The following is a 72,089-nucleotide window of genomic DNA, read 5'->3' as shown; positions in this document are numbered from 1 at the left end:
AGATCACTATAGGGGACCAGTTGAAACAGGATCTCCTACTTCTCCACCATCTTCCTTATTCCACATTTTTAAAGAGCTTTATATCTAGATCTCAGTGGAGGAGAGAGAGTAAAACTATACAGTGATGCTACTGATATTTTAACGAACATTTCAAAATTCAAATATTCAAATGACTGTTCCTTCTAAAAATGCATTCAAATGTGTTGCTATTTCCAGAAATGTATTTTTTGAATTGCCTTTCTAATCTCTTACTCATTCTTCTGAACATCCTAAATGGTGGTAAATAATTATGTCTTGAGGGTAGGTTTTAAATTAGGTAAAAACCAGATGTCTTAAACATAGAGAATAAGATGGCTTATCAAATCGACAGTACAATTTCTGGTCAAAAAATAAGATGTGAATACATAGTTAGGAGACTGGTTTTCCCTCATTTGATTTTTATTCTGAAGGTAAGCATTATAAAAAATACTTCCAAATATGGCAGCATGACTACAGTAAAATACTTGGTTTCCCAAGGCAGTCATTTCAAAGGACAAGACTCATTTGTTGTATTAAATTCTGTTTTTGAATTAAAAAATTGTTCTTATCTAGAATCAGAATTGATATCTGACACATGTGAGAATACAAATTTCATTTTTTTGTTAAATAAAGAATAGGTTCTTATTAATTTACCTAAGGATGAGTTAAGTGTGTAAGATTAAAAATAAATAAGTAAAAGAATGAGAAACTATTTAATGGTTTATAACTTACATAAATAAGTGAAAATAAGGCATTCAATAACTTACAAACCCATTCATTACATAAATAAATAGTTTTAATTGCCTCATTACTGAGCAATATATTCTGTGTTTGGTATGTATTAAATAAGAAAAAAAAAGCAAATATTTGAGACATTTGTGGAGCTTACATTCTAAAAGAGAAAAGTCTAATAACAGCAATAAACCACATAATATTGAAGAGAAAGAAACAAAACAAGGAAATAACAGCAATAAACCACATAATATTAAAGAGAAAGAAACAAAACAAGGAAAAAGAGAATCAAAATTGGGGTGACAAAGAGAAGACAAAATTTTTAAATAAATGGTCAAGTTAAGGCTCATTGACATGTGAAAGAAAACATGTGAGAAAAGACTTGGAGGAGGTGGTAGAATCTGTAGAGATATCTTTAGGAAGCCCATTTAAGGCAGAAAAAACAAACAAACAAACAGCCAATCTGACATCCCTAGGACTAGAAAATCTCTTTGATGGTAGGGAACATAGCAAGGAGACTGTCATGGCTGAAGATGAATACATGGTTAGGGATGTCATACAACATAAAGATACTTGGCTTTTACCTCGCTTGAAGATTGGTTCATAGAAACAGAGGGTCATGACCTAATTTCTGTTTTAAAATCATCACTGTGAGGATTGGTTTGCACATGTACCATAGAGGAAAATGTTATAGCCACTGAAACTATTTATCCAGGTAAGAGATAATGGTGGCTCAGATGAAGGTTTATAGCAGTAGATTAGTGAGAAATATTCAGCATAAAAAAATTTTTTTTAAAGATTATATTTATTTATTTGACAGAGAGAGAAATCATAAGTAGGCAGAGAGGCAGGCACAGAGAGAGGGGAAAACAGACTCCCTGCTGAGCAGAGAGCCCGATGTGGGGCTTGATCCCAGGACCCTGGGATCATGACCTGAGCTGAAGGCAGAGGCTTAACCCTCTGAGCCACCCAGGTGCCCCCAGCATAAAAATAAATTTAGGAGTCATTGCATATCTATGGCATTGAAATTCATGATAGTGGGTAATATGAACAAAGGTAGAGGGGCAGTAGGAAGAAAGGGTCTAAGACTTAGCTCTGTGGAACTGAACACCCAGGCCTGAGATAGGAAAGAAGAGGTGGTATCAACAACATGAACTGAAAAGCAGTGATGAGTCAAGTAGGAAGATATCAGGTAGTGGGTGTCATCCTGGAAGCCAAATAAAGGAGTGTATCAAGTAGGAGACTGATCCTGTCAAAAGCTACTGAAGATTCAACTCAATTTTTTCCAAGGAAGTATTCATGAAACTTGGTATCTTTATTATGACAAAAATGTGCCTTTTTATTCTCAAAAAAGTTTTCATTTAATTATAAATTATGTGATCACCTATTGATAGATCAAGTAAACTGAGGAAATCCAATAGATTTCAAATCCAATTTGAAGGCTATCAATGTCATTGACAAGAACAATTTAGTATCCTATTAGGACAGATAACCAATAGGAATGGTTTTAAGAAAAAATAGAGATAATGGGTACATATTATTTTTTTAAATAAGAAAAGTAATAATATGCCTATAGTTTTATAGAGAATAAATACTTGATGCTATAGGAGAGAAAATGAAAAAGTCTTTGGAAAGATGTCATTAAAAACTAGGGCAAGAATGAGATCTTCTCAGTGAGTGAAGGGACTGGCTTTAAAAAGGATCATGGACAGTTGTTCTCTGGTAAAATATGGGAAGACAGATATATGGAAGGACATATTGATAAGTAGGTAAATAAGTGGTGGTTTTCTATGGACGTTTGCTTCTGATGCTTCCATCTTCTAATTGAAGAGCAAAGCCTTCCATTGAATGAGAAAGTAGAGAAGCTGTTGTAGGTTTGAAGAGAAAGGATAAGATGGGAAATAATTATTTAGAATGAGGGTTGACAATGTTGCCTGCTGCACAGCTCTTTATTTCAAGTTTTACTATTGTATAACTATACCTGTTTGCTTACATATTGTATATGGTTCTTTCAAGCTACAATGGCAGGATTAATAATTACAACCACATCTGTGTGGTCTGCAAACTAAACTATCTGGCCCTTAAAGAAAATGTTTAGCAACCCCTGTTCTAGAAAAATGATAGAGCGACTGGAAGGGACAGATAGTGTAAATGAACAGAATTGTGATTCATTTACTATTTAGGTTATAAACATAAGGTGAAAGCACTTGTGTGGTTTCTTTCAGCTGTATTTACCTGTGCAGGTACTACTGTGGAGTCCAAGCATTGGATTGAACTTGGGTGTGATGTTGTCAACTGAGAACAACCAAGTGATAGAGAAAAGAGAATCTAGGGTGTATCTAAGGGAATGATTATAAGGATTAATTATTCAGGTTTGTTAAGGGGAAGAGAGGACATCTAAGGAAAGATGACGTCTGAAAACTTAATTAGAGATCTCAGTGAGTGAAGTGGTTGTTGGAAAGAGGCAAAAAAGGGTAGGCTTGAGGTCATTGATATGTGTGGAAATAACATTTCAAAGGAGCTGTGGTTTTGGTAATGAGAAGTTCTAGGGTTTGCCAAGAGAGAAGTACCTGAGGAAGGGTCAGGAATAGCATAATTGAAGGAGCAAATTTTAAGCTATTGAGAAATTCAAATATGGAAAGTGCTATCTGCTTATTTCTTTGAGTAAGCAGGAAATAAGAGTGTCAGGAGCTTAAGTAATTGAGAAATGGGAGTAGGTTCACACATGTCAGCAACTATGTGAGGAAGTTGATGACATAATACTGAAGCTGAGGGTTTATAGAAAGAAGAAGGGGAGACTGAATGAAAAGCTAGTGAAACAGTGGTACAGAAATGGAGAGAAAAATAAAATAAAATAAAACCTCCAAGATTCAAGAGAAGAGCAGAGAAAGCAGTGTCCTCAGAATCAGGTTTCTACTAGAACAAGATGATGAAGGGACAAGTAGGAATGAGCTTAGACCTAATGCATTTAAATACAGTTATACAACCAAAAAAAAAAAAAAAGCTTTTAAAAATATTTAGATAATCAGGAATCTCTTCCCTATACCTTATAAGGAGAAACTTAAAATAAATGAATGATTCTTGAGCAATTGTAGACATGTAATGATTTGAAATCAATTTTTCAGTAGAATATTGTTATGTCTATAAAGTCTTTTATTGATCCAATTACTTTTGTCTTTCCATGAATATTGCATTAATTGGGCAACTTATGAAATATTAATTCAGTTTTTAAGACTGTTTTAAGATGAAATTTGACAACAAGATTACTTCAGAATTAGGCTAGTTTAGCTAGTTCTAATTATACTTTATATATGTAAATGGTTAAAGTCTATTTTAGGTGGTTACAGAATTGATAAAGCTATCATACTTGCTTTAAAATATTTAAAGAATAGCCATGTAGAGAGAGTAAACTTATTCAGTGTTTTTGAATAAGGCAGGTCAGGAGTAGGGTCTATACAAGAAAATTATAAGGAAAGAGTAGTTCAGCAAAGTAGAGGATGCTTTAAGAGATAGTAAAATCTTTATCATTTGAAGAATTTACTTCCAGTTTATTTACAATGATGCAAAAGAAGGGATTTCTGCATTTTGCATTTGTATTTGAATACATCATACCTAAAATGGTTTTGAAATATTCAGATGATCAGTGCAAATTTGTCTAATATGCCTATACATTCAATTGGTTTTTTTCCTAGCTTCTTCCGGATGTTTATTTCTGTGCATATATATTTATAGTTTATTCTTTTTTTTTTTAAAAGATTTTATTTATTTATTTGACAGAGAGAGATCACAAGTAGGCAGAGAGGCAGGCAGAGAGAGAGGAGGAAGCAGGCTCCCCGCTGAGCAGAGAGCCCGATGCGGGACTCGATTCCAGGACCCCGAGATCATGACCTGAGCCGAAGGCAGCGGCTTAACCCACTGAGCCACCCAGGCGCCCTATAGTTTATTCTTAAAGTAGTATAACATATTTATATTTGTTGTCATCATTCAAAAGTATTGATTTGAGCAAATAGACTTAAATCTAGCATTAAAAAAAAAATCCCTGGGAATATTTACCTCTGGAAGTTCCCTCAGTAACTCTGGTTTTTTAATTCTTGTATATCAATTTTCTATGACAAAAAAAATCAGGTTTAAAAGACATTGTCAAATTTGTATCTGGAACTACAGATTGGCTTTCTATCTGCTTTCACTAGCTGAATCTGCTGAAGACATTAATTCCTACATAATAGTTGGTTGTGTTAGGAACTTTATCCTGTGTTAAATCGAAGAATTAAATCTAATCTCGGGCAGAACTCAGTCATTAAAGTACAATAAATTTCTAAGCCAAAATGGTAACAAAACTGAGGAAAAACACCATAAAAGACATTTGGAATTTTGCTATAAACCACTGAAATTAAAATTTTTCTGTGACATTAATTTTGTTAGAAAAAAAAAAAAAAACCCTAAAACACTCATGCTATTCTATGCTATCATGGTGGCTCTGAAAGATAACCAACTTTGGCAGCAAAGGAGAGGCTCTCAGTGAAGAGAGAAAACTTAAAGAGCAAATAGATGATGAGACTAAGTTAACAAGAAAGTAGTAGGCAATATGCTGCCAATTTAAAAGGCTTTTTTATGTACAAGTTTTACTGCTAAATCTGAAAAACCAGAAGTAACTTTGCCTCCCCCAGTTGCACAGCAGGTAACAGGATGAAACATAAAGCATTGCAGGTAACCTCATTCACTTTGAGAAAGGCAAATGTCTATATTCCAGGAATGTTTTGGACTAGATGGTTGGAGAAACACCCAGGAATAAATGATGTAGTGGTCTGGCAAATTAAGGGATTTTCATATATACTGGGAAAGTACAATCTCCCAGATCAATGTAACTCTATAAAAAAAAAAAAAAAAAAAAAAAAACCAACAAAAAACCCCTCAGACTTTAATGGAAGTGCTCAGGTTTACATATTTCATGACATTCTTAATAATTTGTTTCATGTCATAAAATCTTAAAAAAGAAAGGGGGGGGCACCTGGGTGGCTCAGTGGGTTAAGCATCTGCCTTTGGCTCAGATCATGATCCCAGGGTCCTAGAATCAAGCCCTGCCTTGGGCTCCCTGCTCAGTGGGGAGCCTGCTTCTCCCTCTCCCTCTGCCTGCTGCTCCTTTTGCTTGTGCTTGCTTGCTCTGTCTTTCTCTCTCTCTGAATAAATAAATAAAATCTTAAAAAAAAATTTTGTTTCATGTCAAAAGCCAAATGAAATCTCATACCCAGAGACAACATTAAAAATTTCTCCTCTTTATGTTTTGCGGCTATTTTTAATATTTTCTATCTTTGATAATTAATGTGTTCAACTTTTGTAGTTAGAGAAAACATATCAGTGGCCACAACCCATAAAAATGATGACATTTGACTGACATTGGCAGGAGGTTCAGATCAAGACTTTTCTAACTCAATATAGTGAAACTTGCCTTTGTAAAAAGGGAAATACAGTAGTCCCCCCTTATCTTCCTGGGGATACATTCCAGATCTCCAGTGGATGCCTGAAACTGCTGGTAATTCCAAACCCTACATATACCATGTTTTTTCCAGTATATACATCCCTATGATAAAGCTTAATTTAGAAGTAAGGCACAGTAAGAGATTAACAAAAATAATAATAAAATAGAACAATTATAAGAATATATTATAATAAAAGTTATGTGAAATACCTTCTTGTATTTTACTCACCTTTCTTCTTGTGATGAAGTGAGATGATGAAATGCCTACATGATGAGAAGTGAGGTGAATGGTGTAGGCATAGTTACATGTATTAGGCCTTCTGACAATATGTCAGAAGGAGGATTATCTGTTTCTAGATGGCAGTTGACAGCAGGTAGCTGAAGCCATGAAAAGTGAAACCTCAGATAAAGGGGAAATACTGTGACTGTTTCTAAGACGTAAATGTATTGCTAGAGGAGTTTGCAGAGAAGTGTTAGTTGATTTCATGGTCTTCTCAGACCCTATATATAAGAAGTCCCTATGTAAAATCCTGAAAGCTAAATATAGACTTGATCTCAATTTTAGTAATTATAAATATGTTCTCTGGTCAGCGTGACTTGTCCTTTGATGATGGCTATAGAAATGGATAAATATGCCAGAAATTTTTATTTTTATATGAACTATTCAGAAGGCATGAGAACTATATATAATAGGCAAATAACACCAAAATTGCTATACTACTGAAAAGGAGAAATGCTCTTTTCTGTGTTTTGAACTCTTACACTTATTGCAATTTGGTAATTATGTTCATTTAGTTCTTGTGTTTGATATTCCCATAGTTATTCGTTCTTTTCATTTTGTCCCTTCAATTTTTTTTCTTTTTTAAGTGGAATAATGTTTCATTTGGTTTTCATAAACTCTTTATTCTCTCCTGTGTAGTTCATTAACAAATATTTTATAGATCTTGTATTGTTTCCATATGGTTCAGATATTTTTTTACTTCATGACTCTTGTGGACATTAAGTAAATTACAGTTCATAAACTTCAATGTATTTCTTTTGACCTATTGCCTGTTCATGTCGAACAACCTTTATCAAATGAGCAGATGAGAATCACTTGATTTACTAGATGTTTGCATATTTATTGTCTGATTTAACCATATGAAAATCATACCCAGTTGGAACTTCATGAAATGTATATATGTTTTAAATGCATAAATTTATGCACTCTATAGTGCCTTAAAGTATATTATTAACCATTAAACTAATCTTCTCTGAGAAAAAAAAATCACCCAGATTACTGATTCCTCACTTAAATACCCACAGTTACCTAAAGTCTACCGCACATATGTAGAGAGTATATGTTAAACAATTTTCAAGTTTTTATTATTAGTTAGGATTTTATATTCAAAACATATTTTGTTTCCAACTCACTAATTGTGCTCTATCTTGAGTACATAACATAATGACTCATTTACAGTAAGGAATCAATAATTAATCATTTTTTTAATGAAGAAAAAAGTGAATGACCATAGTTAAGTTTTAATATGAGTTGAATAGCTGAATTAGTGGAAGCTCTAACTGCTGTGCATTCCACCCACTTCTAATCAGGTATCCTAAAGGCTAGATTGCTGCTTCTCAGGGGGGCTATTTTACCATGCTAGCTATGTAAGAGAAGCTGATCAAAAGAACCTAAAATGGATTATTCCATTTAGAAACTCTTCCATTAAAGAGCTATAACCAGAATTAACAGTGAGTCTCAATTATAGAAATCCAGTGATAACTCCATATTCTGGGGGATATACTAGGTGAGAGGTAGACCTGAACCCAATGAGAGATTAGAATGTGTTGCTACCACCATGATAACATTTCAACTGGCCTCTCTAGGTCACAGAAAATGTTTTCTTCTTCTAGCTATCCTTAGGGCCAGGCACAGTTCCAAGAAGCATTTATGGAATATAATAGAAACTTAACAGGTGCTAAATGTCCCAGAGCAGTAATAACCCTGTATGTCATCCATTCTCAGATGCAAAATACTTCACATTTTATCATCTTCCAAATTGAATTGCAACTTACAATCAACAGCATTGTATATTTGCTATTGTATATTGCTGTTCCAGATGGCAGTCATGACTTAGTTGTCATTGTCAATGCAGGCATCAATTTGGTCATAACAGTTCATATTGTAACCATTTCTACTGACTTATATGCATTGTTGGCATTTCACATATTGAGTGTAACTTCCATTTAAGTATTATTCAAAAAAACTATTTAAAAATTTAGAAAAAAAGACTATTCACTGATTTGGCATTGAAACAAAAAAGTTATTGAGAATGCATTCAGTCATGGAAGAGAAAAACAGGGCATACATAGTATGAATGAAACAAGCCAACTACAAAGTGGTTTATGAGACCTAAAAAAGGAAGATACAAACAGTTGAAACTATGTATATTTTGTTATTGAAATGAAATTGATGGCATAGAAATTTCAAGCCTTTCAGTAGAGAGAGAGAGAGACCTTTCAAAGCAAATAGAAGCTAATGAGGCTAAACATGTCATACTGGACCGTTAAAATATTAGTATAATTGTTTATTTGTACTTGTTTTAGTGGGATATAACATTGTGTCTTACAAACTAATAGCTTAGATTTAGTAAAATTGAATTTAAAATTTAGTTAACATTTATTGAGCATTTAGTCTATGCTAAACAAGTTATGACATTATTTCAGGAAAGGTTTAAAGGCAACTGTAAATATTATATTTTATCTTCATACTATAACTCAAAATAGGCCCTATCCTACGCACTTTAAATTTATGTAGAAAAGGATTCCAGGAACAAATTATATAAAAATTATATAGAAAAACCAGGGATCAAATGTAAGTCTTTTTGGCTCATGAACTCATGTTATTTTTACCGTATTGTTACCTCCTAAAAAATAAACAAACAAAAAACAGTACTTTTGTTTCAATTTAACTAAATGGCAATACATTACATATTATTCCAGTGGTTAAAGTGTAATATTGAATTAAGTTAAAGAACTTAAATTTTACTTTTTAGGAAATAGAAATACAAAAACAAAATCACACACACACATATTCCCATACTTCCATATACACACAAGCATTCAACATTTTTCAAAATAAAACATCATTTACTATTTGGGATATCATTGTTTTGAGTTTTTGCATTCTTTCAGTACTTTGATTATGCAAGAACCACTATTACCAATTTCTTTAATCAATTTAGTAAATTTTAATAATTTCCCAAATTTCCAAAAGACAAGTCATGACTATATGGTTGTGGAAAAATCTCCAAAATGATGTTCTCCTTTAATGATGTCAGTGGATTCTAGAAAAGAAGTATCTTCTAAGGACAGCAAAATGGATCTGATTTAGGTTTAGAAACAGAGTACTCATGTTAGATTAAATAAAAGTGCCACTTAGATAAGTAGGAGGTTTTGCAGATTCAGCTCTCCTATGAAAGAAACTGATTTTCATAAATTTTCACTTCCGATTAGACACCATTAGAAATCCCTGAGGGCTTCCATCTGAAGTGTGCACACAAATTCCACGAAAGCCAATGCTTACAATACTCTGAATGCAATTATACTTCTTGTAAGCAGCCCACTTCTCTTTCATTGAGAGTGATGACATCACTTGGTCTGAGTGTGTGGTAGAAAAGCTTATTTAAGGCCAAGGAATACAGATTAGCAGTGGTCCTTCAGTATGGAGTTCCTGGTAATAAAATTGAAACCTTCTTATCCCCATATAAATGGCATTGAGTATACTTTGTTGCATTCTAATTTTATGATTCCATGGTTCCCAAATATACAGGTTTTATTTTGCATACTAGTTTAGGATTTTAGATTAATTAAACTTTGTGGAAGAAAGAACTTTCTTTTTAAGCCATAGACACGAAAGAAGTGATTAGGTATGTGCAGACTGCAATTTGTTCTAATGGTTTATCTTTGTTTCTAACCGTTTTTGCTTGTGTATATTTCCACCTGTTAAATTACTCTGTAATTTACTGTTTCCTGCTATTTGACAAGAAAACATTACAATCACAATAAAAAGTAATTTAAGGCTATTACCAATCAATGAAATATATCCCAGTCTAAAATGAGATTGAAATAATTTATGGGAATTTTACAGTCAAATTAGAATGGAGATTATTCCACAGGGGGGAATCAACTTCTGCAAAACTGCAAGCATCATATATTTCCTAATAAGGTCTCACAGCTGAAACATGTCATTATTGGGAGGCAGCATAGGAAATTCAATGCAATCAGAAGAATCTTACAAATAAATGCTGGCAGAAATGGGATATTTGTGGACCCGTAACTCAATAAAGGATTTGAAGTTAATGCAAAATGAAGTTAATGCAACATTAAACCTAGGAGGCACATTGAGTTTAGTACTGGTGGATAACTTGCCACACATATTGTTTGTTGACTGACTCGTTATACTCTTAACCTTAGGAAAACTTCCCAATAGCAGTTAGCAATTTAACAATGGTACCACCTTCTCCCTACTGCCTTCCAAAACTGAAATGTCCTATAAAGGAAGCATTTTGTTTCACTGTTGAAAAGCAATTACGTTCATTTCCTCTTTTCCTGGCAAATGAAACCTCTGAATTTGAAGGCTTTATGAGCAATGACAAGATTTGAATATATTTGCTCACTATTTTATGCTGAGAGTTCATGCAGTTGAATTTTACTTATTTACAAATCAACTCACATTTATCAAAAAAGGTGACAGTGTTTGGAAAGGATAAGAATTTCAAGAAAATAAATACTAAGGAACTATTGAAAATGCATGGTTAGCAAGGGAAATGGGCAAATCTATTATACCATCCTTTTGTTTTGCTAATAAACAAACATCAGACACTTCTTTCTTCTCTACTTGCTTTCTCCTTTCCTACTTCCACTGCTCACCTCCCAACCTTTAACTGCTTCATGTTTTGTCAGTTATCCTATTTAAAGAGTTGAATTCCCCAAATAAATTAGGTAAGTGGAAACCAGACTGTTGTGGTTGTGAGAACTAGGTTAACTAATCATTCTTTCAGTATGGATTTGTAAAATTAAGTAATCTGTTCAACAGCTGGAATCTTTCTGCTTCCTTTTTTTTTTCTTTTTTTTTTTACTTCATAGGAAAACTTGTATTATTCACTCGTTTCCACTATTCCGGTATATATATATATATATAATTACACATAGGTAATTTTTTTTCCCAATATATTTATTTTCAGAAAAACAGTATTCATTATTTTTTCACCACACCCAGTGCTCCATGCAAGCTGTGCCCTCTATAATACCCACCACCTGGTACCCCAACCTCCCACCCCCCCGCCACTTCAAACCCCTCAGATTGTTTTTCAGAGTCCATAGTCTCTCATGGATGCTTCCTATGAGGTCTTTTAGAAACAAGAAATGAACATGAGAAGTAGGAGAATGATGTGGAGAACAGTATCTCATCACAAAAGGAGTCATAGAGCTTTTATGTGACTATAAATTGTATCAAGTATGAAAAAATATGTTAAGCAGTTGTTTTTAAGGTAATCTTAACTCCCTCAAGGAAGTATTATGACTTAATTATCTTTATGTAACTTTTCAAGAAACAAAACAAATTATTTGTGCCCCACAAAATCAAAATTAGAATTAAATTTAAGGGGTGCCTGGGTGGCTCAGTGGGTTAAAGCCTCTGCCTTTGGCTCAGGTCATATCTCAGGGTCCTGGGATCGAGTCCCACATCGGGCTCTCTGCTCAGCAGGGAACCTGCTTTCTCCTCTCTCTCTGCCTGTCTCTCTGTCTACTTGTGATCTCTTCCTGTCAAATAAATAAATAAATAAAATCTTAAAAAAAAAAAAAGAATTAAATTTAAATATGTATGAGGATGCTGCTTTACGTCCCTGTAAGTCATCTAGGATACTTATTTAAATATTGGAATTTTCCAATAATCCTCTGGGACAAGTGAACATTAATTTATTCATCCTTTAAATGAGAAGACATTTATTGTATTGCTCAAATGTAGTGGCCAAAAAGACAAGTGTGGTCTCAGCTTTCAAAGAAATGACAAAAGATGAGAATGCAATGATGCAACAAGCTTAAGAATATAAAAGATCTGTTGCATTTTTTTCCTGAAGTCATGATCTGTACACTCATTTCCTTGACATTTGAAAAAACCTAAGTATGGCAGACTATACCTTTGTAAATTCTAATTTGTACACAAGTAGCTAAATTGTTGACTAAAGCCTTTGAATAATCACATGGACACAGACTATTAGGAAAGATTAGAGTTGTCATCAGTTTTTTTTGCAGCTCAGCAGAATTATTTGTGCAATTATTAGAAGATGAGGATTGCCCTAGTGAATGTAGCTTGAAGCCACTTTCAATTTGCCATAGGATTGGCAAATAGAGCCCCACCTAAATGACTCCAGAGTGCTACCTAACACTTGGATCTAGAAGAAAATTAATGAAACTCACAGATTCAGAACTGCTGAGGGAGAGAGTATTTAACTACAGACTCTGTGACCATAAATGAAGGCTGTCATCTTCCTTCCTTATGATATAAATGTCAAACTACAAATTAAGTTTATTATGCATGTATTACCACTGTATATGAGCAAAATTTCAAGTCATGTAATACTTTCAAAATTTGTGTTTTGTTTTGTTAATTTGCTTTTAGTAGAATAATTTACAGTAGACTTTAAATATATAAGAAAAGAAGGTAAAATTAATTATTATATTTATATATTTTTACCATTGTTGGTACTCTTTAATCATTTGTGTAGATAGAGATTTATAACAGACAAAATTTCACTCAGCCTAAAAATACCTTCATTTAGTGTTTTTTTTTTTTTTTTTTAATTGTATTCTTTTTCCTCTGGCAAAGTTTTCTCTCAAATTTTAAGTGAAAATTTAAAAAATCATTTTGGAAAGATATTTTTTGCTAGATATAGAATTATAGGTTAATAGGTTTCGTTTGCTTCTGGCCTCAATGGAAAATTAACTGTCATTCTTACTATTTCCTAGTATACAATGTATCTTGTTATTTGGCATTTTTAGAATTTCCTTTTTATTATTGATTTTTAGCATACTTTGGTCTGGTTTTCTTTGTAATCTCTCTGCTTGGAATTTGCTGAGGTTCCTGGATCTATCTGATATTTTTAAATGTGATTTGGAAGATTTTCAGCCAATATCTCTGAATTTTTTCAGCCTTATTTTATTTCTCACTTTCTTCTGGGATTCCAGTGACATATATGTTGGCTTACTTTATATCCATAGATTACTGATGCTTTGTCCATTTTTTCAGTCTTTTTGGTTTGGATAATTTGCATTGACTTATTTCCAAGTTCACTAATCTTTTCTCCTGTTGTTACTGATACTGTTAATCCCATTCAATTAATGTTTAATTTCAAATTGCATTTTTTAGTTTCACGATTTTCACTTGGTTTAAGATATTTTATACCTCTCAAATTTTCCCAATTCCTTCCTCAATATTTTTTACACTGTTTCCTATAGATTCTTTAACGTATTTCTTATAATTACTTTTAAGATTGTGTCTGCTAATTCTACCATTTGGATTATCCATTAGACTGTTTCTAACCATTTACTGTAGGTTTTTTTTTCTGTATGTAGATACATGTATACATTATATATGTGGATTATATATGTGGAGAACCTGGATTCCATGAACTTTCTCCATAGAATGTTGTGCCGCAATAAATTACTTGCAGAAAAACTCACGTACAGAAACTTAGTTTTAAGTTTTAGAGAAAGTAGATTTTAATTTTTCCCATATTTATAGGATGAAAACTTGAGTCTTAAGATATGGTTCTTACTCCCAAAATGTGGCATATCCAGTGTCACACATTTAGGAATGATTAAGGCAGGCATTTACCTGTAACTTCTCAAGAATTGAACTCTTAACTTTGGGTTTCCAATGTGAAGCAGGTGCTTAAATCAGGTTTTAAACTATCCCTCTGTTCCTTTTCCCCTGAGGGAGACTCTCATAGTACTTCTGTGCAGTTCAGACTGCACAGGGCATGTGCACACAGATTTGGAAGGGCAACTCTTTGGTTCCTCTTTGGTTCCTCAGAATATTCTCTCCTTCTTCTTTTCTAACTGTTTTGGTAGCCTGAAATTCTGACTTTTGACTCCCCACATAAATAAGACTGCTTCTTCGACAAAGCAGGTAAAAATATACAGTGGAAAAAAGACAGTCTCTTCAATAAATGGTACTGGGAAAATTGGACAGCTATTTGTAGAAGAATGAAACTCGACCATTCTCTTACACCATACACAAAAATAAACTCGAAATGGATAAAAGACCTCAATATGAGACAGGAATCCATCAGAATCCTAGAGGAGAACATAGGCAGTAACCTCTTCAATATCAGCCACAGCAACTTCTTTCCAGATATGTCTTCAAAGGCAAAGGAAACAAAAGCGAAAATGAACTTTTGGGACTTCATCAAGATCAAAAGCTTCTGCACAGCAAAGGAAACAGTCGACAAAACAAAGAGGCAACCCACAGAATGGGAGAAGATATTTGCAAATCACAGTACAGACAAAAGATTGATATCCGGGATCCATAAAGAACTTCTCAAACTCAACACACATGAAACAGATATCATGTCAAAAAATGGGCAGAAGACATGAACAGACACTTCTCCAATGAAGACATACAAATGGCTATTAGACACATGAAAAAATGTTCGTCATCACTAGCCATCAGGGAGATTCAAATCAAAACCACACTGATTTTAGTTAGAATGGCCAAAATTAACAAGACAGTATACAACAGGTGTTGGAGAGGATGTGGAGAAAGGGGAACCCTCTTACACTGTTGGTGGGAATGCAAGTTGGTGCAGCCAATCTGGAGAACAGTGTGGAGATTCCTTAAGAAATTAAAAATAGAGCTTCCCTATGACCCTGCAATTGCACTAGTGGATATTTACCCCAAAGACACAGATGTAGTAAAAAGAAGGGCCATCTGTACCCCAATGTTTGTAACAGCAATGGCCACGGTTGCCAAACTGTGAAAGGAACCAAGATGCCCTTCAATGGACAAATGGATAAGGAAGATGTGGTCCATATACACTATGCAGTATTATGCCTCCATCAGAGAGAATGAATACCCAACTTTTGTATCAACATGGACGGGACTGGAAGAGATTATGCTGAGTGAAATAAGTCAAGCAGAGGGAGTCAATTATTATATGGTTTCACTTATTTGTGGAGCATAACAAATAGCATGGAGGACATAAGGAGATGGAGAGGAGAAGGGAGTTGAGGGAAATTGGAAGGGGAGATGAACCATAAGAGACTATAGACTCTGAAAAACAATCTGAGGGTTTTGAAGGAGCAGGGGGTGGGAAGTTGGGGGAGCCAGGTGGTGGGTATTATGGAGGGCACATATGGCATGGAGCACTGGGTGTGGTGCATAAACAATGAATTCTGTTACGCTGAAAAGAAATTAATAAAAAATTTTTTTGAAAAAAAAAAAAGACTGCTCCTTTCTACTAAATTTTATTTTAATATGCCTCAAGCTAAATATTTTCCAGGAGGTGAAAAACAAATAAATGTATTAACATCATCCAAGGTGTGTGTGTGTGTGTGTGTGTTTGCTTGTTTATGGGTTGAGGTTTCCCTAGTTCTGACTGATTTTGGTTGCTCTCAGATACCTTTAATATTGAATTCTTCATTTTTCTTCTTTCTCCCCTACTTCTGGAATCTTGCATTCACTCTTTTGCATTTCTCATTTCTTTATCTTTCAATATAAAATTCCAGATAACTTACTTAGAAATATATTTCAATTCAGAAGATCAAATTTGGGTTTATCTAAAAATTTGTCTGTGTATTTTTAATTTTTTTGCCTTTTCTAATAGTTTTTCCTTTGTTTTATTTTTAAGTCTTTTACACATAATTATTATATGTTTTGAGTTTAGTAATCAGATATCTAAAATGTTTGTATGTTTGATTCTGCTCTCACTGAATTTTTCTTGCTCCTCAAGATGGTTTATTTTATGTTTTTTGAAAATATTATAGTTTTCCATTTATTTGTCAGTTGTATGGTAAAGTATTTTTATTTTGTTTTATTTTATTTTATTATTTCCAGTATAATGTAAAGTGTTATGTTAGTTTCTTGTGTACATTCACAATTCTATACATTATTCAGTGCTCATCACAATATGTGTACTTAACCCCCCTCACTTCTTTCACCCCTTTCCCCACTCACCTCACCAAACCACTAGTTTATTCTCTACCTTTAAGAGGTTTTTTTTTGTTGTTCATCTCTTTTTTCTTTCTTTTGTTTCTTAAATCCCACATATGAATGAAGTCATATGGTATGTCTTTTACTGACTTATTTCACTTAGCATTATACCCTCCACATTTTTGTTGTTGCAAATGGCCATTACTTATTATGGTTGAGTAGTATTCCATTCTGTGTCTGTGTGTGTGTGTGTGTACCACATCTTTATCCATTCATCTATCAATGGATACTTGGGTTGTTTCCATAATTTATCTATTATAAATAATGCTACAATAAACATAGGGGTGCATGTATCTTTTCAAATTAGTATTTTCATATTCTTTGGGTAAGTACCCAGTAATGTACTTATGGATCATATGGTAATTTTACTTTTAGTTTTTTTGAGGAACTTCCATACTGCTTTTCACAGTGACTGCACCAGTTTGCATTCCCACCAACAGTGCACGAGGTTCCTTTCCCCCCAATCCTTGCCAACACTTGTTTCTCATGGTTTTTTGTTTTTTTGTTTGTTTTTTTGCCATTTTAACAGGTGTTATTGTAAGTGTTTTTGATTTTCAGCTATGAATTCATGATTCTTGGAATAATTTTGGTGGAAATATTCTAAGGCCATGGTCAAAAAAAGAGTATGCATTTATTTGTAGCTTGGGTTTTAAGGAACACCTGGACATTGTGAATTTATGTTTTTGAATTGTCAGTGAAGGGTGTTTCTTATTTGTTTTGTTTTTTTCTGCTTAACCAAGTTTCAAGGTAAAAATTTTAGAATATCTAGTAAATATGTTTGATCTCCAAATGTTCCCAACTTTCCCCTGGATTGTATATTTATTTAATTTTTATGTAGCTTATTTAGGTGTATTTTGTCTGTAGAGGTTTTTTGTTTTGTTTTGTTTTGTTTAAACAAACATATAATGTATTTTTATCCCCCGGGGTACAGGTCTGTGAATCGCCAGGTTTACACACTTCACAGCACTCACCATAGCACATACCCTCCCCAATGTCCATAACCCCACCCCTCTCTCCCAACCCCCCTTCCCCCAACAACCCTCAGTTTGTTTTGTGAGATTAAGAGTCACTTATGGTTTGTCTCCCTCCCAATCCCATCTTGTTTCATTTATTCTTCTCCTATCCCCTTAACCCCCCCCCCATGTTGCATCTCCACTTCCTCATATCAGGGAGATCATATGATAGCTGTCTTTCTCTGACTGGTTTATTTTGCTAAGCATGATACCCTCTAGTTCCATCCACGTCATCGCAAATGGCAAGATTTCATTTCTTTTGATGGCTGCATAGTATTCCATTGTGTATATATACCACATCTTCCTTATCCATTCATCTGTTGATGGACATCTAGGTTCTTTCCATAGTTTGGCTATTGTGGACATTGCTGCTATAAACATTTGGGTGCATGTGCCCCTTCGGATCACTACGTTTGTATCTTTAGGGTAAATACCCAGTAGTGCAATTGTTGGGTCATAGGGTAGTTCTATTTTCAACATTTTGAGGAACCTCAATGCTGTTATTCCCACCAGCTTGCATTCCCACCAACAGTGTAGGAGGGTTCCCCTTTCTCCACAATCACATCTGTCCTTTCCTGACTTGTTAATTTTAGCCATTCTGACTGGTGTGAGGTGGTATCTCATTGTGGTTTTGATTTGTATTTCCCTGATGCCGAGTGATTTGGAGCACTTTTTCATGTGTCTGTTGGCCATCTGCATGTCTTCTTTGCAGAAATGTCTGTTCATGTCCTCTGCCCATTTCTTGATTGGATTATTTGTTCTTTGGGTGTTGAGTTTGCCAAGTTCTTTGTAGATTTTGGACACTAGCCCTTTATGTGATATGTCGTTTGCAAATATCTTCTCCCATTCTGTCAGTTGTCTTATGGCTTTGTTAATTGTTTCCTTTACTGTGCAAAAGCTTTTGATCTTGATGAAATCGCAATAGTTCATCTTTTTCCTTGCTTCACTTGTCTTTGGCAATGTTCCTAGGAAGAAGCTGCTGCAGTTGAGGTCGAAGAGGTTGCTGCCTGTGTTCCCCTCAAGGATTTTGATGGATTCCTTTCTCACACTGAGGTCCTTCATCCATTTTGAGTCTATTTTCATATGTGGTGTAAGGAAATGGTCCAATTTCATTTTTCTGCATGTGGCTGTCCAATTTTCCCAAAACTATTTATTGAAGAGGCTGCTATTTTTTTTTTCCCATTGGACATTCTTTCCTGCTTTGTTGAATATTAGTTGACCATAGAGGTGAAGGTCTATTTCTGGGCTCTCTATTCTGTTCCATTGATCTATGTGTCTGTTTTTGTGCCAGTACCATGCTGTCTTGATGATGACAGCTTTGTAATAGAGCTTGAAGTCTGGAATTGTGATGCCACCAGCTTTGGCTTTCTTTTTCAATATTTCTTTGGCTATTCGAAGTCTTTTCTGGTTCCATATACATTTTAGGATTATTTGTTCCATTTCTTTGAAAAAAATGGATGGTATTTTGATAGGAATTGCATTAAATGTGTAGATTGCTTTAGGTAGCATAGACATTTTCACAATATTTGTTCTTCCAATCCAGGAGCATGGAACATTTTTCCATTTCTTTGTGTCTTCCTCAATTTCTCTCATGAGTACTTTATAGTTTTCTGAGTATAGATTCTTAGTCTCTTTGTTTAGGTTTATTCCTAGGTATCTTATGGTTTTGGGTGCAATTGTAAATGGGATTGACTCCTTAATTTCTCTTTCTTCTGTCTTGTTGTTGGTGTAGAGAAATGCAACTGATTTCTGTGCATTGATTTTATATCCTGACACTTTACTGAATTCCTGTACAAGTTCTAGCAGTTTTGGAGTGGAGTGTTTTGGGTGTTCCACATATAGTATCATATCATCTGTATATGTGCTGCCGAAGCCTTGCACAAGTATCATATCATCTGTAAAGAGTGATAGTTTGGCTTCTTCTTTGTTGATTTGGATGCCTTTAATTTCCTTTTGTTGTCTGATTGTTGAGGCTAGGACTTCTAGTACTATGTTGAATAGCAGTAGTGATAATGGACATCCCTGCCGTGTTCCTGACCTTAGCGGAAAAGCTTTCAGTTTTTCTTCATTGAGAATGATATTTGCGGTGGGTTTTTCATAGATGGCTTTGATGATATTGAGGTATGTGCCCTCTATCCCTACACTTTGAAGAGTTTTGATCAGGATGGGATGCTGTACTTTGTCAAATGCTTTTTCAGCATCTATTGAGAGTATCATATGGTTCTTGTTCTTTCTTTTATTGATGTATTGTATCACATTGATTTGCAGATGTTGAACCAAACTTGTAGCCCTGGAATAAATCCCACTTGGTCGTGGTGAATAATCCTTTTAATGTACTGTTGAATCCTATTGGCTAGTATTTTGGTGAGAATTTTCGCATCTGTGTTCATCAAGGATATTGGTCTGTAGTTCTCTTTTTTAATGGGATCCTTGTCTGGTTTTGGGATCAAGGTGATTCTGGCCTCATAAAATGAGTTTGGAAGTTTTCCTTCCATTTCTATTTTTTGGAACAGTTTCAGGAGAATAGGAATTACTTCTTCTTTAAACATTTGGTAGAATTCCCCTGGGAAGCCGCCTGGCCCTGCGCTTTTGTTTGTTTGGAGATTTTTGATGACTATTTCAATCTCTTTACTGGTTATGGGTCTGTTCAGGTTTTCTATTTCTTCCTGGTTCAGTTTTGGTAGTTTATGTATCTCTAGGAATGGATCCATTTCTTCCAGATTGTCAAATTTGTTGGCATAGAGTTGCTCATAGTATGTTCTTATAATAGTTTGTATTTCTTTGGTGTTAGCTGTGATCTCTCCTCTTTCATTCATGATATTATTTATTTGGGTTCTTTCCCTTTTCTTTTTGATAAATCTGGCCATGTGTTTATCAATCTTATTAATTCTTTCAAAGAACCAGCTCCTAGTTTTGTTGATTTGTTCTATTGGTTTCTTTTTGTTTTGTTTTGTTTTGGTTTGGTTTCTATTTCATTGATTTCTGCTCTGATCTTTATGATTTCTCTTCTCCTGCTGGGTTTAGGGTTTCTTTCTTGTTCTTTCTCCAGCTCCTTTAGGTGTAGGGTTAGGTTGTGTATTTGAGACCTTTCTTATTTCTTGAGAAAGGCTTGTACCGCTATGTATTTTCTTCTCAGGACTGCCTTTGCTGTGTCCCACAGATTTTGAACTGTTGTGTTTTCATTATCATTTGTTTCTATGAATTTTTTCAATTCTTCTTTAATTTCCTGGTTGACCCATTCATTCTTTAGAAGGATGCTGTTTAGTCTCCATGTATTTGGGTTCTTTCCAAATTTCCTCTTGGGATTGAGTTCTAGCTTCAGAGCATTGTGGTCTGAAAATATGCAGGGAATGATCCCAATCTTTTGATACCAGCTGAGACCTGATTTAGGTCCCAGGATATGATCTATTCTGGAGAATGTTCCATGTTCACTAGAAAAGAATGTGTATTCTGTTGCTTTGGGATGAAATGTTTTGAATATATCTGTGATGTTCATCTGGTCCAGTGTGTCATTTAAGGCCTTTATTTCCTTGTTGATCCTTTGCTTGGATGATCTGTACATTTCAGTGAGGGGAGTGTTAAAGTCCCCTACTATTATTGCATTATTGTTGATGTGATTTTTGATTTTGTTATTAATTGGTTTATATAGTTGGCTACCCCCACATTAGGGGCATAGATGTTTAAAATTGTTAGATCTTCTTGTTGGACAGATCCTTTGAGTATGATATAGTGTCCTTCCTCATCTCTTATTATAGTCTTTCTCTTAAAATCTAATTGATCTGATACAAGGATTGCCACCCCTGCTTTCTTCTGATATCCATTAGCATGGTAAATTGTTTTCCACCCCCTCAGTTTAAATCTGGAGGTGTCTTCAGGTCTAAAATGAGTTTCTTGTAGGCAACATAGAGATGGGTTTTGTTTTTTTATCCATTCTGATATCCTGTGTCTTTTGATTGGGGGCATTTAGCCCATTAACATTCAGGGTAACTATTGAGAGATATGAATTTAGTGCCATTGTATTGGCTGTAAGGTGACTGTTACTGTATATTGTCTCTGTTCCTTTCTGATCTACTACTTTTAGGCTCTCTTTTTGCTTAGAGAACCCTTTTAATATTTCCTGTAGAGCTGGTTTGGTGTTTGCAAATTCTTTCAATTTTTGTTTGTTCTGGAAGCTTAATCTCTCCTTCTATTTTCAATGATAGCCTACCTGGATATTATTCTTGGCTGCATGTTTTTCTCATTTAGTGCTCTGAATATATCATGCCAGCTCTTTCTGGCCTGCCAGGTCTCTGTGGATAAGTCTGCTGCCAATCTAATATTTTTACCTTTGTATGTTACAGACTTCTTTTCCTGGGCTGCTTTCAGGATTTTCTCTTTGTCACTAAGACTTGTAAATTTTACTATTAGGTGACAGGGTGTGGACCTATTCCTGTTGATTTTGAGGGGCGTTCTCTGCACCTCCTGGATTTTGATGCTAGTTCCCTTTGCCATATTAGGGAAATTCTCTCTAATAATTCTCTCCAATATACCTTCTGGTCCCCTCTCTCTTTCTTCTTCTTCTGGAGTCCCAATTATTCTAATGTTGTTTCATCTTATGGTGTCTCTTATCTCTCGAATTCTCCCCTTGTGGTCCAATAGCTGTTTGTCCCTCTTTTGTTCAGCTTCTTTTTTTTTTTTTTTTTTTTTTTTTGCCGGCGTCCCTTGTTCAGCTTCTTTATTCTCTGTCATTTGGTCTTCTATATCACTAATTCTTTCTTCTGCCTCATTTATACTAGCAGTGAGAGCCTCCATTTTTTATTACACCTCATTAATAGCTTTTTTTGATTTCAACTTGGTTAGATTTTAGTTCTTTTATTTCTCCAGAAAGGGCTTTTATATCTCCCGAGAGGGTTTCTCTGATATCTTCCATGCCTTTTTCGAGCCTGGCTAGAACCTTGAGAATCATCATTCTGAACTCTATATCTGACATATTACCAATGTCTATATTGATTAGGTCCCTAGCCTTTGGTACTGTCTCTTGTTTTTTTTTGTGTGGTGAATTTTTCTGCCTTGTCATTTTGTCCAGATAATAGTATATGAAGGAGTAAGTAAAATACTAAAAGGGTGGTAAAGACCCCAGGAAAATACACTTTAACCAAATCAGAAGAGACCTTAAATCATGGGGGGGGGGAATAAACGGATAAAAAGAAGTTCAGAAAAAAAGAAAGAAACAATTAAAAAAAGAAAACAAATAAAGAAAAAATATTAAAAAAGAAAAAAATATATACATATTAGATAAACTAGTTAAAAAACGTTAAAAAAGAAAAGGATAAAAGTTAAAAAAATAATTTAGCAGAAGAAAAAAAAAATTGAAAAAAAATTAAATGAACTGTAAGACTAAAGAATCATGTGGAGAAAGCCATGAGTTCTGTGCTTTGTTTTCTCCTTGGAATTCTGCTGCTCTTCTTAGTATTGAACCTGCACTCCTTGGTAGGTGAACTTGGTCCTGGCTGGATTTCTTGTTGATCTTCTGGGGGAGGGGCCCGTTGTAGTGATTCTCAAGTGTCTTTGCCCCAGGCAGAATTGCACCCCCTTACCACCAGTCGGGCTGAGTAATCCGCTCAAGTTTGCTTTCAGGAGCTTTTGTTCCCTGAATGCTTTCCGTAGAGTTCCAAAGGTCGGGAATGAAAATGGCGGCCTCCCAGTCTCTGGCCTGGAGGAGCCGAGAGCTCGGGGCCCCACTCCTCAGTGTGCCCTCAGAGAATAGCACCCAATCACTCCCATCTCCCTGGCCTCCGGCCATGCTCTGAGCTCATCTAGCCTGTGACCGGTTCAATGTGACCCCAAGCTGAGAGCTCACTCCTTGGCTCTGTCTCTGTAGCCAGCTTCCCTGTTCTAATACTTGCAAACTCTGTGACACTCCAGACACCCCTGATTCTGTGACCCTGCGGGACCTGGGGCCCCACTGATGCCGCGTGGGCTTCACCCCGGTTTAGCTTCTGGAGCAATGACCCTCAGTGGAACAGACTTTTAAAAGTCCTGATTTTGTGCTCCATTGCTCTGCCACTTGCTGGGAGCCTGCCCCTCCTCCCGCGGTCTATCTTCCCGTCACTTTGGATTCACTTCTCTGCTGGTCCTACCTTTCAGAAAGTGGTTGATTTTCTGTTTCTAGAATTGCTGTTCTTCTTCTCTCTGATCTCCCGTTGGATTTGTAGGTGTTTGCAATGTTTAGATAAGCTATCTAACTGATCTCCTGCTACCTGATGTAGTCTCAGCCTGCTACTTCTCTACCATCTTGACTCCTCCCCTCTTTTTTTTTTTTTTTAAAGAATACGTAGACAGTTATTGCTATTGGCAAGAAAATTTTTCCATAATTTGTTATTAATCCCATAACTTGAAATTTTTCCTTTTATGTTCCATGTAAGTCAACAAAGAAACAAGGAAGAAATATTTCCAGATAGTAGAGACTCTAGAGTCCAACATTAGTATCATTTTACAGCTCCAAACAGATTTTATTCTTAAGATTTTTGAAATATCCTCACGCTCAGGGAATGGAAGATTAAGTAAAGAGGTAAAGTGATCATCTTCCCTAAATAGAATACATTTTGTGTGCTGGTTGATTAGTACCAGTGCTTAAAGATTAATATAGAGTAGGACTGTTAAGATTGAGATTACTGTCTAAAATAATTCTAATAAGTTGCCGAATCTCTAAAATTTAAAAATTAGGTGAAATTCATATGTTGGTAGATGGCTGAAATAGGTCTGTTAACAAGACAAATAGAAACTATAATTCTAAGTATTCCTCCTTATCTTTTGAGCCACAAATATAAGAAAGAACTTTTGTTCTCTGGGAAATAGTCAAAAGAACAGCAAAATAGTGAATCACTTAACCCTTTACATACAGTATATAGAATATAGTAAAAATAATGATATTAAAGAGATTCAAAGGAGCAAGAAATTGGAAGCATAATCAAGAGAAAACAGGGTCGCTATAAGCAGATATTTAAGTCATTCAAAAATAGAATTAACATACAAAGACATTAAATAAAAGAACCAAATGGAATTTGGAATAGTAAAAGATATAATATTATGTTAAAAATTAATATAGTAGATACTATATACAGTATAATGACTGAATCAGAGATAAAGGAAAGATTAAAAAAAGGAAAAACTTAAAACATTAGTGACCTCTATGATAATGTCAATAGTATCAAGTTAGTGTAGTTAGGATTCCAAAAGGATTGGTTAGAATGTGTGTGTATGTATGTGTATGTAGAAATATGTCAAAAAAATTCTTAGATTTGAGGTAAAATGAACCTGTAGATATCCAGGAAGTTCAGTAAACTTCAAGCATGAGAAATACCTGGAAACCCATGGATAAGCTCATCGTAGTGAAAATACAAGAAAAAAACAAAACACAAATCTTAAAAGAATCAAGAATCATTATAAATAATACATATAGGGGGGTGTATTTCCACACAAATCTGGCATATCAGAAGATAATAGAATGACATCTTTAAAGAGCCAAAGGCAAATGGCCAAGCCAGAATTCTGTTTCCCTCAAGAATTCTTTTTCTATAAATACAAGTTAAATCAAGACATGTTTTTTTGTTTTTTGTTTCTTTGTTTTTTTTAGATTTTATTTATTTATTTATTTGACAGAGAGAGAGAGAGAGCACTCACAAGCAGGTGGAACAGCAGGCAGAGGGTCAGGGAAAAGCAAGATCCCCACTGAGCAGGGAGTCTGACATGGGTCTTGATCCCAGGACCAGAAATCAAGACAGTTTTATCTGAAATAAAACTGACATAATTTGTCCCCAGTGCACTCACATTCCAAGATACAAGAGAATTTTTTAAAAATATCTTTTAAAATTTTTTAAAGATTTTATTTATTTGAGAGAGAGAATGAGTGAGAGAGAGATCATGAACTGGGGTGGGGTGGGGGTGGGAAGGGTATAGAGAGAAACAAGACTCCACACTGAGCAGGGAGTCTGTGCAAGGCTCAAGTCCAGGATGCTGGGACCAGGACCTGAACTGAAGGCACAGGCTTAATCAACTGAGCTACCCAGACATCCAAAAGAGAAATTTCTTCATACTAAAGGGAATTAGTAGCAGTTTGGAAGTCAGATCTATAGGAAGGAATTAAGAGTTTCAGAAATGGTAAAAATATGCAAAAAATATCAGTTTTTTCCTCTATTAAAAACAATTGCTGGGTGCCTGGGTGGCTCAGTGGGTTAGGCCGCTGCCTTCGGTTCAGGTCATGATCTCAGGGTCCTGGAATCGAGTCCCGCGTCGGGCTCTCTGCTCAGCGGGGAGCCTGCTTCCTCCTCTCTCTCTCTCTGCCTGCCTCTCTGCCTACTTGTGATCTCTCTCTGTCAAATAAATAAATAAAAAATCTTTTAAAAAATAAAAATAAAAAAATAATAAAAACAATTGCTGGGTGCCTGGGTGGCTCAGTGGGTTAAGCCTCTGCCTTCCTCTCAGGCCATGATCTCAGGGTCCTGGATCCAGCCCTGCATCAGGCTTTCTGCTTAGCAGGGAGCCTGCGTCACCCTCTCTCTCTGCCTACCTTTCTGCCTACTTGTGATCTCTCTCTGTCAAATAAATAAATAAAAATCTTTTAAAACATTGCTTATTTGATGATTAAATAATACACTGTTGTTTATCGTATATATAAAAGTAAAATATATGACAACAATAGTTATGAGGAGTGTAAGGAATTAACTAGACATATACTAGTGTGGGCTTCTTCAAAACTAACTTTTTATAATATTTTTGGAAGTCATTCTGGAAAAGTTAAAACTACAAGCCATAATCTATAAAGCACTAAATAAATCAAACAAAGGGCTATAGTAAAAATAAATAAATAAATAAAAAGTCTTATAGGTGAAAAAAATGAAATACTAAAAAATGCTTAATTAGGGGTGCCTTGATGTCTTGGTTGGGCATCTGACTCTTGATTTTGACTCCAGTCATGATTTCAGGGTTGTGAGATCAAACTGTGTGGCGTTCCATGCTTAGCACAGAATCTGCTTGGTTATCTCTCTCCCTCTCCTTTTGCTTCTGCCCCCAGCTTTTTATAAGATAAATAAATAAATCTTAAATAAATTTTAAAAGGCTTAATTAATGATGCAGGAATGTTGGAAGAAGAAGACAAAAACAGATGGGACACATAATAACAAATGGCAAGATGGTTGGCTTAAACCTAACTATCTTCAAGTGACATAAAAATGTAAATTAACAAGCATTTCAAATAAAAACTCAGATTATATGTTTGGGTAAAAAATTAAGGCTCGTCTGTGTGCTGATTACAAGAGAAAGACTTTAGTATATAAAATGAAAATGATACAAAATATCTCATGCAAACACTTCATAAGAATATTTCTATGTAAATATCAGATAAAGTAGATTCCAAGACAAAGAGTATTACCAAGGGAAAAAGAATGACATTTCACAATGATAGCAGGGTCAATTTATCAAGAAAAGGTAATGATTCTTAATGCTTATCCAGTAACAGAGCTTCAGTGTACATAAAGAAATTTTTTTTTTAAGATTTTATTTATTTATTTGACAGAGAGAGATCACAAGTAGACAGAGAGAGAGGCAGTCAGAGAGAAAAGAGAGAGAGAGGGAAGCGGGCTCCCCGCTGAGCAGAGAGCCCGATGCGGGACTCGATCCCAGGACCCTGAGATCATGACCCGAGCCGAAGGCAGTGGCTTAACCCACTGAGCCACCCAGGCGCCCCCATAAAGAAATTTTGACAGAACTGTTGAAACAAAATCACAAGTAAATTTAAAATTTAAACGTTCTTTTCTCAGTAATTAGAAAGACAGTAATTAGAAAATTAGAGAAAACAAAGTTCAATAAGAATATGAAAGTTCTGACAACATTATCAACCATTGACCTAAGCGGACAAGTACTATATACAACTTTAAAGCACTATGCTCAACTTGTGTAAAAGATACTCTGTTTTATTAATATACATGGAAAACTAAATAGAGATAGACTTTATGGAAGACTCTATAACAAGTCTAAATACATTTCAAGGGAGTTAAGTCACACAGAATGTATTCTATGACTATAACTGAATTAAAGTAGAAATCAGTACAAAAGGTACCTAGAGTATCCCAAATATATAGGAATAAAATCAAACAATTCTAAATAATCCATAGATCCAATAACAAAAAGGTAAATTAAAAAAAAATCCAAATGGAATGATAATGAAAATACAACATAGCAAAAATTATAGGATATCTACATATCTATTCATCTAAAACAGTGTTTAGGAAAAAAGTCTATTTTAGATTTAAATCTTATAAATTAAAATATGTATGCAAAAAAATAAGGATCTAAAATTCCACTTAAGATGCTAGGAAAAAAAAAATTAAACTCAAGTTATAATAAGTTTATTACTATAAAATGTGAGTAGAAACCAAGAAACTGTGCAAATAATACACAAAAACCATAAATCCGAATTTGGGGTTTTCGAAATATGAATAAAATTGATCAATCTGTAGTAAGGCTGATCAAGAAGAGAGAAAAGCCAAAGCAAGAAAATTAGAACCAGGATGCCTAGGTGGCTCAGTGGGTTGAGCCTCTGCCTTCAGCTCAGGCCATGATCTCAGGGTCCTGGGATTGAGCCCTCCACTGGGCTCTCTGCTTGGTGGGGAGCCTGCTTCCCCCCTTCTCTCTATCTGCCTCTCTGCCTACTTGTGATTTCTTTTTCTGTCAAATAAATAAATGAAATCTTAAAAAAAAAGAGAGAGAGAAAAGAAAAGTAGAACCAGTTCACAATGACCCCATTTTCTAGGGCAAATTATCCAACTCTTTCATTGAGGAAAGAATCTTCACTTTAAATTCATGAATTAATTCATTTCTAGAGCTGGTCTTCTAGTTGTTAAGACTGTGCTCATGATTTAAGTTGACATTAGAATTTTGAGTTACTGAAAAGTACTAGTAAAGATGTCAGGAATTTTCCCAAGTTCTCATCTGGAGTACAGGGTAAGTGAGTACTTCATGAGCAGATTGAATGAGATGATGAGAACTCAAAGTTGATTATTATACATTGTGTCTGATGAGTCCTGCAAATACTAGCCTTAGAACGTAGCTTCAAATAATAGCATTTTTCAGAATGAAGGTTTTTGTACATCAGGAATTTTTACTTTCTCACACAAAAAAAATTTTTTTTCTTTCCATAATTACTTCCAACCCCTAGAAGCTGAGATTTCTTTTATACTCCTCAGGGGTGCTCTTAGCTTTTCTCTTCTCTAGAGCTGAAATTCCTGCTTGAGTCTAAGCATTCTTCTGCATTCAGACATTCCTAGGGAGACACATACATTACTTCTGGGGATATTATTCTAATTAAGGAAAAATGGTTGCAAAAATTTGGTTCAAAGACCAGGATGAGAAAGGAGGAATTATTTTAAATCAGAATTGAGTTAGTTAATCAGGGCTTCTTTCCCTGACCCCCCATAGATTTATGCTGAGTCTTTAAGGCCTGTAATTAACAATTGAGTAAAAGCTCAAACATCTCCTTGGGACATTGAGAGCACAAGGCAGCCATGGTATTGGTGCCAGCAGCTTCTGCAGCAATAGAAGGCATTGCCAGCTGCTTTGGCAGCAACATAAAATAATGCCTCAAGGCAGACATCAGCACTGTCCACATTAAACATCAGCGGCCTCAGTTTGGCAGTTTCTCGCAAAACACCCAAGAGAAGGGATTAACAGAGTGTATTAGGGATATATGGGGTGGAAGTGGAGGCAGTTAGCAAGCTACTGGATTCCAGTAGGAGTCCTCCAGTGAAAACAGTTGAACTGTCTCCTGAAAAGTTCTAGAATCACTAGAAGACATCTGAGACCAGGCTAAAGATAAATTTAGCAGGCCAGTTTGAACTAGAGGGATATTTCTTGACAGTATTATTGAATTGTTTTTTTACTCTCTTAATGCTTAATGTGTTTTTACTTCATTGATGTTGTGCATCAGAAACTATGACTAATTCCAGTCCTCTGTCCAGTGACTGTAGTCTATAGAAAAAAAGTCTATTTTAGATTTAAATCTTATAGGGGCGCCTGGGTGGCTCAGTGGGTTAAGTCTCTGCCTTTGGCTCGGTTCATGATCTCAGGGTCCTGGAATCGAGCCTCACATTGGGCTCTCTGCTCAGCAGGGAGCCTGCTTCCTCCTCTCTGTTTCTGTCTGCCTCTCTGCATACTTGTGATCTCTATCTGTCAAATAAATTAAAAAAGAAAAAAAGAAATGTCTTTAGATTTAAATCTTATAAATTAAAATATGTATGCAAGAAAATAAGGATCTAAAATTCCACTTAAGATGCTAGGAAAAAAAATTAAGCTCAAGCATAATAAGTTTATTACTATAAAATGTGAGTGGAAACCAAGAAACTACAAATAATACACAAAAATCATAAATCTGAATTTTGGTTTTTTGAAATATGAATAAAATTGATCAATCTGTAGTAAGGCTGATCAAGACGAGAGAAAAGTCAAAGCAAGAAAATTAGAACCAGGATGCTAGTCCAAAGAACATAATCACCCTATCATTTTACCACCAGTAATAACTCTCTTTTTACCACCAGTAAACTATCTGCTTGATAATTAATGGCTTATGGTTAATAAAAATCCTTTTCCAAGAAATAAGTGTTGCCCTGAATTTTTATTCTTTTTCAATATCATCTAATGCACAATTAGTATAGGTCTAAGATTGTCAACATACACAATTCTAACAACTCATATGCTGTTTTCTTAAGTTTATTTTTCAATCATGGGAAAAGTTTAAAAAAGGACTATCTAAAATATTTAAAAAGCAGACTTCTCAAAAATTCTTACAATAACTTTATGATAAGAAGCAAAGTCATGCATACCAAAATCAGAATCTGGGTGACCTTTCACTGAGGACTTGTGTCTAATATACAAGCAAAACCAGTGTATGGAGGCAAGGTTACAACAACCCAAGATGATTCTAAGCCAGTAAATCATGTTTATTCATATGCAGCTATGTTGTATTTATGGACAGTGTTTTTCATTTAGACCAGTATGCACATATTGGATATGTTCATTAAATAGTTTAAGGATATTTAAGATAAAGATATTTAAGGATATTAAGTTTAAGGATATTTAAGGATATTTTAATGATATTGATGATTTTTTTTTATTTAAGATTTTATTTATCTGACAGAGAGCGCAAGTAGGGGGAGTAGCAGAGGGAGAGGGAGAAGCAGGCTCCCCACTGAGCCCAGTGAGGAGAAGGAGGGAGCAGGGAGTCCAGTGCGATACAGAGCTGGGTTCCAGGACCCTGGGATCATGACCTGAGCTGAAGGCAGACGCTTCACTGACTGAGCCACCCAGGTGCCCCTCAGTGATTTTCTATATCAAAATTTCCAGATTGGCCACTTAACAGAGAAAAAGAGTACATGCAAATGTACTTGAAATGTTTTCACTAAAGTGTGGATCATTCAACTATTTTATGACACCTGCGTCTGCAACACAACTCTAATATCTCTTTCCACCACCCTAGGTTTAGAGAAAGCTGATAGAGTGGCTTAGAATTTTAAAGGGGTTTTGATATCCCAAAGTCAACTAGTACAAGTAGAGAAATTAAGTAGCACATTTACTTCAAATATTAGGTTTCTGTAGGAATACAGGAAGGCAGTGCAGGATTAACATATTTCCCAAGACAACAACTTCTAATACTTTAGAAGTTATGGAAGAAAAAAAAATGTGTCCACATAAAGCTCACAGATACTATTTCTGGATTCTTTGTACTATCTTTCAATCATATTGAAGTTCTGAAATAAGAGTCTCCTTTACACTGAAAATGAAGGGCGTCAGATGTTTGGAAAGCATATGGCTGACAAAGATGCTTTGTTCTGTGTGTATTCTGAATACTTTTCAATATAGCATTTTTTGCTTTCCCCTTTTTCTTAATCTTATGCAAAATGTGTGTTTGCAGTATTCCTTTAGTTTTATGCATCATTTCTGTGGCACTCCAAGGCAAATATTCTGTTTCTCATTGTCTTCAGTAGAATCGCTGTCCTTTGTAAATGGTCCTTATTTGATTCCTGATGGTTGTCATTCCCTTTATGATTGCTGGGGTGATCCAGCATAGCCCAGTATTTCCTCTCCCCCTTAGGCTAACTCTACTACAGAGGTCCAGATTCTTCATGCTCATCTGATCTCAACACTGATTCCTGAACAAAAGCTTTTATTAATATTTATGTCTTGTCCAGAGAGACACCTTGTTTGGAGAAGTGGAGGAATGTAGTGAATAATCATTATCCATCTGGGTAATGATTCACATTTCTCATCTCTGAAGTTTGAGGAAAGTCTTGAAGTTTGTCCAGCATATGCAATGTTAGCCTGAGGGATTATATTGACTTTAAACATCTTATCAGCTCTTTGGTGCAAGTGAGGCTCTCCCTCTCAAGTAAATCCTATTTAAACAACAGAACTCTAATTATGTATGCTTTGTAGTTTTGACTTGAGGATACTATTAAGAGGATCCGTTTTTTTCATAATTCAAGAATTGACAGGTATGTTGCACGCTGCATAATTTTCCTTATAGTAAGTTATGCTTTCCTCTATTAATTAGTTCTGTTAATTTAACATTTTTTCAGAATAAAATGATGATTTTGCCAGTCTTTGAATATCCTAATCAATTAGCAACTATGCTACTGTAGATGAAAGATACTTAATTGGCCTTGGATAGGTCATTTCACCTCCCTAGGCTTTATTTTTCTTATCTATAAATTGAGCATTAAGTTTGGATGTTATCTATTTTTTCTTCCCACCTAAAAAATCTTTTTCTTTTGGTGACAAAATAGATAACCAGAGCAACGGTTTCACTCACAGAAGTTGTCTTTTTTCTCATTGCTGAATTCAGTCCTGCACACTTACGCTGTGTGTCTATGTGAGTGGTATGACCAGTGATCTCAGGCATCACCTATATAATTATGAACAAATATATAATAATTCATACACATATGAATATAAACATAACAGCTTAGAATTTTATAAATGGTCCTACAGTCATCTCCTCTGATGTATTTTGGACATCCTATATTAATGAGCTCTTCTTCATTTAGGAGTTCCAGCCATACTGGCCTCCTCACTATTATTCCATGATATTGAGCCTCTTAGAGGTATTCAGCCTCAGGAATTTTGATCTTGAATTTTCCACTTCCTGAAATGTTCTTTTCATAGATATCCATATTTCTTGTTCTCTCTCTCTTTCCCTCTCTTTTGTTTTCACCTATTCCCCCCCACAAAAAAAAAAAATCCTACTCATTTTGTATAAGACCACATCCACTTTCCTCATACATACATATGAGTACATACATAAAGAGAAAATATAGGTTAAATAACTTGTAAAATGTGTTTCTATACATTGAGGTGAGGCATACAGAATTGAAGATTGGCTGCTGTTGTGTTGTAATTGTACAACCATTGTGCCAAATAAGCATATTGTATTTTGGTGGAAGGAGCATTTATGTGAAACTTCATTACTGTGATGAGTTCAACTCTACAAATACATAATTATTATTATTATTTTATTTTCTCCATCTGCTACACTATGAAGGAAAATATTTACGTGGCACCTTCGGGGGGGGCTAGACTAAAATGCCAGGGGAAGCTTGAGATGGTGGAAGTCTTTAAGAGGCTTTAGAGGCCAGGAGTTTGTAGCTGTCAGGAGAAGAAAACCAGACCCGCCATGAAGCGCTCACCTTGAACTCCCTAAGGTGAATGAAGGTTAGTAGATCTTGAGCCTGGGTTCTTGTCTGTAGGTAGTCATTTCAAGTGTTAATTTAAAATCCTAATAGAAAGCTAGTGTGAAATGCTATAATGTTAACACTAAGGGAAAAAAATATATTATTAAGGAAAGGAAGTTGATCTTTTTAACCAATGCATTTTTCAATAAACTTTATTGTAAAAGTTGAAGACAATGTGTCTATGTGGAAATGAATCACATCTCAACTGTGGCACCTCACACATCATGATGATGTATCTGGGTTGCAGGCTTTCTGAAAGCTCATCAGTTGAAATCATGACATAAAAGCAATTTCTCCCAAAAGTCACAGTAAGATTGCCTCTGTTTTTTAAACAGTAACTTGTAAAGTTTAAAAGGTCTCCTTCTCTCCCATATTTCCTTTTTAAGAAATCTAAGAAGACTGGTAAGATATAAAAAGGATTACACATTAAATGCAAACATAGAACAAATACTCTTAATTTAAAACCATGAATGAGATTTTAAGGAATCTCTGAGACATGTGGAAAAAAAATTCAAGTCACAAATCACATTTATCCAAATTTTTACATATAATCCAAAGATGGGAGAAAAATGAATCATGAATCTAATCAGGAAATGTACTTTTTTACATGTTCATATATTTATGTATATTTATGTATATATGTGTACTCAATCCAAATCAGAGGGCTGTTTATTAAATATACATACAGAGAAACAAACTATATTTCTCTGATTAATGTCTTTGACATGTGAGCAAGAAATGTGGCAGTTGAAAGAGACTTGAGTTCATTCTTAATCTCTCTCCTAATTTAGTCAGTCCCTTTACATATGTGTGCATGCGTGTGTACACATATATATCCAAAGTGGGACCACTTCTCTTCACCACCCTTTCCAATACAAAGCCTGATCTGACCTGAGATCATCTCTCTAGGAGATCCTTAACAGTAGCATCCTACATAACATCCCTGATACTAATGATAGCTCATGGAGAAGATACTCTTCACGGAGAGATTGTTATAAATTGTCAGGGCAATGATGCTTCTCAAATGCTCCGATGACTTCTCATTTCACTCATTTCACTCATCAGCTTTGAATTTGATCAGTGATCTTACAGTCAGCCCTCCCACTTTGTTTTAGACCTCATATCTTAATATTCTCCTCTTTCAGAGACTCCAGCCATATGGCTTCCTGGTTATTATTCCATCACATCACACTGAGCCTGCTTCAGCCCCAGGAAGTTTGAACTTGAATTTCCCACTTCCTCAAGAACTTCCCAGATAACTATATTCAGGTTTTCCCTCTTTTCTTTCAGATCTCCTCAAATCTCACCTTATCTGAAAAACAATTCTTGGGCGCCTGGGTGGCTCAGTGGGTTAAGCCGCTGCCTTCCGCTCAGGTCATGATCTCAGGGTCCTGGGATCGAGTCCCGCATGGGGCTCTCTGCTCAGCGGGGAGCCTCTCTCTCTCTCTCTCTCTCTCTCTCCCTGCCTCTCCATCTACTTGTGATCTCTGTCAAAAAATAAATAAAATCTTAAAAAATAAAGAAAAACAATTCTTATTTCATTTGTATAAAAAGTCATCCACTTCACAGAGAACCTATCCTCATACCCTGTCTTATTTCTCTTTGTAACACCTATCCCCACCTATCATATTATATACCTGTTATTTATCTGTTTAACAATGGCAAGTGCTGTATCAGTTGGTATCTACTGATGACAGATTGGATATTCAGCAGCATCAGTAGTGAGATAAGCTTTGGTTAGAAGGAACCCAATCTGTTAAATCAATGCCTGGATTTTGTCTCTTCTACAGTTGATTCAGTTTTAAAGGGCTCATCACGTAAGCAATGGGAAGGATGAGAATTAGTGATCCTTTCTTTAAAGTAAAGATCTTCTAGTCCACCTTGCCAGTTAACTGCTTCTTGTGTAGTGAATGATCTCTTTGTAGGCATTAACAGGAGACACAAAAATACACGTCTTTCACCTAGTTCTGAAGGTCCGTTCATATTCCTGTTTTCTGATTTCCTTTTATCAGATCTCCCAAGGCCCATGACCAACCATTCAAACATTTGTCACTGCCAAGGCAGTTATGTATATATATACTTGGCAAATCCTCCCTCTATATAAAATAAAATAACCAATAACTCATAACTCATAATATAAGTAGAGTTGTAGAGCGATCCTTTTTCAGACCCATTAGTGAGCCAGTATGTTCCAAGCCTAGCACAGTCTATTAAGATAAGGATCTTTGTAAAACAGTCATGCAGAACTTCTAGCTTTCTCCCTAAGTTGACGCTTGATTCAACAGAACTTACCACTTCTCTTTATTTGTGACTTCAAAAAGAAATTAACAAAGCAGTTAACAGTTAAAAAGCATTTAACAAAGTTATCAGAAACAGTTAACTAAGAAAGGCGCATACAACAGTTTTTAAGTACATAATATAAGGATATTCTTCCTGAGGGTCTGCTTGTGAGGGTTACTGCTATTATAATACCTTAGGTTGTATTCCTCTGAATGCACACCTTGAAACAAGGTCTTGCATCGAATTAATTCATTCTGTTAGTCCAGAGCACAGCAGTTGGGTAGCATCGAGAGTAGGATGAGGAAGGAGAAAAAAAACCTGTACATGGGAGAGCTATTCAGGTCATCACCATGAGAGGCTGTTTCAGCGGGGGCCTTTGGAGAAGCACACCGAATGCCTGCCTCCAAATGCTATTTGCCTTTCCATCAGCTCTTAACTTCCACTGAGGATTGCCCCTGAATGATAACTTCTCCATGTTTCCCTGTCACTCCTGCTGCTGTTAAGTGTCCACTACATAGTAAAAGTCCTAGAGGTAAAAAGGAAATAGTGGCATGCATGTGCAAGTGAGGTCCTTTTGGCTTAAAGTGAATCTTAGCCTGAGAAGTCTGTATGATACACCATTTACCCAAGCCTTGAATAGAATCAGAGATAAGGTCAGGTTGGTGTGCTTGAAGCAATCATTCTTGCTATTACCTTGGACTGTCATAAATCAGCTACTTAACAATTTGGTCCCAATTGTTGTCACTCGTTGAATTCAGACCTATAAATGTAGCTTTCAGAATTCACTTTCACCTCTTAATTAATAAAAAAAAATTCCTTAGACAACACATTCTCTCTCCAAACAATTTACAAGTCAGTGATTTTACATGATCATAGTAAAAACAACAGAAATTATAGGGAAAAAAAAACAAGATAAATTTAAATCACAATCTTCAAATTAAAGAAAAGGAAGACTTTCTAGATGTAAGCAGGGGCATGGATAATAATTTCAAGATTCTCAATTCCATAGGTAGTTTTTTCCATAATGGATAAAACTAAGACTCTATCTACTAATTGTTAATGTCCAGGTCTCCTTCAGAGCTATCTTTCTCCTGTTCTGCAGAGGAAAGACATGCTTCTCATTTGTATCTCATAGCATGTTGCCCTAATTATGAATCCTCCAGGGGAGCAAACAAAAGTACAATGCTCCTAAAGCTGATACCCGCAGAAGTAAAACTAAGAGAGATTTGCTAAAACATTCAGAAGGGGTTGGCCTGTGGTTTTGGTTTTTGTTTTTCCTCCTTTCTTTCCTTCCTTTCTTTCTTCTTTCCTTCCCTCCTTCCTGTTCTAAAATTTAGAAGGGCAAAGTTTCCACAAGATACTTATTAATCTGTTTATTAGAATTAAAAAAAAAGCTAGATTGTTCTGAAAAAAAAAAAAAAAAACTTCTGATTTGACTCATTTGTTTGATGATATGAATGAACTTTGTCAACTTAATCTATATGGCAGATAACTTTCCAGAAATGAAAATGAACTAAATATCCAGCTTCAAGGAGTAATGAATATATATATATATTCAATGAAATACAACACATGGAGATTAAACTTTGAAGTTATTTAAACTTACATGAAAATAGTATATTTCAAATAGAAATGTGTGAAAGTTGATGATTTTCAAAATAAGAGATAAGAGTAAAAAATTTGAGTACAGTTAAAGTTATAAAAGGGTTACTGATTATTACATTGTATGTATTAGAATATTATCAATAATACCTTAGTAATACTGGAGGTATTCACCCTCTAAGTTCCCCAGCATACATAAGTGGAAATGTGCTTAAGTATCAGTAACTTAAAGGGGGAGTGAGATGAGATTGAAGCCTGCCTTGATTCCTTCAGTAACTCAGGAAAACAGCCCATGGATCAAAGCAAACAACTTATTGATTGAGAAGATCCCGCTTTCTCCACAAGGGAGCAGACAGTTGAGGCTAAGCATTTATCCTCATCAGCCACTTTGTTGCTAGCTTTATACCATCCTGCACAGCTTTAGAAAGCTTAGATGGCAGTTAGAGCCTGGTTTCTGGATTTCTTTCTTTTCTTGCACCTTGTCCATGGGAAACAACAATAACAACTCACTTCTTTTAACTTTGTTCTTTTCTTCCAAAATCTCTCACAACTGTTATACTCTCAAGCCTACAGCTGATTTTATATTCATGAGTTTGCAATAAAGTTGCAGTATGGTCTATGTAGCCATTATAACATTGTTAAAACTTGCTATTCAGATCTCTCTCTCCCTCTGCCTCTAGAATATGAAGTTATTGATTACGTTTTGGGTAAATTAAGATTCCTTATTCTTTGGTGAGATTGTGAAAACCCTGCCAAAGAGCAGCCCTAAAGACAACCCAACAGTGAAATCTACTGAAGTTAGGTATGGCCCTTAAAACTAACAAAACAAACAAAAGAAAATTGAGATGGCCAAGAAAAATCCATTTTAAAAAAACACCTCTGATTATTTTAGCCATTCTCCTGTAGGTATTTTATCTTGTAATCTAAGGTGTATTTATGAACATCTCTGAGTACACGCTTCTGATAAATTTCTATATGGAAATAAAAATTAACATGGTGTTAAGTCATGGTCTTATTGGTGTAAGTAAGTGAAACATTCATTTCAGAAAACATAGTACACAATCTTTTGAACTGCTTAAATTTGGGAGGAGATGGTAGACACTTATGCTAAGTGGTTTATTGTAACAATAGCCCTTACTATGTACTAAGTTCTGTGCTAAGCATTCAGCATACATTATCTACCCTACAATAACCTAATAAGTGGCCTGTATTAGAGTTATTTTGCACTTGCAGAAACTGAGAATATTAAGTTAAATCATTTCTCTATATCCTAAAATAAATGAAAGAAGCAGAATTTGAAGCCTACCCTTCTTTATTCAGAAGTTTGTATTCTTAATGGCAGTGTTTTATAGTATTTGTTCTACTGACTTTCATCTTTCATTTGAGATTCATTCACAAAAATAACTACTGTTTCCATATTCCTTTTTCTTTGAGGATGGTGTACTTTATCCTCAGAGCAGACAAAAGCAGACGCCCCCCCCAAGCATTGTTGAACCTGGGTGTTTTCTAAATGAAGTTCCTAAATAGAAAATAAATAACACACAGCGCGCGCGCGCGCGCGCGCGCGCGCGCACACACACACACACAAGTAAGGAGAAGAAGTAGGAGGAGGGAAAAGAGGAGGAAGAGAGGAAGGGGGGGAGAGGGAGGAGGGGGAGGAGGGGGAGGAGGAGAACCCGTGTAAATCTACCAATCTTACATGGTGCAGATATCCCAGCGTTCAGACTGACTAGAAGCTGTTTTCTGCTTCTATAATCTATTTGATAGCCGTTCTCTGGATCCAAAGAGATGATATATTTTACGAGCTAAATGAACTCGTTTCCTTCCTTCCCAGTTATGCTCTGGATACTTGTTCATTTCTTACTACCTGAAAACAATCTCCTAAAGCTCCTTTCCAATCCAGCAGCTATCCTAAAGAAGAATTCTCACCACCTTCCTCGACTTCCTTCTACTTTGTGCTTCTGGTTCAAGAAGCCTGTGGATTCCGCCGTAGCTGACCAGTCTGACACAGTCGATAGCTACAGGCTTACGTGAGACCCCACCCACTTTCACAGTGTAAAGTAGGGAAATGGAAAGGATGACAGGGGATTCTTTATGTGACTCAATATATGAGTGTCTTAATGAAAGAATGAGGGTAATAACTTTCATAAATGACTAATTTGGTTATAAGAAAGAACTGAAAAAAATGATGTATAATGCAGTAACATTTTAATCATGGGTGGACTAAGAGGAGAAGGTGGCGGAAGTCGATGCCATACACTAATACCGCATTCTCTTAGTATTGGTGACCCAAGGGAAGACCTACTATGCATCTACTAAAGCTGAAATTGTGGCATTTATCTATATATTAAGCTGTTGCTGTTCTCTAAATCTTGCTGGCTGGATTTTTTTTTTTTTTTTACATTTTAATTGAATTTAGGGTATTTCCTCTTTTTTATTAATTGTTTTTATTAACATATAATATATTATTTTCCCCGGGGTACAGGTCTGTGAATCATCAGGCTTACACACTTAGAGCAATTACCATCTCACATACCCTCCCCCAATGTCCATAACCCAACCACCCTCTCCCTACCTCTCCACCCTCCAGCACTTCTCAATTTGTTTTGTGAGATTATTTCTTCATTTATTCAGACTTAAGATACACTTAATTTAGTGGTGTGTGTGTGTGTGTGTGTGTGAGAGAGAGAGAGAGAGAGAGATGTATAGGTGCTTGGAGATACAGTGATGTGTTGGTTAATTTATTCATTTAACTAACAATTACTTTATTGATGGTATATCATGAGCTAAATACCGTTCATGTTACGGGATATATACGTACATCATTCTATTTAGACTCTAAGACTCTAGGATCCAGGACAAGGGGGAACCTCTAGCATATTTTATACATGAAAGTAGACATATCTGAGTCTCTGTAATTTACAATCCAGAATATTTGGGGCTATCTGGCATTCAATGTTGCCACATATAGTCTTGATATTAACAAAACCCTATTACTTTGCTAGCTCTGTACTATATTCAGTACTATTTCTGGTCTAATAATCTCTTATAAGACTGTACTATTGATTAAAGACATTTGTTTTCTTTTGGTTTCTTATTACCTAGAGAGTGTTAAGTCAATTAAATAAGTTCCCAATAATGTTGAACTATGTTCAACCACAAAAGTGGCTTAAAAATTTTGTGTTGATATGCATCATAGTTTGAAAAAAATGAAGTCAACCAGCAGTGCTTGCCATAGTTGGAAGCTTGGGATTGCAATGTTTCTTGTGTCCTATATTCCTGATTTAAATGACATATAGGTAGAATTCATCATTTCACTTTGTTCTTTTATTTAGATGCCTTTACTCTGCTAACCTATTCTCCTCTGTATCCAATAGTATAACAAACTGTCAAGTAATTCTTAAGATCTCAAAAATTTAAAACACAAGAGCACCACATCCTTGAGAATATTTGCCATATAATAGAGGTTTATATTTATAGAAACAGCTTTAAATGTTTCATGAGTAGGGGATTTAAAAATGGTTACAGGGGTGCTTGGTGTAGTGATCTTTTCATGACTCTCCTGTCATCTGGTGGTGCCTGCCATTTTTTTTTTTTTAATATTTTATTTATTTATTTATTTATTTATTTATTTGACTGAGAGAGAGAAAGAGAGCACAGCAGGCAGAGTGGCAGGCGGAGGGAGAGGCAGGAGCAGACTCCCTGCTAAACAGAGAGCCCAGATGTGTGGCTAGATAGATCCCAGGACCCTGGGGTCATGACCTGAAGCAAAGGCAGCTGCTTTAATTGACTGAGCCACCCAGGCACCCATGCCAACCAATTTTTAAAATAAGGCTTTCTCTGTTTTCTTGGACTTATTTTGGTATTCAAGTTCTCTGATTTCTGACTTGGTTACTTACAATTCCCTTAATCCCTTACTGATCTACATTCTAGCTTTTATAGTTATTCTCCAGCTTTTATTCTATTTACTATTATTCCTATTAATGCTAGATAGTAACTAACTCAGTCCCTGGACAAACATGGGTATCTATTCAACATTTGGTATGAAACCAGTAAAAGTTAATAATTTCAGGAGAACAGGAGAGTTCACAAGTCTGTGCAAATCTGACTGCCCAAACAGGACCATACCATTTGAAATCTATTGATACATTGTTGTTATAAGTAGTGCTTATTTTAGAACATCATGTATATTCCTTATCAGCAATCACTGATAGAAATGGCTCCAGGGTACAATATGTTTCTATAGTTACTATGTAAGTAATTTCCTTTAGCATCAAAGCTAATTACATAAGCACAATCTTAGATATGAATACATGGTGTCATTACATTAGCTTTCATCCTTCATATGACCTTCATTTCATTTTTAAGTAAAAGTGCATAAGCAGAAGAGAATATTTATTGTGAAGGTAATTGGTTAATCGAAAACAGTTTCAAATATTAACTTTTGTTAATGAAATCTACGGAAATACCTAGCTAAGTAGGAGACCACTATGGTTTTAGTCAAATGAAAGAAAAGAAACAATAAAGCAGGACAGATTGAATATAGATGTGAAAGAAGTAATACTAAATGTAAGACAGGATTAAAATTATAGCTGTAAACTCAGAATTAACTTTACATTATTCTGCAATTTATTTTTATTTTTGGATTGATTTCTCTTTCTCTTTGAAACAGATTTAAAGTAGTTTCCTTCTATCAACTGACATTCTAATCAGCTAGCATTTTAATGTATTATAATATTAATATATCATTTAATATATTAAAATATTATAGATATTCAGAATAAATATGATTATTGCTTAGGTTATGAAAACTAAGGCATTTTACTTCTGTTGAAGAATGTTGTTTGGGGAATAACATAACCTATTTTAAGTTAAAAATCTTTTCCTTGAGCACATTTTTGTATTAACTTTTGATTGGCCCCTCAGAACCTTTCCCAAGGTTACATTCTTACAGTTGCAAATTTGTGAAAATCTTGTTTCAAGAAACAACTAGGGATATATTGGTTTTATGATCTGGTAATAGAATGTCTAGTTTTACATGCTCAATTTTAATGAAAATGTGGTGAATGTAAAAAAGCCTTTCAAACTGTCACTGTGTATGTCAGACACATGCAGTCACTGTTTGTATATTAAAATCCCTTCTGGCTTGACAGCATGCCTACACATTTTTTTTTAATTAGAGTAATTCACATCTCTTCACTCTTTCTCTTTCTGTATCACAGAGGGAATAACACTTAGTTACGATGAACTCCAGCTAGTCCTGGACACTACTAGATCTTTCGAATTATCTAATTAACAGCAAGATGCGTTTATAGCTATTTTTCTTGCCCCTTTCAGACTCAGTTGCATGGTCCATAAAGAGGCAATAGGAAGGGCATTATCATCTATGTCCAGTATAATTCTGAAACGGTGAGGCCATAAGTGGAAGCAGCTGCTGCTTTCCTAATTGTGACTAGCGCAGAGAAGATAAGGAGAAATAAGTGAGGAGAGCTTTTAAGGTCCCGCTTCCCACATCATACACAGAGCATCTGGGCTGAGATTACTTTGCAAGCAATTTGCGATTTCTAACGATGACATTAAATAACAAAAAGTATATATATAATCACCTCAGGAAGAAGATGTAAAACTTCTGCTGTTTTAGACCTTAAGCAAACGAGCATCAGTCAGTATGTTTTGAGAAGATGTTACAATTGGCCATTATCTAAAGGCAATGGCATGTTTCTCAGGGTCAATTTCATATTACTTGGTGGCTCCTTTAATTCTCAAGAGTAAGAAACTGATTGGGATTGTAGACATTATTATATTGATGTGTGGTGAAAATTAGATCTATTACAGGAAAATGAGTGGATATCTTCGGGTTGCAGAGCGCAGAAATCAATTCTGAACTTGTTTAAACCCAAAGGATATTTTCTTTCTTTTCAATCAAATAGAATAAGTTGATATTTTAACTAAAAAAAAAAAATGTAAAAAGGGTATTGACAGATAGGATCCATGTGTTTTTCTTCTAAAGCACTACTGGATGAGCTTCCTGGAAGTTAGATTAACATTTTATATGGAAGTCTTAAATTTTTAGAAAAATAATTGCAGGCTTTAAAGAGTACAGGAAGCTGAAGGGTCCCATGGAAAAGTCGATAAATTAAATTCTAAACGTATTATGTCTAAATTAGTAAGTCAAAGAAAAAGTGATCTGGAATCACACACACAAAGTAGTCTTCAGAAGAACAAGAATAGAGGACAAGGTGGGGGAAAGGTGAACGGTAGCTGTGTATGAATTTAACATGAAGGAGGATACACAGAATAAAGCCACTGTAGAGTGTGGGATAGAATAAGTTGGACTGTGTAATCCTGAAAATGTCTCTTCAGTCAGAGGTCACAAGCCTCTAGAATTTAGAGCAAGCTATAAAATGGGATACTGAGGACTGACCACATAGTTTTTGAACACTGAATGGGGGCTAATTATAACTTGCCTGAAGCTACAGACTCCCATTATAATTTAATGTAACCATGAGACATAATTAATGATAGAGAAAATACGTCATGTGGGAGAAGAGAAGAAAGTGGGAAAAATTAGTATACACCCAGGCATAGCTCCATTAGGGAGAATATTTTAGCTCTACTGATAAAAGGGCATCATAACGCATCTCTTAAATCCAGGGAAGGAAAGGAGTGCTTGACCTGCAGCACATTCCAAAAGAGATTTTGATGAATACAATCATCCTGGGCCCTCAAAACTATCACCAGAGGAAAAAAAAAAATACATCCTTCTGTGCTAATGCTTGAGAAAAGGTATCAGTTGAGTAGAGTTCATACCAATAAATTTTAAAAAGTTTAATTTCATATATAAAAGACACGCTTTTGTTTAATTAATTAATTAATTTACTTTTTTACTTATTTAAGTAGACTCCACACCTAGCTTGGAGCCTATTGCGGGACATAAACTCACAACCCTGAGATCAAGACCTGGGCTCAGATCAAGAGGAGGGCATTTAACCAACTGAGCCTACCCAGGCACCCACCTTTTGTGGATTTTTTTATTTGCATTTTTCAGTGTTGCCAATGCAAACAGTGTGCCCAAATAAACAACATGAACAAAAACATTCCAGTTGATTCTGAATTGTGTGGACTATATTACATGACTAAAGGAAGGCATTTTCTAGAAGAATATATCAAGTCACTCAGTAGTCATACAATATTCTAATAGAAGCAAAGAGTTAGCATCACTATACATTTCATAAGAGCTTATGATTGCTAAATCATAATATAGGGGTTAAATATAGCTTGTAGAGTATTTTACAAAATCAGGTGGGCAATTATGAGCCTTTAATAAGGACGTGAAAAGATGGAGGATTTGTTTTAATGTCTCAAGAAAATTAAACTATATTTTGAAATGTTTTATGAATAATGATGCATCTAGGGCTTTAAAGGCAAAATGTTTTACACTGATTCAAAAAGGTATATTCAACCTTATGTTTATTTTAGCATAAGATATGGAAGCAACCAAAGTGTCCATCAGTAGATGAATAAATCAAGAAGTTTTATATATAAATGCAAGAGAATGCTACTCAGCCATTAAACAAAACAATATTGGGGTGCCTGGGTGGCTCAGTCAGTTAAGCTTCTGACTCTTGGTTTCAGCTCAGGTCATGATCTCAGGGTTCTAAGATGGAGCTCCATGGACTCTGTGTTCAGTGTAGAATCTGGTGGTTGTTCTCCTTCTTCTGCTCAAGATTAAGAAGCATAGACTCCCAGTTACAAAATAAGCAAATTATGAAGATAAAATATGAAGATGTGAAGGGAATATAGTCAATAAGATTGTACTAATGTGAGGTATCTGTGTGGCTCAGTTAACTGAGCATCCAACTCTTGATTTCAGCTCAGTTTTGATCTCGGGGCGGTGAGATAGAGCCTGGTGACAGGCTCCGTGCTGTCTCTCCCTCTGCCCTTCTCCTGACTCTCTTTCTCTAAAATAAATAAATCTTTAAGAAAAACAGATTGCAATATGGTTTAGTGACAGATGGTAACCACAGTGGTGAGCACTGAGTAATGTATAGAGTTGTTGAATCATTATGTTGTATGCCTGAAACTAATATAACTTTGTATTTTAGATATACATCAGTAATATTTTTTTTAATTTAGAAAAGGTAAAATGTTTTATTTTTAAATTGACTATTTTTTACACTAAGTACACTATTTTATAACCTGCTGGAAATGTAACATTGTTTAAAAATGTATGTGTCTTAAGACCCCTAACTTTCACATACTCTGGAAGATATCTGGTGCTCTCTTAAGATGACTGAATTTAAAGATGACAGGCCTATGCACACTTAGAGTTGATTTAAATCAAATACGAAGCAGATAGTAATTTTACTTTATCTACAGCTAATTAGTTGTATGTCATTAATGGGGTTTGAAGTTTCAGGTTCATGTCCATTCATCTATTCAATCATTTAATACATTTTATTGAGAACCATTATATGCTAGATTTAGGGCTTGGTAAGGAAGATGATATAGTGGCCAATTATTTTTCCTAATATGTAATATTTAACTAGTTTTATGTGTATTAGTCTTTTCTCCCCAAAATAATTATAATCTACATAAAGGAAATAAATTTATATATATTTTTTGACACATTCTTCAGTGTTGTGCAAATTTTGCAGGAACTATTTATTGAACTGAATTAAATGAGGTGCTATATTGCTACTGAATGCATCAGGTATTTTGTTCAGGTGAGTTGGCTGTCTTCTAGTGAAGCTGTGACTAGAATTTAGATAGATTTTCATGCTTTGCTGAATTTATGGATAATTTCCATACTAGAAATAAATATAGTCTATAACCGAAAATTTCAGATGAGCCCGTTCTTCATGGGTTGCTAGTTTTTATTTCTTTGTTTAATTCTAACAATATTTCATAAATGTTCACATACAATGTTAATCTACCCAGCTATATTTTCAGTTCTCAAAGTATAAGAACAAAGGCTCACAAGTCTATTGCTATCCCATAATAATTATACTTTATTTTTCACACAGGTGGTATTCAGCCACTGTTGATTATGAATGGATTCTCTACAACTTAAGATGATCTGGTGTTTTAGGCCCGAGTCCTTTCACTCTTATGTAGATAGCAGTCTAATTAAACTGTTATTTTCCTTCTGAGAGATTCATAATTGACTTCTACTTAGTCTAATAAAAATTTTATAATTTTTTATAAAAAATTATAACTTTTTATAAAATTTCCAGGACATTTACCATGTTTTGGGGAATTTCATAATTTGATGAATCCTATAATAGGAATACATTCATGTTAATATGAATGTTTTCAGTTATCTGAAGGCTAGCCCAGACAACCAAACCTCCACCATGAAGGAAAAAAAATAAAACCTGGGGAATGCACCTGGTGATGCAGGAAAGAAACAACTACACAACTACTGGGCAAAAAAAAAAAAAAAAAAAAAAAAAAAGCATTCAAGTTTTTTTATGGTCCACTTGTGAAAAACATTAGAAGGCACAGGAGAGAATATACTTGAGTATTTCTAAAATCAATCAGGTGGAACAGAAAGTGACCTTATTCTAATGCCATGAGGTAATATCATTACTAACTTTGAACAATTTTGAAAGGATTAATTCAGCAAAAGTGCCTTTAGGAAAGCCCAATAATTGATTTTAAAAATAGTTTCCCAGGGACGAATAAAGCATAAAGTTGCAGTTCAGTTGCAGTTTCCCAGGGACGACTGGGTGGCTCAGTCAGTTAAGCATCTGACCTTAGGTCATGAACTTGGGGTCCTGGGATGGAATGCCACTCTGGACTCCCTGCTCAGCATGGGGTCTGCTTGAGAGTCTTTCCCTCTGCTCCCTGCCCACCCCCCAACCTCCCTGCCACTTGTACACATTCTCTCTCAAATTAAAAAAAAAAAGGAAAAAGAGACAATCTCTCTGGTATACAATGTCTAATTATATCTGATACAAAATCTCATTATGTTTTCCATCATGCTTATAAAAGATAAAGATGAGAGTTCAAAATAAAGGAGCAAGTATTTGGCAGCATTGACAATTACCTGACCAAAGTTTCTAGTTTTGACAGTAGCCAAGAACATGAGAGAACAAATAAAGGGAATTACACAAAGATGGGAAAATTCATTATTACAGCAAAGTTGACTGTTACTAGTTTTGATTCCTTTTACTTTATTTTTTTATATATTTTTTAATATTCTTTTCCCTGATCTCTCTCTCTGGTCACCAATAATGCTTGACACTACAATTTTCTGATTATTGACTGGTTCTCAGGAGAATTGAGTTATATCTAGGTAAAATAGACATGCTATCATGAGACATTTTGTGGAAAATATAACCCTTATTAAGGAACGAAAAAAGAGAGAACTCAGTCCTTAGTTTGTGGACAGAAAAGTCAAAAATTATCAAATAAACTGGAGAATACAAAAACTTAGCTGCTTTGCCTCCTTCTTTTGTGCCATTTCCCTACTCTGGGGCCATCACATGAAGCATAAAGTTGCAGCTCAGATTGCAATTGTTCTAAGAATTTGGTCTGTGCTTATAGCTACCTACTTGACCTATTGTATCTCAGATAAATTTCTTTAAAAGTGCTTAAGAAAGCTATCTACCAAGATTAAGGGACAGAGTTGAAAACAACAATAATGTTAAAGTATTTTCTTTCATAGTCAAACACCAGGCATTCATCAAGAGATTATGGCATTAAAAACATTTGGATTAGATCAGTGAGGAATATCTCAGTCTCAAATGGCAGAACACACACACAAAATCAAATGGTAGAAATAATCAAATATTAATCAAGCACAATGTATAGACATAACTTTTGGAACAAAAAATAGGGGATAAAAAATATGAATGATATTGAATTGCAGAAAAAGTTTAGAACTTTAGGGAATTTTGAAGACATCACAGAAATTGTGAGATCTGAGAAAATGGGATCCTTACAATAAACAGTGAGTAATGAAGAAATTATTATAGCAAGCAGAAGGACACTAGCGAAATAAAGATGATTTGAGAGTAGTGCATAGATTGGTTTGAACTAGCAAAGGCTTCTCTTTCCCAACTAGCTTACAATAAATACGGTTAAGTGCTACATTGAGGACAGATCTTGAATTTAAGGTTGAATAGACTTCCTGTGAGGTCAGGTAGGGCCTTGCATAACTAAGCCTGTTAATGTCATCAGGTTTGCCCTGTAGCAGTTAACAGGATTAGGGCAGTTTAGGGACCAATATAGAGATAAATATTTTATAAGAACATACCAGTGGCTTTCAAGGATACATTGCATGGGTCACCAAGGCCTTAGAGATATTTTTTTGGTAGTGAAAGCTACATACCTGAAGGAATGGAAGAGCAAAAGGAAGGTACTGATAATTCAAGTAAAATGTGTCGGAGCAATGGAATTAATCTTGATTATTAGCTCAATGAAGAACAATCTTAAGAAAGGGACAGAATATATTTCAGCAATCTTAGAAATTGCCATGTGTTCATGGTTTTCAAATCCAACTATACCACTTCCTAGAGTTATGAATGTGATCAAATGAATTAGTCTATTTCTTCATGGCTACACCAGCATAAGAATTGTTGTAATTACCAGAGTTTTTGCAAAAATTGAAAAAAAAATTATGGAAAAAGTAGTGCCCTGCACATAAGTACTCAGTAAATGCGAGTTTATATAATTATGATCATTAACAAGATTCATTACATGTAGAAATCAGGGTTTGTTTTTGGAATTTTTAGCTTCAGTATTTTTCAACAGAAAAAACAGAAGCTTACTTAAAGTAGCAAGGATATTTACTAAATCAGTTTCAATTGTGTTTTGAAACACATTGTATTGCATACTTAGTATCTTTTTTTTTTTTTTTTAAACATGAAACAAGAAGAGGAGCTGTGCCTGCGATTCAAAGTAAAAGATTTGACAGACTTGTTATATCTTGTTTATTTCATTTAGTATCCTGTAGGGCACATCCAAGTCTTTGTTTAAAGTTGATTGGGAAAATTGACACCGAATGTTGGTAATTTTATTATGTTGGTCTTGGTGTTTCAATGAAATGTTGAAGTTTTTGAACTAAGTCTTTCATTAAATTATGAATCTCTTACAGGCTCGCTGTGCTAAGAAGTTTGTTAAATAAATTTTCTTTTTTAAAAGTGGAGAAAAAAAATAAGTGCCTAAGGGAAAAACAATTAGGCAACTATAATAAGTAGCAGAAAGGTGATATGATATGGCAGGATAAAGGCTCATATCAGATTGCTTGCAGGGAGAAGACAAGGGGGAAACAGGTGTGAGTGTCTCTTGGAAAAGCAATAGAGGACCATGATTTGATGACTGTTCCAATACGGAGGGATTAGAGAGTGGTAAGTCAAAATGCCTCAGAGGTGTGAAGTATGGGATGACTGAAAACAAAGAAATTATTACTGAAATGGCAGCATCAAAGAAGTGACACACTTGAGCCAGTCATGGCTTTTTTAATTCTTTTATTCTATTAGGAGCAGGAATATTGGTTTCAGATTTATAATCAACTCAAGACACAAAGAGGCTACAAGTTGTACAAATATGCCTCGCTTTTATTTTTTTTTTTAAGTTTTGATTTAAATTCCAGTTAATGAGCATAGAGTGTAATACTGGTTTCAGGTATACAATATAGTGATTCAGCTGTCCCATACAACATCCTGTACTCATCACAAGTGTCCTCCTTAATCCCCATCCCCTAGTTCACCCATCCCGCCACCCACCACCCCTCCAGTAACCATGAGTTTGTTCTCTATAATTCAGAGGCTGTTTCTTAGTTATGCCTATTTTTTAGAAGGGACTATGTATCAAATACTATAAAGTATATTCATCTAAAGCATAATGAAGGTCTTATAACCTTCTTGCATATCCTTGAATGTCTTGTCCTTTAGCACTCCAGATATTTACAGTCATGCAGAGAATGCTTAGTATGTACATAAATCTCAGCTTGGGAGAGCCCGCTCCATGGTTTGCAGGAATCTCTGTAGCCACCCAGGGATGTACAGGATGATATCGAATTTTTCGTCCTCTGCAGCTCATCAATCCTGGTCACACGTTGCTCTATAAGCACTTTCCACAATAGTTGAAGGAATTTAATCTACTCGGATGGACTCTCATGGAACTAGTATGAACTAATTTCCTAGAAATGTTTTAGTTTATTATTATGAGATTTTTAATCAAGGATGAATTTCTCAGACTTCCTTAAGGTTAGGAGAGCCCACATAAGAAGCCATTTCCTTCTTTCTTCTACTAGTTCACTTTCCATTTTCAGGTGCTGAGCAATCATCTTTTGGATTATTTAGATCCTTTACTTAAATTAGTTCTTCTTCCTGAAACCAGTATTGGGAGTGTATAGGTCTGTATGTAACCACCTTTATGCAATGTGTCAGCTGATGGTACCATTCATATTCTCAGTTTAACAAACGAGTTTCAGTCTAATGGCTATTACTATTTTGGATTATTTAGATTGCATTTTTCCAAAATCAGATACTACCCTTAATACTTAAAACCAATTTATTTTTTTCTAAGGTGTGTGTATATGTATGTGTGTGTGTGTGAGAGAGAGAGAGAGAGAGAATGAGACAGAGTGAGAAGGAGGGATGGAGAAAGGGAGGGAAGTCCTCTTGAGCTATTACCTGTATGATTTCACCTCTAGATCAGGCCAACCTAGCTCAAGATTAGGTTCTGAAGCTCAGATGAAGGGATGAGAGAGTGAACACCAGGTGTAAGCCCTAAGAAATCTCTCTGTGGATGGAAGAGGGTGACAGGACAACAGTCTTGACTTCAGGAGACTAAAGAGCATGAAGACATTTCCACCAGGACAGTGGGGCAGACTGTAGACCAGAGCAGGTATTTTCTGGGCGTGCTAGTACAGTGATTAGTCTCTGAATGCTTTGTATCCTCTCTCCTTTATATTCTGTGAGGAGGGTACAGACATAACTACCATGGAACTGGGTACACATGATATAGCTGTAATTATTTCTAAAATGTCATAAAAGGTACTTAACCTTGAAACCTGTGAGCACCTTCCCCTCCCAGAACTCTGTCACAGCACTGTACTCAGTGACATTTCAGATAGTATGGTCCTATCATATTTGTTTTCCCCACTGAGGTATAACTGACAAATTAAAATTACATATAATTAAAATGTACAATGTGATGGATTGATATACATATATATTGTGAAATGATTATCACAATCCAGTTCAACATTCATCACCTCACACTTACTTTGTGTGTGTGTGTTGTCCAATCATATTTTTAATAACACTCTTGGCAGGCTTTCAAAAAGGGACTGCTTTGTCAGATATTGTCTTTATATGACATTTTATCCCCATCTAATATTCACTTTCTAATTTAATTTAGCATACTTTATTATTGGTTTCTCCTTTTTGGTTCTAAGTGTCAGACTCTGGTCCTCATATTTGCCTATTTTTGGTTCCACTGACATTGTTCCTGGACTTCACCCCTCCCAGGTTCTGATTTTTCTGTGTCTACTACTAGTAAATTATGCATGTAGTCTAACCTTAAATTTGTGAAAATGTCAGATATAAAAACAATAAGTGTTTAGAAAGAGCAGGGCACATCTAAGGTACTAGTATGACATTTTAAACTTATTGGGAATCTATCCAACTGATCTGATTACATCTCAAAAAATAATGAACTAATACACAAGTGATTTAAAAAAATAAACAAACCTGGTTATCTATGTAAGTCAGGTTTGATTCAGGGACTCAGGGCACTGAACATTTCCCTGAGATCCACCTTTATAAATCTGGGGTGGTGTGCCATAAAGTACTATAAGTTAATGCACCTTGATTTGCCTATTGATGAGCCAGGCTAATTATAAGTCAATGCCAATTTGCTGCATTCTCCGTAAACAGGAGCATGCTGAATGTCTCCTGTTATCACCTGTGACTGTGGACTCTAATTTAGGCTGCCTCCAGAATGTTTCCATTTTCATGATCTTTTCTTAAGTTAGATTGGATTTCTGGTTTTAAACAAGTCAAGAGAAAATTATTAGGCAGTGTTTCTTTAAGCACCATTCTTGCTGTGTTTCAAAGTCTCCATTGTGCCTACAAAGTAGATCTCTTAATCTGTGCTCATCCCTGTAATATTGGAAGCTTTCACTGACCGTCTTAAAAATAATGACAATCTCTATGTACTAGTTTAAGAGAACTCTAAGAATAGAGCAATCCTACAACCCAGCAATTGAACTACTAGGTATTTATCCAAAGGATACAAACAGTGATTCAAAGGGGCACATGCACCCCAAAGTTTATAGCAGCAATGTCCACATTTGCCAAAATAGGGAAAGAGCCCAGATGTCCATCAACATATGAATGGGTAAAGAAGATGTGGTGTATATGTACAATGGAATATTACTCAGCCATGGAACCAGAGGGTATTGTGCCAAGTGAAATCAATCACTCAGAGAAAGACAAATACCATATGATCTCACTCATGTGGAAGTTAAGAAACAAAACACATGAACATAGGGGAAGCGAAGGAAAAATAAAATAAGATGAAAATAGAGAGGCAAACAATAGGAGAGGATGAACTCTAGGAAACAAACTGAGGGTTGCAGGAGACTAGGTTGGGGGGATGGGGCAATTGGGCGATAGGCATTAAGGAAGGGACGTGATGTAATGAGCACTGGGTGTCATATGCAACTGATGAATCACCAAGTTCTACCTCTGAAACTAATAATACAGTATATGTTAACTAAGTTGAATTTAAATAATTTTTAAAAAGAGAGAGAGAGACAGAACTCCAGGAACAAGAAGTTAAATAGATGGGATGACTATGGGTGGAGAGTTGTGTTTTTCAGCAAACTGGGACTTTCTTCTACCTTAGTAAGAGGTTAGTAAGAGGTAAACATCCTGAGGTGTCTTCTTTCATCCACTAGGGACCAACTGCAAGAATCATATGGTTGTATAAAAAACCTCATTAAAGAAAACTGAAGAGCCAAGTATAACCTAGCCCTCAATCTAATAAAATCTGGCCCTCTCTATTTGTTATATTGTCACAGTCCCTTGTTAGTTAGCTCTGGGACAGCCATTTTTAAAAGAGTCGTGGCAAGGCGTCCACTGGGACTGAAGTCTTCATTTGCTGAATTCACTAGCGACACAGCATGCAACTGAATTAAGCCATCTTACTAAATAACAAATGAGATTCCAGAGGCCAAGGCTTACTGAGAAAAACAGTCCTCTCTCACTTCATCTTGGAGCTCAGTGAAACAACCAAACACCTAGTTGGCCTAATTTTTATAATATTTTGTTTTGTCCTGGATAGACCATCTGGCTCTTGACTTAATCAGGTGGAATCTCTGAACACTGACTGGATCCAAGTTTTGCTGGAGATTGGGGACTTCCTCCAGTATTTACTTTGTACCAAGTAGTAAAATGTACCTTTGTTTATCCACAGTGCTAAAAATTACCTTCATGCCTTTTTTGTTTAGCTTCAATTGTATTTTCTTTTCATTCATTAAGTAATGAATGACAATGAAAACTTCCCATTTAGCAACATGTCTATTTTTGTTTTACTTCAGGAGTTCAAAAATATTAGATTTAACTCTTTATCTCAAGCAACCTGCAATTCACCTTGATATTCCTACTTCTTTAATGTTTTAACTTGGTTGTGAGCTTGAGTATAACTTGTGGTTCTTTACCTTTGAGCAGGAGGGAACCATGTTAGCTAAGAGTGACAATATCTTATTCCATTATCTGCCTCCTCAATTTCATGATAGTTTCTGTAAAATCTCTATATGTGAGGATCAGGTGGCATTGCACTTATTTCTATACACTGATATGTTCTATGCGGGATAAGATAAAAATACAGTACTGCTTATTTTATTGAGGAAAGTCTTCTTGGCCAACATAATGTCAAAGATTTAGGAAAAAACATGGGAAGAGAGAAAGGAAGGAAGGAAGGAGAATGAGAAGGAAGGAAGGAATTGTCAAAAATATATTATAACTATGATATATTCATAATGAAAAAATTCTAATACTGGTTTCTTTTTTTTTTTTAAACTCTGACTGACTACAGTATCATTCAAAAACTTTACTATTTCTAGTAAAGAGTTACTCATAAGTCATCACCATTTTTAGGACCATATATAAATTCAGTAACAGACATTTAATGCCATATATAAAGGTGAAAGGAACAAAAAGGGGTAGGATAAAAACATTGAGAGCTTTGTTAACTCATAAACATACAGCTCTGTATTTGGATATATATGGGTGTTTGTATATGCATAAATCCACACACAAAAACTACAGAGAATGCGGAGATAAATCATGGCCTGTTCTTGCATAGTTAGTGCACATTTTCAGCATCCTAGGCTCATTCTCTCCCCATGGGTCATACATAGCCCAATTATCATAGACTTCGTGTTCTCACAATCTAACAGCATGGTCTAATAGATCAGTGTGTATCCAGGAAAAAAATTTTTGTGAATTAAAATATTACTTGATCTATAACAGGGAAGCTTCTAGGTCTAGTGGGCAAAGATCTGACTTATGTTGCCACAGTGGTCTCTTTATCTAGCTTTCAGACCTAAGACAGCCTGAATGGAAGCTTAGGCCTCCTTGAGAAAGTATGCTACAATATTAACATGAGTGTGCACTTTAATTACTTCTCTAATCTTTCCCCAAGGAAGAGTATAGCCGCTATCTGGGAGATCTCTGTATGAGGAATGAAAACAACCAGCTACTTCAGGGATCACTGAAAACTGGCTGTGAATTAAACTTGGTTATCAGAGACCCCAAATGTCACTTGGGTGTGCTAGTCAAAATGGGGATTTCCATCGATCCATCTTATCCTTCTCTTTATCTTCTGCCATTTTCCCATCTACATCCAATACTACAGTTTGGTTATTTCTTTCTTTCTTTTTTTTTTTCCTTTTCTTTCTTATAGTTAATATTCAGGCTAAGGAGTTTTGTTTGATAGACCCTCTCTTTATATATTTCATGTTCTTTCGCTTTTAAGTCTTTGAGTTAGTTCCTAGTTCCTGTTCCATCAATATTTAAGGGTCAAAAGTAGCTTAGTTACTTCAGACTAAAAATTTAAAAACAAAACAATTGTAGGCATCCTTTAACAGTTTCCAGTTCTTCATTTTATATCAAAATATGTATTCTTGATTCTTTCCATGCTATACTTTCCCCCTCATGCCAAAAATATTTCTTTCCACGCTAGACTATCCCCTTCATGCCATATCACGGACTAACAGCCTCCCTTAAAGATTTCTGTAGCTAATTATTTGCAGAAATCTTTCTTCATGTTTAGCATCTTCATCCTTTCTTTGTGTGGCCACAGACTTATTCTTGATTATTATTTCCTGCTCTGTTCCTATCACTCCAGCTTTATTTTAAATCTTGCACTTAATTGTCTAAGCTATTCTAAATTGTCTTTGCATATGTTCTCCCCGCTGACTACCATGCTCTCCTTCCTTCATATTCCAGCATCAGCACCGTCTTCTCCCTGATTGCTTGTGATTCAGTTGGGGAGTTTTAAAATATGTTCCACCATCATTTTAAGAATTCCACTGTAGCAGTATCATGTTGTTTTCTAATGTGTGCGTTGTCTGTGGCTCTCTCTAAAGTACAAGCTATTAGAGGACAAAACTCTAAACGAATGCCTGATTTTCAATGAATTGATATGTTTATTAATCTATTCATCAATCAGCAAATCCACATATACATCTCTTTTACATATTCCTGAAGCTTTGGGAAGGTTTTCGGAGACCTGAGGTCTGAAAAAAGTTATAGAACCTCTTCTTAACATGAGGCCTATTTAAAAGAAGCCACTCTCTAGAAGTCTTCTAAACAAAAGATTCTCTTGCAAGTTGTGCAAAGACTAGGGGTAAGAGAGATTTAAAATTGCCTGAGGTTATGCCCACTATATTAACATCTAAAGACAATGCTCATATGCCATTTCTGCCTTATACAAAATTGCACATTTTGTTGTCTATTCTCAGCTACCTCTTAAGTTTTTTTTTTTCTTTTTAGAATATCCTGCATTAGGAAAGTATCACAGGGTTAGTATGTAGTAAAGACCTGGCTCTATCTTAATTATTTAAAATACAATAGTTTGTCTATTTCTTACAGTGGCTCTAAGAGAGGTGCTACTATTCTAAATGTACGGAGAGGTTCTTTAAAGCCATCTGATAACAACTGGTAGAGTTGGGATTTGGAACACGTTATTCCGTTGACCGTAGAGCAATTTGCTTAATTTGTAAGTTATACTTCCCCTTTGACCTGGTACTTGAAAATCAAAACAGTCTAATTATGGATATTTTGACTTACGACTATTTCCCAATACTGTAACAATTTATCAACTATAAATGTCAACCCCCTAAAAGTGAAAATCACAAGAAGTTTTATCAGAAGAGAGGAAATAGTGGAGAGCTACTACTAAGGGACAGACTGCTGTCTGAGTGCCGGACTCATGGGAAAATGCCACCTCTTCCCCGATGTGTGATGTGCTCTCTCCTTCCCAGGCTGAATTTGGCAAGTCTGTATCTCTAGGTCTGGTTCATGAATAAATCAGCTTCTGGGGGCAGGTAGTTTGCCTTGGCATTTACTACAAAATCCATTTACAAACTAGATCAACAGACCATTTTCAGGATAAAGGAGTGAATGGATGATTGAGCAGCATTTGTATGTCTGGTCTACTTCAAAGTTTCTATTAGCATACACAGCGTCACCCCCTACAATTCTTCCTGCTGTTCCCCCAAAATGAAGTGCCACATTGCTTAGAAGACTATTGCTGAATAAAAATAGTAAAGTTAAGAGGAAAAAAAGCGCCATTGCATAGTTTTAGATAATACTTACTTTAAATGTTTTGCTGGGACATTTTCTGAAAGAACACATTTCTTTTCCATTAGTTATTAGTGAATATTCCATTTTTATTATCTTAGCAAGAAATGGTAATAATCGATAATGAAGTTTTATCTTCTTAACACACTTTTAAGTGAAACTACTGCTCTGTTCTTGCAAATTGGAATAGAACTATGGATGTATGAACATTTGTTGTTTTTTAAAATTTGTTTTGACTCTTCACTTTGAATGTCCTTTTTTTCGTCTTTGACACCACTTTGTCCCACAAATCATGGTGTTATTTAACAAAATGTAGATTGTTTTATTTTAATCATTTTGAAATATGGGAGTTTCTTATTGGGAGTAAAATTATGACTTTTAGCTTTTACTATACTTTGTGCATTTTAACAAGGAAAGAGATTGTGTAATTTATGCATTGAGCTGACTGCTATAATGTCACCTGTAACTGGACACTGGAGCCCTGTCTCATGGTATAGACTAACTATACCTTCTAGGTATATACTCCTTATATACTTCTAGGATTTGCAATGTCCTAAAGTAGGAAAACTTTCAGGATTTGTAATCATTTTTGTACTGTGGTGAAAATTGAAATATCACAAAGAAAAATGGTTGTGAAGAAGTAGAATTCATAAAATAACAAGTATTAAACTACCAAGTCCTGGGTATATTCCCTTTTAAGATTAACTAATAAACTGCCGTGTTTGGTGCTTTTATTTATTTACTTATTTATTTATTAAATTTATTTATTTATTTGACAGACAGAGATCACAAGTAGGCAGAGAGAGAGAGTGGGTAGAGGGGGGAAGCAGGCTTCCCACTGAGCAGAGAGCCCGATGCAGGGCTTGATCCCACAACGCTGAGATCATGATCTGAGCCAGAGGCAGAGGCTTAACCCACTGAGCCACCCAGGCACCCCTGGTACTTTATTCATAAATGACACTTATCCAACCTCTTTGACGCTATTAGACAATTGAAAATATGGAAGGATGGATCATCATATTTTTATTGGTATTCAGCTGGTATTGTATATACAAACAAACTACACTTTTCTCTAAAAGTGTTTCATATTCACTAACTATTTGATGTGCTCTGAATCTTGGAACTTATTTTTTTTATATCACTGTGGTTGGAATATTTTTCATATTTATTGTGAGCTTCCTTAAATCCATTGAAAGAATTGGGGCAGGGTGGTTGGGCTCTTGAATGATGTTAACATAGTCTGAATATAGGACTGTCTAGAGAATTAAGGAAGCTACATGATTTGTAGATGTTAAAATTTTATGCACTGTATTTTACCACTATTTTAACTCTATGAAAAATGTCCTCTAATGAAGACATAAGACTACAATGACAGAATTATTCTTGAGGTCGATGGAAATAGTCTGGTACTCTATAGCCCTTAATTTAAATTATTTATAAAACCACTAAAGATATATTTAGAGCAGAGGTAATTGATTTTATAGGGTGGCCTGTTAACAATCAAGTGTTATCATTTGTAAACCTCGGGCAAGATTTCACATTAGCAATGTACCATGCCTTTAGGCTAACAACATTGCCTTTAATAGCATATATTAATTCAAGCAAGGTAGAGTAGGTTACCTTTTGTCAGGAAAATAGATCCTGCATATGAAGTCCTGATTATTAATTTTAGTAATGTCACTTTTGTATACCCAAATTATAAATGACCTTTCATTTAGTGATTAATTATCTTATGCTTTGGCATTTTTGTGTTTGTTTCTATTTTCCTCTGTTACTACTAAATGCTGATGGCTGCCTCCTTTGGTTCAATATTCTTGTAAGAATGTGACAGAGAACAGCCTAGTACAAAGCTAAATGACATATTAGTATCCCGATGAGAATAAGCAGCATATTGGCTAAGGGCTGGGGAACAACAGAATTCTTTGTGATTTCTGCCATTTAGAGTATATGAATTATAGTGAAACAGGGACATCTGGTGTAGAATAAGGATGTAAAACTTACAGCAGAAACAAGAAAGACCAAGGTGCCTTAAAATTATAGTTAGTTGCACTAAAGATTTATGCATATCACTGCATATAAATTTTACTTCCCAAAACATTAAACTCCTACTTAATGTATGCATTGTAGGATATTTGGGAGTAGAGTATATGAAATACATAAAATATGATGATTGGATGATGAATAGACAGATATGGCATAAACATATCAAAATTTAACAGGTATAGATAAAGTCTTAGATATATAGTACGGTCAATGAGTGATTATTTTATCTTTGCTCTGTGTTTGAGAGTTTTCATAGTAAAACATTTGGGAAAAATGTTACCAGTTACACTTAAAAATAAAATTAATTTCTGTTGAAATTTAAATAGTAATTAAAAAACATGAAAACTATGTATAACTCACACGCACAGGAAATGCTTTAAAAAAAAAGAGGTTGTTTTACTCCTTTTTGTTTTCAATATAAATACAATGTTTTTGTCTTAGCTGTTGCTGTATCTTCTGACATCACATAGTAAACTAAGGTTATGCTGTTAATTATGCATTTTTTTACCATTAGTATCCTGTGTGGGTTTTTTTGCCTTAAGGAATAGAATGAATATAAAAGATAGATGAAAAGTTGTACTTTTTTTGGTCTCTAAATGAAAAATGTTTTCGAATTTGAGAATCCTTTGAGATTTTAGAATTTATAGTACATTCTTAAAATGACTTAAGTTGTCTTATATTGTGTCAAAGTATAGTTTCAGGAATCGCAACCATCTGAAACTTCAAAGAATAGTTTAATAATAATTTTGTGGCAATATGTAAGACCTGAAATACCTTTACTTCAAAGCAAATCCATGCTGAAAAGACCTAACTCTTTATTAAATTTTAATGTAATTTTTAATGCTATTATTTTCCCCAAATTTCCAGACTTCCGAGTAGATATGAGTAAAAGACTGGCATTAGACAGCTTTCTCTGAGTGATTAAGAAAGATTTGTACTAGACACACTTAAAATAATTTTATATTTTATGTAATCTTTTAGTATCTTTAATATTTAGACCACATCTGGGAAATATAATATTCAATTACTAAAGTGTCCCCTTTCCTACTTCCTTTGTACAATACTTTGACAGTAAGCTTAATAAAGGTTGCTAGAAAGAGGTTCTGAAATTTCATCTGCTTTCTTTATTAAGCGGTACTCTGTTTAAGATCATCTGAATTGTTGCAGAATGGAGAATCCTTTGAAAATACCACTTTGATCCTGGTTTTCAAAAAGAAAAATGCCTTTATTAGTGTGATCAATGATTAAATATTGCATTTGGAAATATATAAAGGTTAATGGAATTGTCATGTCTTACTACCATAAATGAGACCATTTTCTTAAGAAATAATATGGAGTTCCTTTCATTTATCCAATAACTATTAAGCATATGGAATATAAAGTTATACAGCTCCAAATATCTGCTTCAGAACTTTATATTTATGTGCTCATTGAAAATTATTGAACTTCTTGACTTCTCAAATTTCTCGTTTGTATAATGAATTGAATATAATTTACTGTGTTAGGTTATTGTGAAGATCGATCGTATAACATGGAAGTTATAGCCAAGGACATAGGCCATAATTGCACAGTGTTTAAGAGCATGGCCTCCAAACCACAATGCTGGATTTAAATATTATCTTCACCACTTTTTTAGCTATTTGATCCTAAAAATTTACTTAATATCCTTTTTCTTCAATTTTTTAAATTTATTTATTTATCTGACAGAGATCACAAGTAGGCAGAGAGGCAGGCAGAGAGAGGAAGAGAAGCAGGCCTCCTGCTGAGCAGAGAGCCCGATGCGGGGCTCGATCCCAGGACCCTGGGATCATGACCCGAGCCGAAAGCAGAGGCTTTAACCCACTGAGCCACCCAGGTGCCCCTTTCTTCAATTTTTATAAAACAGGGGTTTTAATAGAAACAAACTGAGGATTGCTGGGGGGGAGGTGTATGTGGGGATGGGGTAACGGGTTGATGGACATTAAAGAGGGTACGTGATGTTGTGAATGCTGGGTGATTTATGGAAGTATAGTTAACTATATGTTAACTAAGTGTTAGCTATATGTTAACTTTCTGGAATTTAAATAAAAACTTAAACCTCCATAAAAATATTATAGAAAATCTAATTACACTGAAAATATTATTATATTGGGATAGAGACTCATACTGTAGGGATGCGTATTTCACCAAAACTATTTTAAAACTCAGTACAATTTCACTCAAGAAATAAGCAGAATTTTAAAATGCTGAAAATCCGATGTTAAAGTTAATATGCAACAACAAAATCCATGAATTACTGAAACTACTTTGTAAAAGATCTATCATGGTCCAGAAACAGGAAAGGGAAACTTGCTCCATCAGCCATCTGAGAAACTACAAATCTGTAGCAATTAAACTGTACAGTGTTGAGGCAGGGACAAGGAGTCTACTGGAACATAATGAAAAGTTCAGAAAAAAGATAATGTATTTCACAATCTTAATGTAGGTATATCTATGATATCATATATTAGTGGAAAAGCAATGATGAAGAAAAATAAAATTGGTAGCCTCTCCAGCCACATGAAACTGAAGTCCATATTACTTTAGCTATGAAAGTAAAACAATAACATCAACAGAAAAATATTTTGATCCCAAAGTTATGTATGTGTGTGTATATATATATATATATATATATGCACACACACACACACATATAAATAATTTCTTAGCAGTGAAATATATTGATAAAATTAATAAAAAGGGAATACTTTAGGGCAATTCATTGCAATATTGAAAAACAACAATAGTACAAAAGATGATAAAGAATATAAGTCAATTCCTTCAAAGGAGATCAAAATAAAAACTGCAAAAAGATAATCATTTTTTATAAATGGAAACTCATATAGTTAAAAAATATGGAAATATATACAGCCTCACCAGTAGGCAGATAAATACTAAATTTAAGTCTTAATAAGATACAAACTTTATACCTAACAAATAGACAAATATTAGATCATTGAATATCAACTGAGTTATAAACAGGCAGCTATATTGAAGAAAAAGAGAACATTATTGGTAAAACTACTATGGTATTTAGTTTTTGGTGGGTAGATATTAACCTCAAAAATCTCACAGACACATAAGGTATTTAATTTTTTTGTCCAATTTGCAGTAGGTTGATTGATCTAGGCTGGATTTGGTTGGGCCCAACTAATTTCTGACTTTTAGTCGGGGTCATGCCTACTCCACATGTTATCATGCTCCTCTTTGGGTATTTCTTAGGAGCACAAGAGAACTAGGAAAATCATGTAAACACATTTCAGCCACTGTTTTCATCTTGGCCGCTAAAATCCCATTAGGTTTGCTACTTATATGACCAATTATAATATCATGATGACATTAAATAATATATTTTATTATCACGGAAGGCACTGCAAGATTGCATGACTGTGGGCATGAGTAAATAAATTCACAGAACAGAGGAATAAAAAATTGGGTAAATAATCCAATATTTCCATTCACTGTGTACATACCCTACCACCCTCCATCTGGCATACCTTCACAAGGAATGAGATGTAGGGATGTCTGTCACAGCATGTGTCTTTATTTGATTTCTTTCAAAGACTGAGATGAGGACTTGAGTGAAGTGGATTCATTTGGGAAGTGATCCAAAGAATCTGGAGAAAATGAGTGAGGAGAGTTTAACAGGGAAGGAAGAAAAAGCAGTGAAGTATGTTTTATGGAGCTAGTGATCTCTGTGGGTGACTAGAGCTGAATTCTGTTGGTGTCCAACTGAGGAAACATGGAGACTTGTACTTCAGAGCTGTCCTCTGCTGACTAGGTCACATGTTCTGTCTTCCACTTGTTGAGGGTAATTTTAGGTTTTAACTCCCCACAGTTCCTGACTGAGCAAGCTTCTGCTTCTTGTGAAGCAAAAACAGGAAGAACTTGTCTTTTTCTTGAAGTGAGTTTTGTATAGGCATGATAACTTTCGATGACATCTGTAGCTGAGACTACACGTAGCCCAGTGAATATATTGTGTAGAAACAAATCTTTGGCGACACATTGCATAGTAACATAATGAATATATCTTGGTTTTCCATCACTAGTCTAATAACAAAGTAAAATATGTTATCTAAATACAATTTTTTTCTTCAGCAATTCTGAAGAAATAACAAACTATATGTGGGAAACTTAGCCTAAAGAATATTGAACCAGAAAGACAGAAACCATCAAAATTTATATAAATAATCTCCAAATAGTAACATATATCTATGTAAGCACATATATCACTGAGACATGAATTCTATATATCTATGAAAGTGGGCATCAATGTCAGAAAGAAGAATATAGTTGAAGGAAAAGATTAAAAAGAAAACATTAGAACAACAAGATGACAATGATAATGTTCAATGAATGGAGTATCAACAACTTAATTCTATCCATCTGAAATTCCTGCACTTGGGATTTCTCCAGATAGAAAGATGATAGGTGATAGGTAGGTAAGTGAGCAGGTAGATTAATGGGTGGATGTGGGTGTGGATCTGGATAGATATCTGTACTTCACTTATGTATTTATATCTTGGCATATCTATCTGCCTCTGTTTATGGATCTAACATCTATTTTTCACCCATTTATTTATCTTCATGCTTAGCAACCTACATTTCTACTACAGAATGTTTACTTCTTCCTGAAATAATAAGTTGATTTAGAGTTAAAAGAGACTATACAGAGAAGAAATCTACTACTAAGAACAATTCATTGTTTCCAAACTTTCTAAATTAAAACAGAACAACTGAAACTTCATGGGCTTAGAGAGAGCTCTACAGATCTACCCTAATTTCAAAATAGAGGTAGTGATTTCTCAGTTAAAATGAAATAATTTCCTAAAATAATTTATATCTAAATACAGTATGTAGATATCAGTGCTAATATCAGGAACAAAGGCAGAGTTGCAATAACTTAAATGATACTTTATTTTTTTATTTTTGTAAAGATTTTATTTATTTATTTGACAGAGAGAGATCACAAGTAGGCAGAGAGGCAGGCAGAGAGAGAGGAAGGGAAGCAGGCTCCCTGCTGAGCAGAGAGCCCCATGCGGAACTCGATCCCAGGACCCCGAGATCATGACCTGAGCCGAAGGCAGCGGCTTAACCCACTGAGCCACCCAGGCGCCCTTAAATGATACTTTAAAAGCAATTTATATTTTTAGAATATCTGTGCAAAAGATCTCAAATATTTAATATTAATGAAATCATTTCGGTATTGGCAAAAACATGAAGTCAAAGTTTTTAGTATTTGGAACAGACTGAAAACTTTAGAATTTATTATTTTTTTATGTTTAAAGAAAAAATATTAAGCATGTAATGTTATATATTAGCTTTGAAAATTCTGTAGATAGTATGTTTAATTCATGGATTTTAAATGACAGATTGTTTACAATTTTTGTGGAATAGAACCCAACCAACACAATTTTCAAAGATTTTGAAACAAAATGACAAAAGATTTTCATTCTCAGCCCCTTCTCCAAATTCTAATTCTCTGTTTAAGAAATAGGAAAAAAGATTTTTATATAGGTATGATGTATGTTAAATTAACTCTTTTCTACAAATGGAGTATATAACAACTTACCATTATTCTGAGAATCAATCAATGATAAGTAAATGTTATGATATATACCAAAAAAAAAAAGTCTGGTATAGTTAGAGTTCTTATTATACCTTCCCGTTAAAAAAAAAAAATCTGAGCTGTAACCACTTAACAAAATAATGAAGGAGAGGCACAAAGAAGTAAAAATATAAAACTTAGTGAAATATCTTAGAATATATTTGTTTGTTACAATAAATATCTTTATACCTTCGATAATATCTAAGGAAACTAAGATTAAAAAGTACATCATGCAGTACATTTCAAATAAAGAAAACATTTAAAACCCGTGTTTGGAAGAGAAAAAGCAATTATGGAAATATATATGCTATTAAAATATATTTCTTTTCCTTGGTATGACAGAATTTCCACTTTAAATCTTTTTAATACTTCTTGTATTTGCATAAAATATCTCTCAATGGATACACAAGAAATTGGAAGCTGTAGATACTACTGAGGAGGAAATGTGAAAACTGGGTCTGAGGGAGGAGGGGGAGACTTACACTTATGCACCCCTTTTTATCTTTTGAAATATATGCTATTACTTTCCTCAAAGTAAAAAATGTAATTTTAACCAAAAATTATAAAACAAAGCAAATTTGTAAAAATCTTTAATCAGTACAGAGAAAGTTTTATATGACTTTATATTATTGCAATATAATACTCTTTCTTAATGAAAGACATCTACTTATTTTTTAAATATTTATTTTAAATCTTTGTGTTCACATTTCTGAAACTGCCAGGACTAGGAGCATTAAAATAAATTTTAGTTCAGTTGAAGTTAATCATTTTTTAGTATAGTAAAGTTTTATTGTAAAATTAAAATATTTTTAAAGATTATTTATTTATTTACTTGACAGAGAGAGAAATCACAAGTAGGCAGAAGTAGGCAGAGAGACAGGCAGATAGAGAGGGAGAAGCAGGCTCCCTGCTGAGCAGAGAGCCTGATGTGGGGCTTGATCCCAGGACCCTGGGATCATGACCTGAGCTGAAGGAGGAGGCTTAACCACTGAGCAACCCAGGCACCCTAAAAAATATTTTTAAATGTAAAAAAATATTTTTCAATATAAAGATCACACATCACTCATAAATAAATACTGTGTTTCTGTAAATACGATCTGAAATGTACACTATAAGTTTTGGCCTGTGTGCAAAGAAATGTTCCTCATCTATAGTGGAAATGCCAACTTTAAGGGCAGAGAGTCAAAATTAGATGTGATATTTAAAAAAGAGTAAAAATTAGCATATTTAGTAATTCTTTCTACTTCTTTTGTATAGCAAGAATATAAGAGATGCTTTGTTTTCTTTTTTGCCCCTCTCTCAAAAGTTTTAAATTGGATAATACAAAATACACTTAAAAAAGGAAAGCTAGGTATGTAGTTGGTAATGTGTATGTGGGAGATTATCTTGTTCATGGATTATTTGCCTAGTCTGCAACTTTTCTATAAACCTCAATATGGTCTTTTGTTTTTGCTATACAGTATTTGGCAAATATTCATTTTATTTTGTCTTTATAAATTATTAAATTAATTGGTAAAATAAATTTAGGATCAATAATGTTTAACCATATAAAAAAGGTTACAGTCATTTTTTTTGTTTTAGAGGGAGAGCCTGAGTGTGAGCTAGGTGAATGTATAGACTTGTCTGATCACCATGTTGTCCATCTGAAACTAATGTAACATTATATGTCAACTATACTTCAATAAAAAATAAGATGAAAGTAGTTCATTAAGTATGATACATTTTGAGTAAAATCCAAACACTCCTGCGTATTTGTAATGATCACAATTGACTTAAGGAATTCTCTAGTGAGTTTCATACTGTCCAACAAATACTAGTTTTGTCTTGTTTTATTTTGTTTGTTTTTGGGTTTTCTTTTTGCTTTCAGACTGAGAAACTCAGAAATCTCCTTTCTATTAATTATCATGAAATTTACTGCCAGTTTTTCAGTTACTATGAAAGCCTGGTAAGGATTTTGCCATGCTTAAAACAAATATTTAATTCTGTTTTCTAGCGATTTCATCTTTGGTAGACTATTGACTAATATTCAGTGCTTAATGATTTGGTCTAATAGTGATCAGGACTACTTTTTGAGGAAGAGTTATAGCAGGGAGAAAATCATTTTTTTGTAAGAGTTATACAGAAGCTAGATAACACACACATAGTTGTTTGTGCCAATGCTTTTAACTATATATGTTTTAGTGAATGAACAAAGTCAAAACATATTTCAGTCTTTATGAATCCATTTTTTAGTTCCACATTTCAAGTAGACTGTGAAAAGCAAGGCGGGTCAAAGGGAGAGCGATTTAAAAGGTGAAATCTCTGAGAAGGTCAAGGAAGAGCAAATAAATGAGCTGATCATTCAGGCTGTAGGAAAAAACAAAAACAAAGACAAGAACCCACTCTGGTGGCTTAAAAGCTCCCACAGTACCCTGGCAGACTGTTTTACAGCTCACCAACTTTGTACTCTTCCATCAAGGCCTGCAATCTGTGTTTGTTCATGAGAGAATTTTTGAGGAGACACTCGAATAGTATTTTTAAAAAGATGTATTTAGGAAAAGAGAGGAGCTCATACTAAAGTGAAAGATATAGACTAAAATCACGTGGACTTGGGAGGTAATTATTACTTGAATTTGCATTATTATTTGAATCATACTGTGTTTTTGAACAGTGGGAGAATATACATATGAAAATTAACCCAGGTCAAGTTTTTTATGCCATTAGAAGAAAAAAAAAAAAGCCTAAACAGAAACATGTTGATAATTACATTAATAACTAATTATACATAATTATGTAGAATTGCATGCCTTAAAACACAAGTGGGCTATGTAGAGCAAAGCCATTATTATTATTATTATTATTTTAGTTTCAGGAGTAGAATTTAGTGATTCATCACTTACATACAACACCCAGTGCTCATCACAAGTGCCCTCCTTAATTCCCGTCACCCATTTAGCCCATACCCCTCCCACCTCTCCTCCAGCAGCCCTTAGTTTGTTCTCTACAGTTCTGAGTCTCTTATGGTTTGCCTCCTTCTATTTTATTTGTTCTTTCCTATATATTCATCTGTTTTGTTTCTTAAATTCCACATATGAGTGAGATCACATGGTATGTCTTTTTCTGACTGACTTATTTCATTTAGCATAATATACTCTAGCTCCATCCATGTCCTACTAAATGGCAAGATTTCATTCTCTTTTTATGGCTGAGTAATATTTCATTCTTTATATGAGTGTGTCTGTGTGTCACACACACACATCTATATCTCTTCTTTCTCCATTTATCAGTTGATGGACATTTGGGCTCTCTCCATAATTTGGCGGTTATGGACATGGCTGCTGTAAACATCCAGGTGCATGTGCCCTTTGAATGAGAATTTTTGTATCCTTTGGGTAAATACCTTGAAGTGCTATTGCTGGGTCATAGGGTAGCTCTATTTTTAACTTTTTGAGGAACCTCCATACTGTTTTCCAGAGTAGCTGTACCAGTTTGCATTCCCACCAACAGTGTAAGAAGGTTCTCCTTTCTCTGCATCCTCGGCAAATTCTGTTTCCTGTGCTGTTGATTTTAACTATTCTGACCAATGTGAGGTGATATCTCACTGTAGTTTTGATTTATAGCTCCCCGATGATAAGTGATGTTGAGTATTATTTTCATGTCTCTTAAGCATCTGGATGTCTTCTTTAGAAAAATATCTATTCTTGTCTTCTGCCCATTTCTTAACTTGATTATTTGTTTCTTGGGTGTTGAATTTGGTAAATTCTTTATAGATTTTGGATACTAACCCTTTATTGAGTATATAATTTGCAAATATCTTCTCCCATTTTGTAGGCTGCCTTTTAGTTTTGTTGATTGTTTCCTTTGCTGTGCAAAGCTTTTTATCTTGATGAAGTCCCAATAGTTCATTTTGTTTTTGTTTCCTTTGGCTCAGGAGACATATCTACTAGATATCTAGTAGATAGATAGATCTACTAGAAGTTGCTACAGCCAATGTCAGAAAGGTTGCTGCCTGTGTTCTCCTCTAGAATTTTAATGGTTTCCTGTCTCACATTTAGGTCTTTCATCCATTTTGGATTTATTTTTTTGTATGGTGTGAGAAAGTGGTCCAGTTTCATTCTTCTGCATGTGGCTCTCCAGTATTCACCATACCATTTGTTGAAGAGACTTTTTCCCTTCTCTTTTATTTGAATTTATTAATTTACTATTTATTTAAATTCAAGTTAGTTAACCAGTGTAGCACTGATTTCAAGAACAGAATTCAGTGATACGTCACAGACATAAAATACCCAGTGCTCATCCCAAGTGCCCTCCTTAATAACCATCACCCAATCACCCATTTAGCCCATCCTCTCATCCACCTCACCTCCACAACCCTTAGTTTGTTCTCTATATTTAAGAGTCTCTTATGGTTTTCCTCCCTCTCTGTTTTTATCTTATTTTATTTTTCCTTGTTCTTTTTTTTTTTTTTTATGTTCAGTTAGCCAACATAGAGTATATTATTAGTTTTTGACTTTTTTTTTTCCCATTGGATCTTCTTTCCTGCCTTGTCAAAGATTAGTTGACCATAGAGTAGACAGTCCATTTCTGGGTTCTCTGTTCTGTTCTATGGATCTATGTGTCTGTTTTTGTGCCAGTACCTTACTGTCTTGATGATTATAGCTTTGTGATGCACCTTGAGGTCCCAAATTGTGATGCTTCCAGCTTTGGTTTTCTTTTTAAACATTACTTTGGCTATCTGGGGTCTTCTCTGGTTCCATACAAATTTTAGAATTGTTTATTTCAGCTCTATGAAAAATATAGATGGTATTTTTGACAGAGATTTCATTGAAAGTATAAATTACTTTGGTAGTATAGACATTTTAGCAATATTTGTTTTTCCAATCCATGAGCATGAAATGTTTTTCAATTTCTTTGTGTCATCTCCGATTTCTTTCATAAGTGTTCTATAGTTTTCAGAGAAAGATCTTTTACCTCTTTGGTTAGGTTTATTCCTATGTATCTTACAGTTTTTGGTGTAATAATAAATGGGATAAATTCCTTGATTTCTTAAAGTGTGTTCACCAGACCAGTAGCACTAGCATCACCAAGAAATTTACTAGAAATATTAAATCTCACCTTTATTGAATCTGAAACTAGAGGTATGAAATCAGCAGTTTTCTTTTAACCAGATAATCGATGAAACTAAAGTTGGAAAATCTCTGGAATAGATGAAGCGAATGGAATTTTAACCAAAGGGTTATTCTTGTAATACATCCAGTGTTCTAAGGGTAACATGAAAGACAAGATGATTTTTTGATGACTTTCTGTCTTCACTTACTTAAGAGACATCTTGTACTTAAGCACAGTTTAAAAGATACTATTTGGTCCCGGATGTTTTATTTTTTGGTCGGATGTTTTATTTTTTGTAAGTTTATGTTACTTTTTTAATTTAAATTCGATTAGCCAACATATAGTACACCATTAGTTCCTGATGTTTTAGAACACAGGTTGTGAAAACTACTGCCTTACCAACTAGAGATTCAAACCTTTCCTGTTTCATTACAAATGATTTTTAGGCATATTTTAGTTGCCATATTTATTCTAAATATCAGTTATATATGATATACTTGCAGCTATTTTACATCATTCTTTATAAATAGAATGTTTGAAAATACTTCTTGATGAATTATGAAATTGATGATAATGTTTATGCTTTTATTAAAAGGAGGAATTAATAGCTTGAGATGAAATCAGTGGTGTTGTCTTTAGACTACCACAAGGACATATGTATTAAAGAGTTTAGCAATTTGTAGAAAGCTATGCTTTAGATACTGTGTCTTTACAAAAATGATACATAGCAAAGGGGAATTTGGAGCCTTGAGATACGATGGATTTTGCATTAGTTATTTAATGACCTTAGGGAATCTCCTGAGTTATTCTCAGTTCATTTATAAAATGAGGATGGACTTCTAGGTCCTGTCTATATTAGAAATGTTGGTAAATCAGAATACCTTCATTTCTACAGAGTTCATTATGGCATTTCCTAGAGGTTACATTAATCGATGTTTTTATTCCTGGCATGTCTGTGCTCTTCTGTACTTGTTTTTGTTTTTGTTTTTTTAAGATTTTATTTATTTATTTGACAGAGAGAGAGATCACAAGTAGGCAGAGAGGCAGGCAGAGGGGAAGGGGGAAGCAGGCTCCCCGCTGAGCAGAGAGCACAATGCTGGGCTCCATCCCAGGACCCTGAGATCATGATCTGAGCCAAAGGCAGAGGCCCAACTCACTAAGCCACCCAGGTGCCCCTGTACTTGGTTTTTTTTACATTCTCTTTGTATATTGCCATGGCCCCATGTTCCTTACCAGGGAACTCATACGGCTGTTGCCTGTCTCCTGATTTTATATAACTATTTTAATTCACTTTTCTCAGACTTCATAAAAACTTTGTCAAAGTGTAAGTTTGAAGAAAATAAATCAAACATGTCCATTTAGTATCATTCTGAAAATAAATCCCAAGATTTCTCTGAGGAATTCTCAAATGCCACTTTCTACTCAGCAATTAAAATCACAAGCAAGTTTTATTGCTTACAAAAGCTTCATTTAATTTATACAGCTATATTTGGTTTCTGAATTAATTATATGGATGGTATTAAATTTTAAACCCATTACATTTTTATATGTAAATTACAATTCTGAGCCTTATTTGGGCATCTCTTTATTTTTAACTACCCTATCATATATGAACAAGAATTTGAAATACTTTAAATACTTTAGCTTAGAATGTCAGTGTTAACTGAGTTATTCTTGGCAGCTCCATTTTCCTTCCAACATAACTACTGTCAATCTTCTCTTTAGGCTGAGATTCTTTCCAATATTGTGCCTGACTTGAATTAGCAGGATTTCTTCTTATAAAGTTATTATTATGACATTTTTAGTTGTACCAAAAGTTACAGAGACATGAGTGAGGTGACTTTTAAATATTTCCATTTTTATGACATCAATAGCAATGAATTTTAATACTCTTATATGTTTAAAATAATTAACATGGAAAGGTTTCATATACTTAAGAAATAATAAAGTGAAAACTAGCTTTTTTGTTGTTGTTACATAATGTAGGTGAGCTCATACTGGGATATACAGTACAACCGACTGCTGAATTATTGAATTGTGAGATTTATGGCCATTAACATTCAATTAAGTATGAAATTTTACATATAAAAGCTATATTGTTCAGTCTGCTCAATTAAATATGTATTGTGCATTGGAAATAACATTATACAGATTAAAAGCCTCAGAAATTTCAGAAGTCATAGAATTTTTAGAGTGGAATAATTCTCTGTATGTTACCTCTCAGAGTTACTTCTTTATTTAAATGAGGACGCTGAAGCCTTGAATGGTTAGGTGATCCGCCCAGGGTTATACATCCTGGAAAAGTGGCAGAGGCAACAGAATCAAGATCTTTTGATTCTTTTTGTCTCATTAAGCTTTTATTTTAATTCTAA

This window comes from Neovison vison, chromosome 6 (genome assembly GCF_020171115.1).
Source record: "Neovison vison isolate M4711 chromosome 6, ASM_NN_V1, whole genome shotgun sequence".
Classification (NCBI taxonomy): domain Eukaryota; kingdom Metazoa; phylum Chordata; class Mammalia; order Carnivora; family Mustelidae; genus Neogale; species Neogale vison.
Note: the sequence above shows the minus strand (reverse complement) of the source record.